This window comes from Hoplias malabaricus, chromosome Y (assembly GCF_029633855.1).
Source record: "Hoplias malabaricus isolate fHopMal1 chromosome Y, fHopMal1.hap1, whole genome shotgun sequence".
NCBI classification, from domain to species: Eukaryota; Metazoa; Chordata; class Actinopteri; order Characiformes; family Erythrinidae; genus Hoplias; species Hoplias malabaricus.
The window spans coordinates 61500546-61568045 of NC_089820.1; the positions used below are offsets into that span (position 1 = coordinate 61500546).

Below are 67500 nucleotides of genomic sequence, written 5' to 3' on the forward strand. Positions count from 1 at the left end.
TCACGCAGACACAGGGAGAACACACCACACTCCTCACAGACAGTCACCCGGAGGAAACCCACGCAGACACAGGGAAGGAACGAAACCACCACACTCCTCACAGACAGTCACCCGGAGGAAACCCACGCAGACACAGAGAGAACACACCACACTCCTCACAGACAGTCACCAAAGGCAGGGCTTGAACCCACAACTTCCAGCGCCCTGGTGGTGTGTGAGCTGTTGGACCCCCATGCCGCCCCTATAATAAATTGATATAAATTAAAATAGACAATTACATTTGTATTTATTTAATTGCCAGTCCATCTCAGCCCATCACACACTCACACCTGTGGACAATGTGTTTATGTTCTCAAATTTATGATGTTTATGACTGTCTACTTCACTACCCTTCCCACAAATCACTGCAAAGACTCAAATCACACACTCTGACCCTCGCTTTCAAACTACATTCACTTTCTCCAGTGGCGTGTTTTTACGACTTTGCTAAGAGCACTATAAGAAGCAGGAAAGGGCTTTAAACCTGACTTTAAGCCTGATGTTTCCCATAAATCTTGGCATAGAAGACTGGGGCTCTCAGTGGTTAGCCGCTGGTGTGGCCACTGTAACTCACTCTCAGCCAAGAATGTAGCTCAGAGACCAGCAAAAATCTCAAACAGCGAGCTAGCTGACAGAGTGCTGGACAAACTGCACCACAACCACACGGTCTTACCACAACAGCTCAAGAGCTACAGATCGGCAGATGATAACACTTGCTCTGCTTATGTTCATTCTTCTACAGTTCTACCTGGTGGGATTTACACGTTAATAAATAAAAGAGAGAAGCATCACTTTCAAACTGAATTAAAAGGTGAGCTTAGGACACGTCTAATGAGGACGCATGGTGTTGACGATGCAAAGCACTGATGTGAGGGTCAAAGCTATTGTTTTATGTTGTGGATGGCGCCCACTTGTGGTGAATTTCCAACCTTGCTGTAAAACTTCAGAGCATACTGTTCAAGGGCTCCACAGCAATATACTGGGGAATTAATACCCAATAATTACCAATAACAACATCTTTTATTTTACCCAGTTATCAAATGAAATCTTGTGAAAACACATATTCACCTCTATTTGGAGAAAAAATAGTAATGTACCTTTAGTGACCGATAATATACCTCTACCTTACCTTTTTTTTGGAGAGTGCACAGGTAGATATTAACCTCACACTCCCACAACACACTCCCTCCATTCCTCTTCATCTCCCTCTCTCTTCAGTTCTAATGTAATATCTCAGTGTTTATTGAGAGCAGATAAGAAAGCTGTCTCTGTGTCTGCCCCAGTGATTAGATCACCACATCTCCTCTGCTTAAAGTGCATTTATTAAACAATTCTGAGGAGTACGCACTGTCCTGGGGTGGCTTTATCGTTCAGATATTTCTTCACATGTCACCGACTAACAAACCAAACAATGTGTGGGATGAACCTTGCTTAAGACGATGCATGTTTCAAAGGTTCATTCTGAAGAATCATTTCTATCCCTAAAAATGTTCTAGATTTCAGCTTTGCATCTGTGAATCACAGTGCTTCTCTGTACAATACCTGCCACTATAATACCCAGAATGCACAGTGTAAATATGTCATTCAATCAAGGGCAGAGTAATGAACTTAGACACATGGAAGAGGAAACCCACGCAGACACAGGGAGAACACACCACACTCCTCACAGACAGTCACCCGGAGGAAACCCACGCAGACACAGGGAGAACACACCACACTCCTCACAGACAATCACCCGGAGGAAACCCACGCAGACACAGAGAGAACACACCACACTCCTCACAGACAGTCACCCGGAGGAAACCCACGCAGACACAGAGAGAACACACCACACTCCTCACAGACAATCACCCGGAGGAAACCCACGCAGACACAGAGAACACACCACACTCCTCACAGACAATCACCCGGAGGAAACCCACGCAGACACAGGGAGAACACACCACACTCCTCACAGACAGTCACCCGGAGGAAACCCACGCAGACACAGGGAGAACACACCACACTCCTCACAGACAGTCACCCGGAGGAAACCCACGCAGACACAGAGAGAACACACCACACTCCTCACAGACAGTCACCCAGAGGAAACCCACGCAGACACAGGGAGAACACACCACACTCCTCACAGAAAGTCACCCGGAGGAAACCCACGCAGACACAGGGAGAACACACCACACTCCTCACAGACAGTCACTCAGAGGAAACCCACTCAGACACAGGGAGAACACACCACACTCCTCACAGACAGTCACCCAGAGGAAACCCACACAGACACAGAGAGAACACACCACAATCCTCACAGACAGTCACCCGGAGGAAACCCACGCAGACACAGGGAGAACACACCACACTCCTCACAGACAGTCACCCGGAGGAAACCCACGCAGACACAGGGAGAACACACCACACTCCTCACAGACAGTCACCCGGAGGAAACCCACGCAGACACAGAGAGAACACACCACACTCCTCACAGACAGTCACCCGGAGGAAACCCACGCAGACACAGAGAGAACACACCACACTCCTCACAGACAGTCACCCGGAGGAAACCCACGCAGACACAGAGAGAACACACCACACTCCTCACAGACAGTCACCCGGAGGAAACCCACGCAGACACAGAGAGAACACACCACACTCCTCACAGACAGTCACCCGGAGGAAACCCACGCAGACACAGAGAGAACACACCACACTCCTCACAGACAGTCACCCGGAGAGAGAATCGAGCCCTGGAGCTGTGTGACTGTGACACCTACCTGCTGCGTCACCGTGCCGCCAGTGGGCAACAGTTGCCATAAAATGACAAGAGCAGGAGAATGATTAATTTTTGAATTACAATAATGTATTACACAGAAAGCTTTAAATATTAATGAATGAATAAAAACATGGAAGTATTTACAGATATGAGCATGTCTGATCAAGGTGTTCTTTGTTTCTCTGGCAACAGCAGCAGCCTAACAGAGGTAACCCTCGAAGACAATGAGAGCATGCTGGGATCTGCTGTCCTTCCAGGTTTGTTCTGATCACAGCCGAACTCGGGCTGAACTCCCGACTACAGTTCACGGCTGTGTGTGTGTGTGTGTGTGTGTGTGTGTCAAGACCGCTCATGGCAAAGTCGGCTAAGAGCCAGCAGCTAAGAGCCCCCCCACCACACACACACACACAGAAAGAGGAGGCCACTTTAAACTGGAATTGATCAGACAGCTGCGATGAGGGAAGCGTGTGGTATATTTGCTGCTGTTGCTTCTAAAAAATAAATAAATACACGTAAATGCCCCGGAGCTTAGCTGGAAGAGGAGATGAGGAGAGGGAGAGTAAGAAAAAGGGATATGAACACACTTTCCACATGAAAACAAACAGCTGACTGACTAAATTACTGCCTGTGGATTAGGCCCAGATAGAGACACATGGAAGTCAGTGTAATTAACACAGTGTAACTAACGTTGGCAGAAAGGAGAAAGAGAACTTACACAACTTTGAAGAAAATGGGAGCAAACCCTGTTCCTTCATAGTTAAGGATTTAAAGGGACACTAGGTAAAATAAGAGTTGCAGAGTGTAATTCACTTTTAGAGCACTGTCCTGAAACCAAGGGGTGGTCTCCTACACTCAACAAAAGTAACACAGTGCTGTTTCTGCAGTGCTGAGCCTGGAACAACAACAACAGAGGCTTTATTCTCCATTTACAGGTCAGTGAAGCATCACAATGAGTTTGAAGCTGTAATTTTACAGTACCTAGTGTTGCTTTAATGGCCAGCCATTTGAACATTAACCCTGTTCCCGCTGGTTTGTCTCTCGTAGTCCAGTGTTTTGAAGAAATACTTATGGATATAGTTCCACTGACCATACAGGAGCACTCTGTAGTTCTACAATTACAGACTGTAATCCACTTGTTTCTCTGCGTACTTTCGTATCCCCCTTTCTTCAAATGGTCAAGAACCCCACTGAGCAAATATGATGTGGGTGGTGGATTATTCTCAGTGCTTCAGTGACACTAACGTAGTGGTGGTGTGTTAGTGTGTATTGTGCTGGTGTGAGTGGATCAGACACAGCAGCGCTGCTGGAGTTTAAAGCCCTCAGCGTCTGGACTGAGAACATCCAGCCGACAGCGTCACTGATGAAGGACTAGAGGACGACCGACACACACTGTGCAGCGACAGATGAGCTACTGTCTCTGACTCTACATCTACAAGGTGGACCAATAAGGTATGAGGTGCAAGGAAAACTCCAGCAGCACTGCTGTGTCTGATCCAGTTGTCAGTGCTAAGAATGATCAGCCACGTTCTACCAGCTGTGATGCAGACCTATGGGGTCTTAACTATTGACAAATAAAAGTGGGCTAACAGTGTATGCAAAGCAACTGATGGACTTCAGTGTCTAATTGTAGAACTACAAAGAGCCTAATATGGACAATGAGTATCAAAACATGGAATTTGTAATTAAATTCTGCTGAAAAAAGTGGCCAAATGTATATTATTTTGCTGAAACATGTCTCTGGGTGTGTTCTCTCTGTGTCTGCGTGGGTTTCCTCTGGGTGACTGTCTGTGAGGAGTGTGGTGTGTTCTCCCTGTGTCTGCGTGGGTTTCCTCCGGGTGACTGTCTGTGAGGAGTGTGGTGTGTTCTCCCTGTGTCTGCGTGGGTTTCCTCCGGGTGACTGTCTGTGAGGAGTGTGGTGTGTTCTCCCTGTGTCTGTGTGGGTTTCCTCCGGGTGACTGTCTGTGAGGATTGTGGTGTGTTCTCCCTGTGTCTGTGTGGGTTTCCTCCGGTTGACTGTCTGTGAGGAGTGTGGTGTGTTCTCTCTGTGTCTGCGTGGGTTTCCTCCGGGTGACTGTCTGTGAGGAGTGTGGTGTGTTCTCCCTTTGTCTGCGTGGGTTTCCTCCGGGTGACTGTCTGTGAGGAGTGTGGTGTGTTCTCCCTGTGTCTGCGTGGGTTTCTTCCGGGTGACTGTCTGTGAGGAGTGTGGTGTGTTCTCCCTGTGTCTGCGTGGGTTTCCTCCGGGTGACTGTCTGTGAGGAGTGTGGTGTGTTCTCCCTGTGTCTGCGTGGGTTTCTTCCGGGTGACTGTCTGTGAGGAGTGTGGTGTGTTCTCCCTGTGTCTGCGTGGGTTTCCTCCGGGTGACTGTCTGTGAGGAGTGTGGTGTGTTCTCTCTGTGTCTGCGTGGGTTTCCTCCGGGTGACTGTCTGTGAGGAGTGTGGTGTGTTCTCTCTGTGTCTGCGTGGGTTTCCTCCGGGTGACTGTCTGTGAGGAGTGTGGTGTGTTCTCTCTGTGTCTGCGTGGGTTTCCTCCGGGTGCTCCGGTTTCCTCCCACAGTCCAAAAACACACGTTGGTAGGTGGATTGGCGACTCAAAAGTGTACGTAGGTGTGAGTGTGTGAGTGAATGTGCAAGTGTTGCCCTGTGAAGGACTGGCGCCCCCTCCAGGGTGTATTCCTGCCTTGCGCCCAATGATTCCAGGTAGGCTCTGGACCCACCGCGACCATGAACTGGATAATGGTTACAGATAATGAATGAATGAATGAATGTCTGTGGCTACATCTCCATCAGTTCACTGTTATTTTATAGTCTCTTAAACTAAACATCCTCAAACCTATTTTCTCCTGAGACTGAAATAATGGGGTGACAAGTCCAAATAGAAACAACAAAGCGAGCCAATGCTGTGTTTTAGGAGATTTTTTTTTTTTTTTGCAGAGGGCTTAGCTGAGGTTTTTAACAGAGAGAAAAATTCACACCAGGCACTGGATAAAGAGGTAAATTATCTCCAGCCTAGCAGACCATTTCCCCAGCCGCTGCCTCATTACGATTAACATCACCTGCTCCTGAATCACGCTTCTCATTCCTCGCCCTAAAATAGAGACCAGTCAGAATTTGACAGATGATTAATTTGATTGTATCAGTGCTGGAACGCACAGTGCCATGAGACTTGGATGCAGCTTTTCCACGAGAAAGTTAACCATTACACCATCCTTGACTGCGCAGCGGCCTTGCTTTGTCATGCAAAAGCATGCAGGACAGCTAAGGACAGGGGCAATGAGACTCAGAAGCAGAAAGGGCAATGAGTGAGTGGGAGGTGCAATAGAAACAGAAAAAAAAACCCAAAAAATGGTTTTCTATCCTCCACCCAAAGTTCCATTCTGCTGTGTTGAGCCCAGAGTAGAGGCTCTGTTCTATTACAGTTCAGTGAAGCATCACAATGATTTTGAAGCTGTAATATTAAGGGAAAAATACTACCTAGAGTTCCTTTAAGCTAAAGAAGTATTTCTCCAGCTCAGTCAGCTACTTTGCACTCCATTTCAAAAATAATGTGCCGTTCATAGAAGCAGCTGAAGCCTGGAGCAGTCAGCACAGGTTTTTTGGAGAAATCTCGGAGGCTGTGGATAACTGTAGGAGGGTGGTGGATTTTCTGCTGAAGGAGATGTCACTTATCAGCTCTAGCGTGGCAGGATTGGAAAGGTGTCTGGGTAAAGCTTTTTTTCAGAAGTTAAAAGAGTCTGAGAGGTAGCCGCAGGACTGTCCATTTAAATCTGAGCCTCAGGTCCAGTTCTCTGCTGCCCAGTGAAGAGTGTGAACTCACAGAGGGCTAATAATAAAAGACACTCCTTAGACACAAAGTCAGGGATCCAGTATTGGACCAGCAACACTTGGGCTGTATAATTTATTATGATTTTTAATATTAATAACTGGCAGCACACATTTAATGGTATTTATTGTGTTTATTAGGCTCAGAAGGTGGTTTGTATAGTAGAGTTTTGAGCAGTGCTCACACTTAAGACACGCACTTTAACCAAAGCACTAAAATATATTTTATAAAGTATATAAATCAAAATATTTAATATCAGGAATCAAGGTTTTATTTCAGTATCAGGAGAGAAAAAAAGTGCTACATAATCCCTCAACTCTCACCCATAACTACATTAATTACACATTAGTTATATAGTAACTGTTCAATAATAAACCTTAAGTTTAACAGCTGACTTAAACATAAACCCTTTCTGCCACAACACATTAGTTATAAAGTAATTACACATTAGTTATAAAGTAACTGCTCAGTAATAAGCCTACAACATTTTTTTAAAGTCCAGTAGCTTATTGCGCTTTTCCACTGGTGCCTACTCCACTTGGTTCTACTCACTTTCTGGTCCCTGGTCCATGGTTGGTGTTCCATTACAATGCCAGCTCTCCCTTAACTACATTAATTACACATTAGTTATAAAGTAATTGCTCAGTAATAAACCTTAAGTTTAACAGCTGACTAATAAACCCTTTCTGCCATAACACATTAGTTATAAAGTAATTAATCATTAGTTATAAAGTAACTGCTCAGTAATAAACCTACGTCACAACACTGTCCAGTAGCTTATTGCACTTTTCCACTGGTACCTACTCCGCTTGGTTCTACTCACTTTCTGGTCACTGGTTGGTGTTCCATTACAATGCCAGCTCTCCCACAACTACATTAATTACACATTAGTTATAAAGTAATTACACATTGGTTATAAAGTAATTACACATTGGTTATAAAGCAATTGCTCCACAATAAACCTACATCACAACACTGTTTTAAAGTCCAGTAGCTTATTGCACTTTTCCACTGGTGCCTACTCCACTTGGTTCTACTCACTTTCTGGTCCCTGGTTGGTGTTCCATTACAATGCCAGCTCTCCCATGACTACATTAATTACACATTAGTTATAAAGTAATTGCTCAGTAATAAACCTTAAGTTTAACAGCTGACTAATAAACCCTTTCTGCCATAACACATTAGTTATAAAGTAATTACACTTTAGTTATAAAGTAATTAATCATTAGTTATAAAGTAACTGCTCAGTAATAAACCTACATCACAACACTGTTTTAAAGTCCAGTAGCTTATTGCACTTTTCCACTGGTGCCTACTCCACTTGGCTCTATTCACTTTCTGGTCCCTGCTTGATTTTTCATTACAATGCCAGCTCTCCCATAACTACATTAATTACACATTAGTTATATAGTCATCGCTCAGTAATAAACCTTAAGTTTAACAGCTGACTAATAAACCCTTTCTGCCATAACGCCCAGCTAAAACACTGCGATATCCAGCAGTACTCACCTCCTGGGAGCCGCGGGGAAGGGGTCAGTAATAAGCAGCTCCCTGCTCTGAGAGTTTATCCGGCGATTCGAGCGGTTTGATCGGTTCTGATGAGATCAGGAGATGAATGGAATGTGACGACGAAGTGGAGAATGTATCTGATCAGCAAAGACACAGACGGCCGTGGTAATCCCCTCCATACATGCGGGGCATCAGCGGGACAATACAGCCACACGCCCATGTGCTGCCGTCAGGGATGCAGAACAATACCCGGTTCACTCTCCACACGCACGGTCGAATCAACCTGATCTACTGCTGTGGGTCTGAGTGAAATCATTTTTAAACCTGATTCAAACTGCTTTGTCGTGCCTAAATGTAACAGGTTCATAGACCGGGTGGTCAACATAGGGGCAGCCATGTTTAGAACAGAAGTTCTGATATAATCAGACTATTAGGGGTCAGTATAATGGTAAACAAAGACTAAAACAGGAAGCAGAATAGATACCAAAAATATTTTACTGAAAAAGGAAAAAAAATCCCATGTGGAATGTTTGAAAGACCTTTGCAACTTTTTGGTGACAACACACCAATCATTCATCATAGGTACAGCTTCTGGACACGTACCTGCACTGGTCAACATCTTCATGGCCTTGTCCTGGCTGTGGTCAGGCTGCTGCTGGTCCTGCTGTTGCGATAATCTTGGTCTGACCAGGTTTCCTTCACTCCCAGCTCTCATGAGCCTCTCCCCGACGATCAGCATCCGCGAGCGATTGCCAGGTGGCTCCTTCCGTGACTGCTTGGAGGGTTTGACCAGCCGAGAAGGCTTGGACATCTTCAGGCTGCCGTGGAATGCGCTGGACGGAGGGATCCACTCTCTTCGTTAACACGCAGCTGCTCTCAAAAAGCCAGTTCTTTTTGCAGGACACAGTTCATCGTGCTCACTGAGAAGTTTGCAGTAGTTTGCTAATGTAAGTATAACACCGCAACATACTGGTGCGAGCCAGTGCAGGACGATTTGACAGGGCACAGGTGTCCGGGCTCAGAATGCACAAGTTTGTGATGCCCCCAGCTGGATGAATTGACCAATAAAGTGGTGTGCAGCTTCAGAATCAAGACCCAGTTTAAGACCCAGAACACAGAGGTTCTAAATGCCAACAGCTTCTCACAATGAAACGCTAAAGCGCTGTCCAGTGCTGCGGTCACCAAGTCACTGCCGTTCCGTCCCTCACTAATCACCTCCCGAAGCAATCCCTCTAATGGTCCAGAAGCAGAGCCCTAATCTACTCGCCTTCACAGCTAAAACATGGCACGATTAAAACAGACTTAAGCAGGAAAGACAGCCGAGGTGATTACAGTTTGACAGTTGCTTCTACTCTGCTGCGAATGGTCCCTGGAGCTGAGGCTAAAGCTTCGTGCATTGGGGGGGTGGAGGGAGAGAGAGAGAGAGAGAGAGAGAGAGAGAGAGAGAGAGAGAGAGAGAGAGAGAGAGAGAGAGAGAGAGAGAGAGAGATTTACTCCCATGTGCCTAACTGTGATAGGCTGCCTGCAGTGCTTGGACCCTATCCTCCTTAAACACACAGCTGCATCACACAGAGGAGAGTACCATGCTTTAGAATAAAACAGTGGGATGATGAATGCTTGTAAAGTGCAGTGTCTACAGTGTCTGACTAAATTATTATACCATTATTGTTCAGTAAAAAGGTACAAACAGTGTAATTTACACAACAGTCCAGTTTTGTGCTCTAAAAGGCAGCATATGGTGCTTTTCCACTGGTACCTACTCCACGTGGCTCTACTCACTTTCTGGTCACTGGTCCCTGGTTGGTTGTCCATTACAATGCCAGCTTTGGGAACCACAACAACAGCGGTGCTATTTGTGTTGTAGTTGTTCAGGACTGAATGCAGCTCTGTACGTCAGTTGTTGCACCATCAAGCTCTCGCCAGAATTTTTTATTGGCCACAAATCCAAGAAGCGTTTGAACCACTTCTAAAGACCTTGGCGTAATTTCACAAGCTGCCATCGTGAGTCTGATAAGAACATATGAGATCTCTGTTTTGGAGACTACACAGAAGCTTAATTTGTGTGGTGCCTGCATTGCACTGTGACTGCATTGGTGACACCACAAATGAACAGGTACTAAAAAAAGTAAAGTATCACACTGTGGAAAAGCATCTTTACATTCTCTTCTCCAGAAGTAAATCATTCATTCACTCATTCATTCATTATCTGTAACCCTTATCCAGTTCAGGGTCGCGGTGGGTCCAGAGCCTACCTGGAATCATTGGGTGCAAGGCGGGAATACACCCTGGAGGGGGAGCCAGTCTTTCACAGGGCAACACACTCACACACACATTCACTCACACACTCACACCTACAGACACTTTTGAGTCGCCAATCCACCTACCAACGTGTGTTTTTGGACTGTGGGAGGAAACAGGAACACCCGGAGGAAACCCACGCAGACACAGAGAGAACACACCACACTCCTCACAGACAGTCACCTGGAGGAAACCCACACAGACACAGGGAGAACACACCACACTCCTCACAGACAGTCACCCGGAGGAAACCCACGCAGACACAGGGAGAACACACCACACTCCTCACAGACAGTCACCCGGAGGAAACCCGCGCAGACACAGGGAGAACACACCACACTCCTCACAGACAGTCACCTGGAGCGGGAATCGAACCCACAACCTCCAGGTCCCTGGAGCTGTGTGACTGCGACACCTACCTGCTGCATCACCGTGCCGCCCTAGATATAAACAAGTTAATTTAATCTTTCATTATATAATTCCAGAATACGAAGTGGGCGTATAAAAGTCAACTTAACGACCTATAATTAATTCCGAAAACGGTACAATTATGATTCTAATTAAAAGTACTGAATATGGTACTTTTGGAAGAAAATAATACACCAATTCAAACATAAGGATTGTTGATTTCTATTTTTAGAAGTAATAAACGATGCCCCACTCCACTTTATCATCGGTTACGTCTTGTGTAAGTTAAAGCCCTGGCTGGAAACACACAAACTCACAATGACACGACGAGGTCAGGGCGATGACAGAATGTGTCAGATTTCCACAAATCAAAACTGACAGAGTGGACATGCTTTTTGTACCCAAGGAGAGAAGAAGAAAGAACGAGAGCAGACAGCAAAAACAGCAATGATTTTACATAAGGACAACCTGGGAGATAATTCATTAATAAGGGTTTTTTTGTGCATCATTAAAAAGCTATTTTAGCACCCTGGTAGGAGGACCCTGAGGGCGGGACCATGCTTTATGTGTTCCTCTTCTCTGGGGGAATCTTAAGTATGAAAATAAATTCCCTCTGTCAGTGCACATAGGTGACAAACACACTAAAAATAGTTACCAGCCACAGCCGTAGAACTGCTTATTTAATGTGCAGTATGTGCACAGCATATAACCATATACCCTTTAATCCTTTATTAAGACGTCATAACATTTCTGCTTTACCTGAAAAAGGAATAACACTGGGAGAATATATTTAGCTAAAATCCATATTTGATATTACATCAACAGCTGAGGTGTCCACTATCTGAGTATCTTCAAAGCAGGCAGTTTCAGCACTCTGTTACTTACTCACTCATTGCTCACTAACAGCTCAACACAGTCACAACATTTTACTCACAGATCTAACATGTCGTTTCTGTAACCACTTCATTGTTTTTCTTTGGGTTCTCAGTCCAGCAGTGACACTGAGGAGTTTAAAAACTCCAGTAGCACTGCTGTGTCTGATCCATTTATAGTAGAGTAACCCACATAAACACACCACCACGTCAGTGTCACTGCAGCGCTGAAAAAAGATTCACCGCCCAAATCAAGCCCACTCTGTGTCAGTTCTAACCACTGAATAACAGAGTGAAAGAGGGCTAACAAAACATGGTGGAGTGGCGAAGAGGAGTGTAACTGACTTGGTTGATCAGAATATACAAAAATACCACTACTAACTCTACATTTTCAATACATTATTTTAATATTAACTTATAGTATCCTTCCCACATGTGCAATAATGGGATGAAATATTAACTGTGGCTCCATTTGTGTATGTGATCAAACTCATTCATTAGCTATGGAGTGTTTCTGTGACTGAGGTTTAGCTTTGTCGCCAAGGGAGCCCCTCTGAGTGACTCTGTGCTATTCAGTAATGACCGCCTTCAACTTTAATGTCTCTAAATATCCCTATAAGGACCTTCAGTCTTCCCCTTTACTGCTACAGCTATAACTGTCCAACACAAAATCTATCACAACCCAAAAATAAATAAATAAATAAATAAATAATTGCACAATGGGCCGCCTTAAGCACTGTTTTAGTCATTAATCTCCCTCCAGCCGTCCACAATGGCTCCAAACCTGACCACAACAGTGGACTGAACAGATTGATGGGGCCAGTGCTCGTAACAAGATTCCTGGGAGAAAAGAGCTCACACTGTAACAAGTCACGTCTGCTCTGTTTTAATGGATTATTGTAATAACGCCACACATGATCTTTCTATTCAGCAGCTATAGATTTCAGCTCTGACAATTCAGAATGGGAAGGCTTTCCTAAAGATGGCTGTAATGCAATGCTATGTCACACGAAATGTTGACCTTACAGTATTCATAAGTCATTTTCTCCTCGTATAATAGTGGTCTGGATGTATCAGAGACTCCACACCAATTGTAAAATGGCCATCCCGCTGCAGCAGACGTGCTCTATGGGTGATAAACTATTTTATTCAGGGACTACAACGCAGTTTAATCCCCCCTCCATAATAACCACTTGTAAAAATATGGTTTGCTGGAGGTAATATAACTTACCGCTCCTTTAGGAGGAAACATTTATGGAAATATTTGCACGTACATTTTAATTGGACTGGGAGCAGGTCTTATGTCTGGTCATATCACAGTGTTTACTTTTCAGGGGGAGGAATGTGCACACTCATTAGCTCATTAGCTTTATGTGCTGTTGACCTCGGCTCTGTGCACAATAAACATGTCATGCTATCATTTGAGGAAAGTATTCTTCTTATAAGCACACAAATTCATTACATAACTGGTTTAGGAAAGCTATAAAAATGTTGTGACACATTCAGTAGCCAGCTTTAAATTATGCCCTCACTGACCACAGCTAGCTTCTGTGAGCTAGCTATTTAGACAGACTTTGCAGTGCATTTTGTGGGCGTCGGAGAATGTTGTGAAACATTGCTTTGCGTGCCTTGAGTTTTAGATTAAGAACAATTGTGTACTCACCTACACTTTAGCTGCGGCTAGATGCTGGTAACCAACAAGTTTGCGGAGTAATAAATCTAGTAAATGTCTTGACTTATTTCTTAAAAATGAAGCAGGCAGTGATTTACAAAGTAAATATCGACACCCAAGTTCTCCAAAGGTCTGTACATATGACCAAAGGCTACAACCCATTTCTTCAATTTCTATTTTCACTAAGTTCATAGTAACTTGCTATGCAGCCTAAGAAGAATTACAGAAATAAAGAACAAACACCAAACACCAGAGAGCACTCCCAAGTGAGTCCTCAGTGAATAGAGCTAAATGGCTAAAGCTAAGAACACCTCTGTATTTTTCTACAGTAAAGGAGTCTTGTGCAATAGATGCACTAGCATTACTGCTACTAGCTGCTGATTGGCTGGCAAGCTGTTTCACTAACAGTTTCATATTGACTAAGAGTCATTGAATAACTGAAATAGTTCCTTATAGGGACTATGTTGGTTCTTCCTTATCCATGAAATCTATCTTCATACTGTTGTCACAATGCACAAATAACAGGGAGGCTGGAATAAGTGCAGAGGTGTCCATTTTAATCAGCAATACTCACAACAGAGAGCAGAGAAGATTATAGAAGACAAGAAAAAAAGACTCACTATACTGAGGCCCACTAAAATTAAACAGGGACTAATTGCAGAGAAAGAGTACAGAAAAACAGAAAACTAAGTACATCTAAATGCACCAAAATATTAAACTAGATAACAATAGACACAGGCTGGAGAAGACTAGAAATAGACAAGACTAGAAACGACCAAAACAAAAAACAAACAGAGACAGAACCACAGCAATCATAAGGACACCACTAAAGCTAGAAGTACTACATAAAATACTCACCAACAGAGAGTCTAGACACAGAGTTCTTAAAGACAGGACAAATGGAAACAGCTGGGAGTGAGTAACAAGTCAAGGGGCGTGGCTATAGCAACACAAGGACAAGACAGCACATGGGGGAAAGAAACAGGAAATGGGACCAGAGACAAACTAAGATACAGGGAGAGATGGGCTCTCCTAATAACTATACTGAATTGTATGTGTATGAATGAAACACAGTAGCAGAACATATTTACCATGAGGCAGAAGCACATTTTCTTCACACCGAATACCGTTCAGGAATCTTGATGTAGAAAGAAGAAACAGAACAAAAATGGTTTAATCATTAGTTCACAGGGTTGAGGAATGAAAGTCTGTGAATGTAAAGGGATCTACTAGACCTGGCTAACCCTGACCAGCTGATGATGCATGGGGATGTCTCATCGTCACAACAATTAGGTGATGACCATCTTGTTGTGCCTTGGGGCATGTTACTTGATCAGTCATGAAGGGCCAAAAATATCCCGCTGACACATGGTGCGGGCAGTTTCTGCTGTCATGGTTCTCTGAAGAATGTGGATAAAATGGCTTTAATGGCCTCTCTTATTTCAGCCATCCTTTGGCCTGGGCTGTGAGTAGGCCTCTGCGTAAGTGAATGGAAACAGGCACACACACACACACACACACACACATTAACACAGAGAGCAAGAGAGAGATCCACATTCCATTGCATCTTACTCTAGACACAAAGGGCTATTGGTGATCAAGCAGGTCCTATGCATTTTCAGATGTTAGTGGTATACTTACATACACCACATTGTTTGTCAATATTGTTCATCATTAGCACCATTTTTTTGGAGACCCACTCTCCCTTGCCACTAACAAGTCCAACAGAATAGCCCACTGTTTCATTAACAGCGGTCCTGTGATCACAAACTGACTAATGATTAATGGGTTAGAGGGTGACTGCTAAGCTCATAAAGTGGTAAACTTGGGTCACGTGTAGGAGCAGTGTCTCTGTTATAGCCACGGAGATACTGTTAAATTCCCTAGGCCTTGACATATAAAGGTAAATGACAGTCTTCAGGAAATATCTTCTAAGGTTAGTATGATAAAGCCTGAGATATTTGCACCTCAGGCTTATTCAATGCGGGAATTTGACTTTGTCAGGGCTGTACCTTATCTCCACTTCTGTTCCTAATAGTCATGGATGGATACGGCGGCACGGCATAGTCTGGGAAAAGAAAGCTACAGCTTAATTCAGGGGGCTTGGTAGGTGTCTGCTATTTGCAGACAATGCTGTCCTTTTGGCTGCCTCACAGGCCCAGGACCTGCTGGAGGGACTGTATCTCCCAGGTGGCATGGGAAGTACTAGTGATACCCCAGGAGGAGCTGGTGGAAGTTGCAAGGGGAAAAGATGCCTGGGGTTCTTTGCTTGCACTGTTGCCAACACGACCCAGCCAAGGATTGAAAGAATGGAAATGTGAAAGATGAGAGGAGATGAGATTGAGTATGTGTGCATGGCACGGTGGCGCAGCAGGGATCTGGATGTTTTGGGTTCGAGTCCTGCTCCGGGTGACTGTCTGTGAGAAGTGTGGTGTGTTCTCCCTGTTTCTGTGTGGGTTTCCTCAGGGTGACTGTCTGTGAGGAGTGTGGTGTGTTCTCCCTGTGTCTGCGTGGGTTTCCTCCGGGTGACTGTCTGTGAGGAGTGTGGTGTGTTCTCCCTGTGTCTGCGTGGGTTTCCTCCGGGTGCTCCAGTTTCCTCCCACAGTCCAAAAAACACACGTTGGTAGGTGGATTGGTGTGAGTACCTGTGAGTGTGTGTTGCCCTGTGAAGGACTGGCGCCCCCTCCAGGGTGTATTCCCGGCTTGCGCCCAATGATTCCAGGTAGGCTCTGGACCCACCGTGACCCTGAACTGGATAAGGGTTACAGATAATGAATGAATGAATTTAAATAATGTGATATTTGAGGGTCAAAAATGGTTAAAAGTTTCGAGTAAACTACATAATAATTTCACAGAGAGAGGCACTGCACTGCAGTCATTTCCAAATTTCCTACAGCACAATTTTGTCTTACACTTTGTTTGACTAGGGCTGTGCTTGTTTGAGTCAAGTCAATTCAACAATCACTTTTTTTCTCAGGGTATATCCGGAACTGCAGTAGGTCGTTATTTCTTGTCTCTGAAAATGTGGAGGTCAGCTATGTCCACTCTGAGTCTGCTTTTGTTTTTCTTTCTTTAAAGGTGAACAGACAAGAGTCTACTGCTGCTTGTCTAAGCTGAGTATCAGGAAACGAGATTTTCTCTGTTAATTTAGTTTGCCATCGCTGGGAGCTGAAGGACACACTCTTTGACTCTGAGTGTGTGTGTGTGTGTGTGCTTGAGAGGAGGAGATGAGCAAGTATAGGCTTCAGGGCTGCTTATGGCGTATTGATTTTATCCCTCACTTGGCCACATGGGTGAGCTTCATCCAGCCGGACTCTCTCCTGTCTCCATATGATAACTGGACACACAGTGGAGAGGACACAGAAGAGGAAGAAGCATTAAGTGTCCGCATAGCCCTCCTAATGTTTTTTCTCCATTAGCCACAGTAATAAAACTGTCACCTACTTACCTACGGAGCCGATAAAATACAGCCTTCATTATATCCGCTGAGGCTGAAAGGCAGTGGTCATATGTCATGGTCAGGAATAGGCCGCTGTGACTCTGCAACTGAGGTGTAGGCTCGTCTAGACTCCGGCTGAAAAACTGCCCAATGAAGAAATACAAGGCTAGGACATGGAGATCAAAAACAGACCCCGACAAAATGTTAAGAGAATTGAACGGCATTTAGCCGCATACTGTTAGTGAAATCAGTACTGGGATTACCAACTGTCCCAATGGTTTTGTATGGTGTGCCATCTTTCCAGAGAGTGTAGTTTGTGTGGCTGTATACCCTTCTAGCAAATCCTTAGCACTGAGCACCGTGACCCTCATACACACCACTCTCTAAAACCTGATTTCATCAGCGTTAACCTGATCTTAGCCGGCTGACAATTGACCGCTTTAAAGTTAAATAAACTCTCATCAGGCCTCTAATACATCCTCCCTCCCCCTCCCCAGGCTGCTCTCATTTCCTTCTATGATATCCACTCATTCTTGTCCTTCATTAAGGGCCACATTTCCAACACCATGCGTCATTTAATATCAGGGTAAATACATTTCAAAAAATGACTGCGCAATCACTAGTCGCCTTCATGTAATTACTTTCCTAGTGGATCATTTATTGCTCAAAATTAGCTAACTGATGTCTCAGGAGAAATAGTATCAGACAGAAAGGAGACACAAGACACTTGAGACCGGCTAAAAATAATAAAGTTGTTTAAAGCATTAAAAACGAGAAGGTTCTTGGTGCTGATAAGAAAAAGTTATTTATTTTTCTTTTGTTTAGCAGCAGATAAACGGGAGTATTATCGTCTCAGCAAATCTGAGCCCAGTGTGAGATTTTACTGAGATCAACACTTAATCTCAAGAACACCATCTCTTCATCTGACCTTAGTGTTGGAGAAACTACAGAGATATGGAGGAGAAACTACACTGCCACTGATGAGAAAATACAGAGATAATAAAGGGATAATGAGGAGAAACTATAGAAATAATGAAAAAACTACTGAGTACTGAGATATTAGGTAGATACGACTGAGATATTCAAGACACAGAGATATTTACGAGACATTATTGACATATTTAGGGAAAACTAGTAGGAAGAAACAGAGATATCAAAGAGAAAGTAAAGATATTAAGAAGAAAGCTAAAAAAGATATTATGCGGAACTACTGAGACACTGGGGAGAAACTAATGAGATATTATGGAGAAACTACTGAGATAAGATATATTGTTATTTCTTCATGTGCTGCTACTGGACGTTATTGTGCCATCATGATTCCAACTGATGTAGGCTACATACTGTTCGCGGACATTTGTAAAGACCCAGAAAAACTCACATTAGAAATCTTCCAAGACTGGGATGTTAAGACTGGGATGCTTCTCTGCATGTCAGTAGTCCTTGTTTACGTCAGGCAAAGCTCATGTACCTACCCTCATCTCGAGCAGCTGTGCCGAAACGGAAATGTAAGTTCTCGGTTGAATTAAAAAAGAAATTCCCATGTTTTCCCACGTGTAGCAAATAAAGGTGTAAAGAACCTAAAAGCACACATAGGTTCAGCTAAGAATACAACTAAACATACCCACCCCCACATTCTGTGTGTCAGAATGACCAAACTATTCTGGCCCACTAGACACAGTGACTCTGACGGTTCTGATGCAGCCTCCAGACCAGTGAATGCTTGGTTTGCAGCTCACCTCAAACCCCTTAACCTGTTAGCAAGAGCTGAGGACATACATGCAGGTAAAGAGTAAAGAAATATAAGGTTTTCATCAAGTTTAGACACTGTGTGATCTACATGTTTTAACTCACTCCAAAGCTGACAATGTTAGTTTCTGTTTTTAAGCCATTATAGTGAAAGCAGTGTGGTCTAGTCTATGACTGAGTGTTAGCGACACTAGCCTAGCTAGAACTTAGCATTGTAATAAGATGAGTAAATTTGGCCCATAAATATTATATTTCCATGGGTTTGCTGTTTGTTTAGTTAAACATTCGGATTATTTTTTTAAAGTAAGGGCCTTACCTGTTTAAAAAAAGTAATATGAACATAAGTTTACTTCAGCAAATCCTCATGAGTCACTAATATTAGCCATTTAGCTACTATTTTACTAGCATTAATGTTGAAGCCTATGTTCTAAACCTAACATTTTAAGATTTTTATTGTCCTTACGGTCATGAAAATCATTCATTCATTGTTTGTAATTATTTATTGAGTTGAGGGTCGTGGCGGGGCTGTCCTTCATAGGGGCAGTTAACAAATGCTTCTTTTACATTTTTAAGATGTCATAGAGTTCATCCAAATGGAACGTAATGCATTAGCGCCCTCTTGTGGACATTTTAAAGTAATTTAAAAAAACAATGAGCAAAAGCAGTGAGTCTTTCCTTTCGTTCTTTCTTTTTTTTTAACAACATTTTCAAATATGTCCACTGCCGTGTTTCACCACCACTGACGTGTGAGTGTGCACTCATTTAATCATAGTCTCATCCAATCTCTTTGCTTCTCACTTTCTCCACAAAAAAATAATTAGTGTTACCCAATCAAACGCCATATGCCACATCTGACATCACTGTGCCAGGCTGCCAACTCTGACTAATTAATTCCTCAGTTTTATTTGCAGGGTGTAATCCGTGGTGTCTCTGATGCAAGGCCATTTGGCTGGAACTCTCCGCCCCTCCTGTCCACTCTCATGCAGGGGGCTGGCATCTGAGACTTGTTTAGATTTTTTTTCCTCTGCAATCTGGCCCCTGGGATTCACAGGGTTAATTTAAGGGTGATTTGCTGCTTCCCCTGATGTCTGATGTGTGTTTATGGTTGATAGAGGGTTTTATTTTTTTATTGGGCCAGTGCTGAGCCAACAGCAGGGTATGAATATGGTCTTTAAACATTAACAAACAGAACAGGTCATTTTCCACATATAACAATAATAATAATAATAATAATCATAATTACTTTTGGAGTTTTACTATTTGTTCTTTGTTGTCACTATGTTCACTTAAATTAGCTGTTTTAGTTTACTGTTAGTGTGTTAGTCAGTCAAGGAAAACATATATATATATAACATTTCATACTTTTATTTCATAAAGTGTGTGTCACAAATACATCAAAATACACACAACGCCTTACATTAAATATTTAAGTGATTTTTTGAACATTTTAGTTTTTGTTCTGATGGTGACCAAATAAAAGACTAATAATAATAATAATAATAATAATAATAATAATAATAATAATAATAAAGACATGAACAGAAAAAATGTGTAGTTTGGCAGTTTGCCAACGTCTGCTTTAAAAACCCCTCAGTGTGCCAGCTTGCTGACCTAATTTCCACAGTTTACGAAATGCAGGGGATTACTCTGATTGCTGCTGAGACTACACTCTGATAACAAATTAATTAACAAATATGTAAATACATACGTCATTGCTCTGTGTTCCTGAAGGAAAAAAATGAATTATTAGATCTAAAAAACAGGACATTTACATCTTGAATTTAAATCAGTGCTAAATGAATAAAACCAGTTTAGAAAGTTCTTTTTATGAACAAGATTAGGACCTTATCTGTGAGGAGTGTGATGTGTTCTCCCTGTGTCTGCGTGGGTTTCCTCCGGGTGACTGTCTGTGAGGAGTGTGGTGTGTTCTCCCTGTGTCTGCATGGGTTTCCTCCGGGTGACTGTCTGTGAGGAGTGTGGTGTGTTCTCCCTGTGTCTGCGTGGGTTTCCTCCGGGTGACTGTCTGTGAGGAGTGTGGTGTGTTCTCCCTGTGTCTGCGTGGGTTTCCTCCGGGTGACTGTCTGTGAGGAGTGTGGTGTGTTCTCCCTGTGTCTGCGTGGGTTTCCTCCGGGTGACTGTCTGTGAGGAGTGTGGTGTGTTCTCCCTGTGTCTGCGTGGGTTTCCTCCGGGTGACTGTCTGTGAGGAGTGTGGTGTGTTCTCCCTGTGTCTGCGTGGGTTTCCTCCGGGTGACTGTCTGTGAGGAGTGTGGTGTGTTCTCCCTGTGTCTGCGTGGGTTTCCTCCGGGTGACTGTCTGTGAGGAGTGTGGTGTGTTCTCCCTGTGTCTTCGTGGGTTTCCTCCGGGTGACTGTCTGTGAGGAGTGTGGTGTGTTCTCTCTGTGTCTGCGTGGGTTTCCTCCGGGTGACTGTCTGTGAGGAGTTTGGTGTGTTCTCCCTGTGTCTGCGTGGGTTTCCTCCGGGTGACTGTCTGTGAGGAGTGTGGTGTGTTCTCTCTGTGTCTGTGTGGGTTTCCTCCGGGTGACTGTCTGTGAGGAGTGTGGTGTGTTCTCCCTGTGTCTGCGTGGGTTTCCTCCGGGTGACTGTCTGTGAGGAGTGTGGTGTGTTCTCCCTGTGTCTGCGTGGGTTTCCTCCGGGTGACTGTCTGTGAGGAGTGTGGTGTGTTCTCTCTGTGTCTGCATGGGTTTCCTCCAGGTGACTGTCTGTGAGGAGTGTGGTGTGTTCTCTCTGTGTCTGCGTGGGTTTCCTCCAGGTGACTGTCTGTGAGGAGTGTGGTGTGTTCTCCCTGTGTCTGCGTGGGTTTCCTCCGGGTGCTCTGGTTTCCTCCCACAGTCCAAAAACACACGTTGGTAGGTGGATTGGTGACTCAAAAGTGTCTGTAGGTGTGAGTGTGTGAGTGAATGTGTTTGTGTGTGTGTGTGTATGTGTGTGTTGCCCTGTGAAGGACTGGCGCCCCCTCCAGGGTGTATTCCCACCTTGCGCCCAATGATTCCAGGTAGGCTCTGGACCCACCGCGACCCTGAAATGGATAAGGGTTACAGATAATGAATGAATGGATGAATGAATGAAGATTAGGACCTACATAACTTAGTGATGTACAACATAATGCACAGAGTATCCGTCGTGTTTCTCAGCCTTGGTGTTGAAGCCTTAGCTGCTTTACATAATCTTCACCACAAGAGGGCAGCAGTTAGTCAAGACATGGTGCTCCAGTCAAGACATGAATTATGCAACAGAGGCTGGACACAGAGAAAGTAATAATCTGATGCTGTTTGTTATAATCCAGTGTCATCATTTATACACTTACCAATTAAAATGATATAATTTCTAGTTTATATATCTGCACTATACCTAATATTAGAAGATTGATTTTACTATTTCATTCCGCATTGAATCTATGTGCTGGAATATTACAGCATGTAAATAGTAATATTATTAATATGACAATATCATGATGAGAAATATACAACTTTTTATTTATTTATTTATTTTTAGATATAAATATAATGAACACGTATTCTGTTTTTCTCTATTCCACTAAATGAATGGAGGTTTCCAGTGTCTGTGAGTGTTCGCCACTGTGATCCTCTCTCTCTGTGTGTGATGTGGTTGTTGGTGAGGCCCCAAGGCCTTGGACACATTCCGCTGTGGATGACACAAATCAAGGCTCTTTTCCCTCATCGGCTGGTGGCCTGCGTCTTGGGGAATTTGTTGCTTGACTTGCGCTGTACAAAGATATGAGCGGCTAATAAGTGTCACGAAGAACAATAAAGTTCACTCTGAACTTTGTCTGCTGTGGAATGCTCAAACGTCAAAAACGTCAGTTTTCTTCAGCAGTTTCCCTTAAATAAAATATTAATTACTCATTTTAATGAATAGCTACATGTTTATGTTAAATTACATGAAAAAAATATTGTGAAATAAATTGACAAAGCACATTAATAAAACATAAAACGTTATTTGTGATTTGTTGGAATAAACTCAGTTACCCACGGTGTATAATGCATACGTACTGACGGTCTCCTTCCTCGGGAAGTGTGATATTGTCCTTGGCTCTGCAGATGGCCCATTGTTTTCCATGGCAGTGGCACACTGTGAAAGCAGGGAAATAATGAGTCTTTTTAAAATTATAAGGGCTTTCTTTATCACAAAATGTGCCTTAAATACAAGAACATTGCAGTAAATGTCCGGCCTAAACGAGATAAGTAAATAAACCGATACAAGCCCCCGGCCTTGGTTTTCCCAAAGGGGTCGTTCCAAGAGAGCGCTGGAGACGGTTGGTTTAACGCCTCATTGCTGCTTGTTGATGCATGCATTATTGATCTTGAGAGCACTGTTTCAAAACTTCACGGAGAAAACTGTGTTTAACCGCAGCTCAGAGACTAAAGCTGGCAGGAACAAAAATAATCACCATGAAAAACCCCATGTGTCGTAAACAGAGTCCTAAATAATGCTCTCAGCTCTCACTCTGCTTGGATGTGATTTGATGAATTAAATGGCCATATTGGCCTGCCCCCAGGGCAGACTCAAACAGTAGAAGCTACGCTGTCTACCATGGGGAGGGGACACAGGCCTAAATCAGAGTCTGCTGTTGTGGCTGACCCGGCTATCGGGGAGTATATTTCAGATTTAGGGATTATGTTGTTTGAGCAGACTCAGCAGAGATTACGCTATATTAGACAGACTACTTTAGACTAATCTATTTTAATGGACTTTTCCTCAGTCTGAAAAAAAAGGGAAAAAGAGACAGCTTTGTGATCAGCGGCATCAAAGTGCACAATGGATCTGAATGACAGTGCTGAGATTAATCAGTCAACATAACAACATTTGGTCATTTGTCATCCTTGTCTTTTTTTCATTAGATTAGCTGAGGCTAGACAGAAAAAAGCTGCAATCATATGCTTTTTGATGAGATAGTGTTAGGTGAATAAAAGCCAGATTAGGGCCGTGAACTAGCTCAATATGGTACTTTTTGTACATAAGCTTTATTATCTGGCATCCGCAGCAATGTGATTTTTATAGGGAATATATATAAATAAGTTCTGTCTTTGTACAGACTGCCTGGACACCCAGGCCCCTAGGTGTCAGTACTTGGCTGCTCTAAAACGTGAAGGGCAGTAATTGGAGCAAATAACTGATTTCGCCTTTCTAAAACGATCAAGGTAAGGTGTGTTTTTCCTTCCAACTTTATGGTGACCAGACATTCTCTTTTCACCGAACACGTCCTCTTTTCGGGACCTAAAAAATGCGTCCGGCCGGGATTCCAAAACTGTACGGGATTTTGCCGTCCACCGTCTTTCCCCGTCCCAATGATTACAAAACAGCCCTAATTTCTTTCTTGAAGTGTGCACGTTGATGACGTATGATGACGTTGTTTTATGTGATAAAAAAAGGGGCGCGCAGGGATCAAGTGTTCAAGGGGTTGGAGCTCAGAGCAGAAATGGGACACACTTCGTCGCGCGCACCTTCTTGTGTTTTTGTGTTTACGTCAATTTCAGCCGAGTTTCACATCACAAGTGTTTTACTGGAGCCTCGAACAGAAATGTGCTAAAGTTGTTAAAGTAATTTATCATTTTGTCTTCTTTGTATTTGGAAGCGTTTCTGTGTCACACGAGCCTTTCACTTTCTGCTCTATGTTTTAAAAAACTGAAAGGCGTCACTTCCGTCCCTATAACGACACAAATACACGGACACACCTGACCGTTACTGACTTTCTGACGAGTTAATCCAGTTACATCTGCGCGGTTTTTCTGTCTAACATTAACTTCAGAAGAAAACAGGCCAAATCTCAGTATCATTAAAGCCATAACAGGGGAGAGACTGAATTATAGCTCTCACATACAGCACGTTTTATCAGTCAGAGCTTATAAAATATGAAATATACGTATTTTTGCATAAATGTCTGGATCCCAGTGATGCTCTGATCCTTTATCACGTCTGCATTACTCTTAGTTGATAAAATGTGGTACTTGGTTTTAGTAACGTTTAAAAAGACAGTTAAAATGTAAACTCCTTAGTTTCTGTCATGATCATGAGTTTTCTGGTGTAAACAATTCGCTTTAATACAGGGCTTCAGTTTTGAATTTGACGACTACTGACGTGCAGACTGACCAATGAAATGTTTACAGAGAAGGTTATCGACCAATAACGGTAGCTCTACAGTCAGACCGTCCAATCAGAAGATTTTAGGCTACTTCACCACGCCCCCTTCTCACTCAAGCGAACCAATCGGAGTAGGGGAGGGCGGGACTAGTTTGTGAACGAAACTTCTCGAAGTTCTATGTAAGCTCTAGAAAAACAAAATGCCGGACGTTTGTGAAATTCCGCCCGGACATTTTTTTAAGTCTAAAAAAGAGGACATGTCCGGGTAAAAGAGGACGCCTGGTCACTCTAAATAAACTGTCAATACATAGCAAAAAGATTATTTTATTATTTTTGTTTGGGGGCAAATGTTGAATGGAAAGGAATCTGTCGAAAAAGGCATTTTTTATCTGGTTGACAAGTATCTGTTTATGTATTGAATTTCGGCAGCATAGTTACATGGTTATGGAAGCATTTGTGCTGCCAACCGTGTCCTTTTTTTTGAAAACTCAAACATAGTCACCCTATCCAACTTTAACATTTGAACTGAGTCAGAAACACAAGCCTCAGCTTTCCACGGCCAAGTAAAAGACGTGAAAAGTGTAGGACATTTTCTTTCCTTTATTCCATTTCTGGGCAGTCTTCTAATAGGTTTAATGTGTCTTTGGTTTGTGGCTAGCAGTCGCGTATCGTGTTGTTGCGCAGTTGTGAAACATTAAGTGGTCACAGAAAGCGTTCATGAGCGCAAATGTCGTTACAAGAACCATTTGATTAAAACCCTGGGGGGCGTAGAGTGCCTTGAAGGAACTAACCTTTATAGCTAGTGCACTACTTAGGGAGTAGGGAGCGATTTGGGGCGCAGCCCGTGTTTAAATTCTCTTGCTGTTTAGCCGGTGTGTAGTTGCTATAGAAACCTAATGTGGACAGTAACAGTTATGGAGCTTGTACATACGTTAATAGATGAAGAGGATTTTTCTCAAGAAATTGAGGAAATTAGAAGGTATGTCACATTTTAAGTTACGAAAGAGAAGACATTTAAATACAAATAAAAAAAGCATAACATTTGGTCCAGTTTTTTTATTAGGGTTTAAACGGTTAAAACGGTTGTGACGTAAACGCATTTCCATTGGTTCTTAACCACTGGCTAAAACACTTCAGCTACAATAATTTAAAGTGTAATATAAGTGTATCTACAAATATACATTAAGCTGTTTGTCTAATGTTACCTTTTGTGTTTTAATCTGATAGAAACCTTGAATAAAAGAATAAAAATCTCTTTTGGGTCTCATTTGTATCCTCTGTTACCTTTAGCTTATGGACAGCACAACACACACATGATAAATAGACAAATATTTTTTTGTTGGAAGCCTTTTAACACATTGTTAGGCCCTTTTAAGATAATTATGATATTTGAGGGATTTTCTGTGGTATTCTTGGACCCCCTCAGCTATTAATCTCCTGTTTTCTGGGGACGTTCTTCGTGTCTCTTGAGAGAAGAATTTTAAGAAAGATGTTTTCCCAGAGCTTGTAATGTGACTGCAGTTATACATCAACAGAATTCTCCCCTGCATCTCTTCTCTGTGTTATGTTGATGTCCCTTGGCCTTCATGACCTTCTTATTGTGTGTAGTTAGTGGGGACAATCTGTTCTGTAGCCTTCTCTGTGTCTCGCCCCTCCTTTTGCTCTTTAGGTATTCAGTGGGGAATCAGCTGAGGGCAGGATTCTTTGGTCAAGAAGCCTGTGTCCAGACGGATGTGTCCGAACTACCATTGGTCAAACGTCTCTCAGATGAAACTGCAGAGCTCGTGGAGGTAGACAATGAGGTTGACCTTAAGGTTCAATCCTCTACATCATCTTCTCTTTTTTTGTTTCTGGAGGGGAATTTATTGAGGATTTAAATTATAAACAGAACAGTTGAAGTTAGTTTAGGAAATATTATGTCCATAGCCCCAGGACAAAGTTGCTTATGATAAACTGCTTCCAGAGCCTACCTGGAATCATTGGGCGCAAGGCGGGAATAAACCCTGGAGGGGGCGCCAGTCCTTCACAGGGCAACACACACACTCACACATTCACTCACACCTACTGACACTTTTGAGTCTCCGATCCACCTACCAACGTGTGTTTTTGGACTGTGGGAGGATATCGGAGCACCCGGAGGAAACCCACGCAGACACAGGGAGAACACACTAACTCCTGCTACTTAAAATGACAGGATTATATTTGCACAATGCATAAATATACCATAAATCAAGGCCACTACTAAGCATGGCTCTGTCTGAATGAATGTGTGCTATCCTCCGTATTTAGTTGAGGCCACTGAGTGCTGACACTGAGTGTCATTGCATTCCGTTGGATTTGCTCCGCAAGTTCATTCATGCTGCCGGCCTTTCATCCAGTTAGCCGGAGGATTCCTGTGTCTGTGGTGGTGAGTGGCTGGTCTGGGGCTGCCCCGGGACGCCTGCTGAGAGGGCATATGGTGGCTTTGTGCCCTAGAAGAGCGCCTGAAGCAGCCGCGTTCATCACTGCTCCTGCCTGCAGAGTTAAACAAATTGATTGGCAGCCTCGCAGCTGAATGAGGGCCTTCTTCCACGCATAAAGCCTCATGCTTACGCTCTCATTTCTGCTTTAGGCAGCCCTGAGCTTGCAGGGTGATGATTTAGCTTTCCTCATTGTTTCAAATGGGGTTGCATGATACAGTGTTTACATTCAGAGGAAAGCATTAAAGGCAGCGTCTGCGATTCTAGGGATTTGTACTCTCTGGTTTGTTTACGTTCTTAAGCTCAGCCTCTTTTAAGGTGGAACGGTAGAAAAACTTGTGAAGGTTGTTCATACGTGGGTAAAATTCAACTGACTTACCACAGAAACACATTGGTAACTTGAGTTGTTTACTTTTGTAGGGCTTTGTCTGGGTTTACTTTCATGCTGTTAGCTGTCTCCCAAATTTAGAGTCAGTTTCACCATTAGTAAAATGTAACAGCAAAAATAATTCAGTGTGACCCACATATGAAGCCGGAACAGAGCACTGTGCCCCTAGTGCCCGATGCAGTTCTCCAGGTGGATGGTCATTCCTGGTTGAGAGCAGGCTGTGCACATTTGGCTGCTGTTTCTCACCAGTGTGTGCTTGGATTGAATGTTAAATGGAATGGTGTTCTGTGCTTTGTTGATTTTAAAGTGTCCTTGGGTGTCTAGAAAGGTCCTATATAAGAGTAACTTTCACCTCCAGATGCCGTTTCTCTACCATGAGCAGAGAGAAAGCCTAGCATATTGGGCCGAGACACTTTGTTTTTGTATTTTACTCATTTACTGACACTAGGGGTTCATACACACATTAGACCAATGCACAAACAGACTGGAGAGCAGCAAACATTTATGTTTTTTTCTTTATTGTGAGCATCACATTTAATGACTCAGCAGACGTCATGGTGGTTGTCCTAAAGTTTCTCTGGAATTTGAGACGTGAGACACTACTGTTTACAGCAAATCTGAGCCTAGTGTGAGATTTTACTCAGCTCTCCACTGAAACTCAAAAAAGGAGGCAGGTGTGAGATTGCTGGGCTCTTACTGACATGCTCATAAATCTATCTTCATGTCATTATTTCTCCTGTTAGGAGATGGAGACCCTGAAAAAGGACGTGGACACGAAAGTGCGATTAATGGAGGCCCAGTATGAGACCAGACTCCAGAACGAAGCAGAGGCTTTCTACACTAGAATTAATAACAAAGTCAAAGCTTTGGAGAACTACTACAAAGAGGTTTGTGGTCTGAAGTCATGAAGTGGTTGTAAAGAAATTATAAAGGTGTCCACCTGGTTTCGTTGTTGATTTGTTTGTCCATTTGTTTAGAAAATTACAGTTCTCCGGAACAGCTATCAACAGCAGTTTGCTGATGCAGTACAAGTAATCAGAGCCAGCTACAAGGTATAATACTGACTCGTTAAGGGGCCTGTATCTTAGACAGTCATTTTTTTAAATAGAAAACAGCTTAGTAAACATAGACGATCCCTAACCCAGAAGAATGTGATGTGATGTCCCAAAATACACTGCATAACCATCGTGTTTATTTACCCTATTATTACCCTACCAATAGGAACCAATGTATATGTGTCTGTAATTAACTGTAGGCGCACTACATGAAAGAAGGTGGTGAGGTGTTGGAGGTCGTGCCCAGGGACACAGAACGGGTGCAGGGTCTTGTAAACGAGCTCGAGGAGAAGAAATTTCAAATCGAGTTTCTGACTGAGCAGCTGAGGGAGTACGAGGAGCGAGCTCTGTTGGAGGTACACACACACACACACACACACACACCAAACATTTGGTGCTTGAAGTCAGTAATGACTTCCTGACCACTCCGCATCCTTTCAGATGTCACATTGTCCTCCTCCCAGTGGACACAAGCATCTAAGGGTTATTTCAGATCTGAAGCAAGACTGGGGCTTGAGTTACTTTTCTCTCTCAGGGTTGAAAGCTCTTATGTGCTGTTTATTTGGACAGTTTTGGCTTTTGTTTGTATTGATTTATGCTTTTTTTTATCGTTATATTTAAGCCTTTCCACAGGGTGACTTTTCTGCCAGTGGATCTCTGCATGAATACCTTCAGTACGAACATCATCTCCTTCCTTTAAATATAGCCTGGCTTGTGTTACTATCGAGCAGGGGGCTGTTAATTATAATGTAATGGCCGACGTTTCCCTGGCTGAAAGGCCACTCAGGACGATAGGCTAATAATCAGGTTGTAGTGTCGCGGAGAAATCAATTTCTCATCCGTATGCTTTTGTGAATGGGGTTACAAAACAACATGAATGAGTTATAAGGTGTCAAAGCAGACCCTCTCACACGGTCTATGTGACCTCTCTCTCTCTCTCTCCCTCAGTGTGAGAACAGGAGAGAGAGAGAGAGAGAGAGAGAGAGAGAGAGAGAGAGAGAGAGAGAGACTGCTGGCGTAAGCAGATGGCAGGTTAGAGCGGCCATAGAAAAGTCGCAGCCACTCAGTGAGTAAGAGCTAAGTGCAGCTCAGCGGAGGGCGAGCTTTGTTCTCTGTGCTAATGAGTGCTCTCACTCCCACGGCTAAGACGCATGGCTGATCACCTGTAGTTCTGTTCACAGCAGAGGGTGGAGCCAGAGGTGAGGGATGGAGTGATAAGGCACAGGTTCAGTATAATTGATCGCTTATTTGGGCTTTATTGAAAGGTCTAGTATTTCAGCTGGGCTCCACCCAATGACCTCTAATCCCAAATATTAGTGATTAGTATTAATAATAAGGCCGTACGTTTTTGAAACGTTGTTGATAGAGCCTCTTACACTGACAAGGCCTTCAGGAGCCGGGCTGAAGGCCTATCATGTCAGATTAAGCACTGATATAATCAGTAGATATTAAAAGGTTGAAGCACATTTATTAGAGAGAAACCGTCACTTTAGGTCTGTGGTGAATACAAATGGTGCAGAACTGACTGCGAGTTTTGAATATTGTGTAGTTTTAATTTAAAAGAATAACTTACATTAGAACTACAGCTTTAAAACCATTGCAATTCTTCGCTGACCTGTTAAAGGGAGAATGTAGCATCTGTTGCTGCTACTTCAGGCTCAGCACGGCAGAAACTGCACTATGTAACTTTTGGAGGTGGGTAGGGAACCACTCAACCCCTCTACACTCTCCCCCTCCCCCTTGATTTTCGGAAAGTGCTGTAGGAATGAATCAAATACATGAACAAAACTTCCAGATCCTTTTAACACCCAAACATTTGAGAGAGGTTAGCGTTAGTGAAAGAGAGGGAGTCACAGGAAGAGAAAGATTAGGACAGAAGTGGGTAATGATTCAGATGGACAGACTCTGGGACTGACCATCCGAGACCTGGAGTCATCTGCTGCTGCTGTAGTCCACAGCCACGCTACAGGCTCCACTGCCCACATTTACTGAGTAGTTCAGCCCCATCATCCGTGACCTGTACGTCATCAGCGCTAAAAGAGTCATGGCTTAAGCTTATAACACTTGACTCTGCAGTGAGGGACTAATCTGGGATAAACAACTGCTGGAGCAGGGGTCTTGGGACCTGTCATTCTGTAGAATTGAGTTCTGACCCTGTTTTAGTCCCAAACCTGGAACCTGAGTGTGTGCACATTTCTCTCAGATCTACACCTTGTGCATGTTACTTTCATATTAGTGCTCTTCCAACAAAATATTATTAGAGAATGAATGAAATTGTTGAGAAGGTCTTTTGATATAGTCACTGGTTTATAGATTAACCATTTAATGGAAAACAAAATGGTTGTCAGTGTTATTCTGTAGTTGGGATGATGCTTGGGTTACAGCATCACTAGAAGGCATCTTCTTGAGCGCAGTATACAGCCTACTGTCTGCTTTCCTTATGAATGAAGTTGAGAGAGAGAGAGAGAGAGAGAGAGAAACAAAACGAGAGGGGAAAGCAAAAAAAAAATCTCTTGAAGCTTTGAAAGCCTTTGAACGGCTGTACGGTCCTAAGTGTGACAGGCATGCAAAAGGCGCGTTAATGCGCGGCTCTGAATAGCGGCGATGGTGGAGGGCCCACTGTGTGGACATCACAGCGACCTGATGGACTCCATGCGGCTCTCAGTCTGCGGACCAAGCGAGCCGACGTGTGATGTGATCCCGGTGACACTGGCAGCTCCATGGCCAAGGAGGAGGCACAAAGACAACAAGCCCCCCCACCCATGGAAACGGTGCTCGTAGCGGACCCCCTGGGGCTCCCCCCCGAAAAACACCCACCCCTTTGCCCCAGCCCGAAGAACTACGGGAAGCACTCGTTAAGGCCGCAAGAGAAAAGAGTAATGACTTGGGTTGACTTCATTCAAATGAATAAAATATTTTTGCTGCCTTTTTTTTAAAATAAAAGATGAACACTTTACTGTTGGTCTTCATTTATATGATCACTGACATAAACGTACATAAATAGCTATAAAGGCTAATACAAAATAATGCTGCCAATTGATATCGGAATTATATCAATTTTGGCTGATAACTGCTTTTTTAAAGGCTATTGGGATAGGGCGATTTTGTTTTATTATTATTATTATTTCCCAATGTGTTGTTACACTGCTAAAAGTCCACTGGCCTTTCTTAGTGTTGAACCCTTTTCTTTTAAAAAAACACTTTTTAGTATTTTTATCTTAAAATTCCAGCTTCAGAATCAGGTCAGTGACTCATCACAATGGCCCCAGCATCTGTGTTTGCTACTCTGGGCTCTGCACCTCAGAAACTGCACTATGTATCTTTTGATGGAGGGTAGGAAACCACCCCCTCCTTCCTCCTTAATTCCCCCTCCCCCACCCCTTTGATTTCAGGACAGTGCTATTAAAGTGAATTAAACTTTATAGCTGTAGGGGGAGCCCAGGAGGATAAATACCAAATCTTACCTAGTGTTTCTTTAAGTAGATCTACTATTCTTAGTACTTCCTACTATTCTTAGTAGATCTATTATTTTATTTAGCTTTCAATGGAGTTTAAAACTGTGACTAGTCTGTGTAAAGACCAGTAAGTAACTGAATGAAATTTTACTGCTTGAATGCTAATTGGTTTAAAGCTAAAATATTATGCAAATTAATGGTACATTCGTCTATATCATTAACTCATGGTTTCTTATTTTTCCGTACGTTATAAATGTGTGGTTCGGGATCAGTATCGGGAGATATTTACTGGTTTAACATCGGACGTTGACGTCAGCCCAGAATTCCGATGTCTGTTAATCACAGGTCAATACTTTAACCTCACTGTGTTGTGTTTACATTCGCAGTATAAATGCAACATAATGGTACTCCGTCCACATCGTAGCTCTAGCACAAGACCCAGGCCACTTCCCAGAAAATGACTTCAGCTGCACGTTCAGTATAAACTGGCCTGAATGACAGGGGCACCGAACAGTATGATCTGCATTATTCAATATGTCAATAAAAAAGAAAATGTCCCCATGAATTACAGTCTTTGTATAAAATGTTACTGCCCTCTTTTTTCCAGCAACAGAAGGGGGAAAAAGAGAGAATAAAAATGCCCTCCTCCTGCCCTGTATTCTTTTTTTTTGTGTGTCTCTCCTTTTTGTTATTCAGGGGGGAAATGGTAGGAGGCAAAAAGTTGTCCGATGGCTTTGTCTACGAGGAGTGCTCATATTTGCCACGCAGCTTGAGCGGCGTGTCTTTTGTTCAGCACAGTGAAATGAAAAAAGGCCTTGTGTCATTTTTTTGTTTTGTTTCAGAGCGGCTCGGAGCCTGCAGATGATCCAGAGAAAGGCTGGCTGCGGAAAGAGAACGACAGACTCAAAGATGACGTCAGTGCCTTGCTTGAAAAAACGGAACACATACGGCAAGCTCTGGAGGCCAAAGCTCAGAGTCTGAAAGATATGGGTGAGGTTGAATGCCACCTGTACCATTTCGCACGTTACAGTTGCCAGGTTGTCGTTAAAGGGCCCCTGTAACAGGAGACGGAATTGTAGCCAATGAGTTATTTCCGAACTTCTGGTTTCACCTGGAAAACGTCCAGTCTTTTTTGCTCAAAAATGGTCATTCAACCTTATGTTGGATTTTTTTAACCTAAGCCAGGGTTGTTGTCTGAAATTGTTTCATTTTCAATAACTATAACTATTTTAAAGGACAGATGCTCTACAAAACAACTGGAGAAGTATTAAGCACAAATTCATCTCCCCGGGGCTGAGAGGCTGTCTGTGATCAGAATGTAATGTTTGAAGACACTTTAGAAATATCATGGCAATGATCCTACAGTGTACGGTGCCTGTGAGAAGCAGGTAAACACAAGACAGGTGTATTTTCAAGGTTCAGCACTTTATCTCCATCAATGTTTGACAATGTTTCACTCTCTGCTAATGTAACTTAGGTAACCATCTGAATATTTTCCCCAGGGCAAAATTACAACCGTCCCACTGTTTTAACCCCCCCTCTGTAGAGGAACGATAACTGATTACGATCAGATCCTTTGATGCACTCCTATTGAAAAAGCCAAGAAGCCTCCTGTTAAAAGCTTTTGCATTGCCTGTGACTAACCTGGAGCATCATCCATGTTAAATGTGTGTAAATGGAAAGAGAAAGACACAAACAGACATAGAGCAAACACACACTTGGCCCTTGAACCCAGTGGTCAGTGGTCAGCACACGCAAGTGGACGTGTCAAGACCGACGCCTCGGGTCAGCAGCCTGTCAGTTCTCTTGGACAAGCTGAGCCATTCAGACCTGGAGTGTCCACTGACCTGAAACAGAACAAAGAGGCTGGAGCCATGGGTCCAGTCACAGTTCAATGCAGTATAACTCATTTAAGCTGTGAGATAATCCACTTGTACATGGCAGAAGGGGTTTAAAAAGTAAATAAAGTCCTGTTCTGTGTCTTTTGTACTAGCTTTGTACACATCGCAGCTGAAGGTACAGTCAGATGATGACAGACAAGCCCTGCAGAAGGTACTTCATTTTACATTTTTAGCAAACTGTGATTGGCTGAAAGGTTTGCCAGTATTTAAATGATCTAAAAACTTTGGGATGTTGTGCACATGTAAACAAATGTAAACAAATACACAGAACGATTGTGTGCAAGTAATTAAAACTATACGTAACTGAAATATTACAAAGACTCCATTCAAATTTTGAAATTGTAATTTTATACTGTTTTTCCCTTTTTTAAATTTGATACCAGCAGCACGTTAAAAATAAATAAATTATTGGGAGAGAGACAACAGCACGTTAATTTAATATATTTGTAGATCACTGCATTCTGTATTTATTTACATTTGGTGCAGTTTGGAAAAAGGATTCTATGTGAACGAGATTTTTAAAAAACGTAACATATTCTAATTGTAATATCATTTGATCACCTGTCATTTATGTTGGATTTTTTCCAGCTGGCCAGTGAAAATGAGCATTTAAAGGTGCAGCTGAACCAAGAGAAAGAAAGTAGAGGAAAGCAGGTAGGAAGATAAGACAAATGTAGTCGATCACGTATTTCCTTTTTGTTTAGGCACCACAGCAGGTTACCATCTAACAGCCCTCAAACACCTCCATAATCTCCTATTACCCCCAGGACGCCCCCCCTTCCTTTACCAGAAATGTTTGCTGTGTGTTCACTTGGACAAATATGGCAGCATATGTCAGGTTAAGGTGAGGCCAATGTCCCCCCCCCCCAAGATTGCCTCGCTGTTGTGTGTGCTAGTGCAGGGGGGCATGCCAATAGAGCATGAAACCAAACCTCTGCAACTGGTGGGTGAGAGAGACTGGGCTGTGTCTTTTTATTGCTGTGTATCTTATCGTGGTGGCGTATCCCAATTGGTAAAGCCCTGGCAAAATAACACTTGGATGTGCTATTTACAGCTCTTTATCTTTTACTGCTGCTGTAAAGATTGCGAGTGCGTATGATCACAGCTCTGTGTGGTGTTAAGAATGGCTTCATGCCAGCAGTTAGATTACTCTATGATTTTGCATGATGCTCAATTAAACTACATCCATCTACTGAACTGGCTTTGGGTCGCCTGACTCCGTCTAATGAACCAGACCAGAGCAAATGGTGGCCTTTTATTATGTTTTGTTATTGTTATTGTAATACGCTTCCTGATGTCTGGGGGATTTCTCTATGATTATAATTTGGAGATGATATTCTGGAGTTTTATTTGGCATACATTTGGGTTTTTAAGTTTCTAAACAATGTACCAATAGAAATGCTCCAAATTACTTGGAATAAAATCTTTTTTACATTGGCTTCCTTTGAAAAATAAGAAGGTTTTTCCCTCCTTCTGTAAAAGCCACTGTTTTGGAGATAGATGTTTTTTCTTTGGACACTGTCAATATTATAAGACACTTATCATACTAACTATCTTATATTGTCATGTTGCCCACCCTCTAATACAGCCCCTTGCGGTTATAAGCCTTAAATCCTTTTGTAATTGCATTAAAGCTGACACTAAATAAATCTTTGCTAACTTAATGAAGAAATGGTATTAGTTCAAAATGAACTTAAGCCCTAGTTACAGAGCAGAATAATGTGTGGAAAAGATGGGTGATTGCCAGGCATTAAGTGAATTTTCTCGCCTCACAAAGAGCAGAATTAAAATATGAACGCAGAAGGCAGAGTGAAAGAGCGTGCTGTTCTCTATGGAGCTTTTGAAATTTTTTGACCACACAGAAGCCAGGGGGTTAAAAGTCTCCCCCTGACCCGGCAGGGGTTGCTGGGAGACAAGCAACCAGGGCCCTCTCCAAGCTGGCACAGTTTACCCAGCAATCAAACGCTCATATTAAACACGGCTCAGAGTCAAGAGCCATACTCCACACTAAAGATATCATCCATTCATAAGTACATAATCCCCGTATGAGCTGTTTTATGTGTGTTTGTTCAAGTACTTTGCTAAATATGGATTTTTTTTTCTGCTTTGTGTGCGGGGTTATACTGTGTAAATGATACGCTACTTAAAGGGAATTCTACCGATTTCCTGCAGGTCGTTTGTTTTACCTCAGATCTCATATCTATTGGGGGAAAATGTTAATAACCATTCTGTGTAGTTGATTCCAGTGTTTAGAGCTACTGTACTCTTGGGATATGTGAATGCTATTACCACCACTGGGTTAGGGTTAGGATTATTACTTTTTTCCCTAGAATCTCTCTGAATGAACAAAATATAGAAAATTGTATAGAAAACAAACAAATCTAAATATGCACTCTTTCCTGAGGGTGTTAAATTACGTACACACTTCAGTGGTCAGTTCTGTTTTACTTTACAGCAACCCCATGTTGACTGATTGTTATCCTAATAAACAGACATCTGGCGTTTTAGACCTCTTTGGAAAAGTGCAAGAACTGAAATTCCTCACTCTAAGAACTGAATTGCTTTGATTTATATTTTTAAAGTGGACGTTCGGTGAATTGCTTGTTTGCTTTTAGTGATTATCATCTTAAAGATGACTCCTCAGTTTAATAATCCTACGTGTATTTCTCTATGAAAGCTGCATCAGATGGAAGCTCAGTAATGTTCTTTTTTTTTCTGGTCCACATCCCAGAAAGATGAGAACAGAGGTTAATGATGGGGAGCAGGTGGTATCCCCCCACCCCACCCCAAAATCCTCTGTGCACAATCCTTGGATATAAAAAACACTAATAAAGACATCCTTAATGTCATTTCAATCAGCAGTGAAAGGGATTATCCATATTTAGTGTAGAAGTTCAGAGCGCCACCCATTCAGTCTGACCCACCTTTTGTTGAATGGTCCTTTTGTGCCAGGCTTGACAAACCCAATGTGAAGGTCTACTGCTGAGGTTATGCATAAAAATGTAAAAGGAAGGGGAAAATGAAGTGTGTTTTTTTTTCACTCCACATTATTTTTGGTGACTTTGATCAATGGAGCAGTAAATGTGTTGCAGTGGCCAAAGAGCCGGGTGGGGTTGTGTGTGTGTGTGTGGTGGTGGTGGTGGGGGGGGGGGGGTTCTCTGGGACTACTGAGGCTCAGCTGGGTGTTCACTTGGCCTCTGAAAAAGCCTCAGAACGCTCTGGCCATCCACTGATCTAAAGCACCACCAGCTGACCACTCAAAAGCTCCACTACTGTAGACAAATGCGTGTGTGCACTTGTATTTGTTTTCCTACGTTTTCAGGACGTAAACACGGGCATGACTTGTTGGGCTTTCGTAATTCTGCAAAAGTGAAACTATTTCTGATGTGTTAACGAGGTGGAAGACAGGATTAGATTTAGGGTTCGACCACCAATATCAGGGTTAATCAGGGTGCTTGTTCTAGACCATAAATATTCACCGAGTCAAACACAGTTTTACAGGCAGTATCATTAGTGTCCCATCTGAAAAGAACCAGTGTGGGGGCAGGCATTTGTTCCAGGAAAGCAGGAGCACACCTGACCAATTATTTGAAGACTGAGACCAATTGATTTAACAAGTGAAATCATCTGTGGAGCTGCCTGTTTGGAACAGAAACCCGCAGGCACACTGGCCCCTTATGATTAAGAATGGACACCCCTGGATTACTGTCACAGGCGCCAATAAGGGCTAACACCCACTCTGTCTATACACACATACTCTCACACTCACACACACATCACTCTGTCCACCCACAGCAGCCCTGGGGTCCTACAGTTCCACTGTCCATCATTCACATACACACATATCAGAGTGCCCACATTGTTATTGTTTACTGCAAAACCCCAAACACCTGGATAAACCTCCATACTGTATTCCAAACGGACTTTCTTTAAAATATAACAACATCAAACTTGGTTTCAAAAGCTTAATTAATGTTTTCCCCTCTCCTTTGCAGATAGCGAAGCTTAAACAAGAAATGGAAAAAGAGATTGAATCCATTGAAAACATTCGCCAGAATGATGTGAGTACAACGGTAGGTGAAATATGTTACTTCAGAGATTCAAATTGATTGACAAGAAATGACACACTAAGTTATTTGTAAGGTTAAAAAATGTATACTCTTTTTGAGAACTCTTTGGACCAAATGTACACTATATTGACAAATGTATTGGGAAACCTACATATTACACCTGCAGGAACTTTTATCCACAGGTATTAATATGGCGCTGGATCACACTTCACAGCTCTAACAGCAAGTTTGGCACTCAGTTATAGACTCAGCAGGGCTTTGGCGACTTTTAAACACTGTGCGCCTCAGCACTCTGCGACCCTCTCTGTACCTTCAGATGGTTTGCCACTTTGTGGCCGAGTTGCTGTGGTTCCTAAAAGCTACTACTTTTCAACAATATCACTCACAGCTGGTCGTGGAATGTCATTTCACAAAATGACTTGTTGCAAGGGTGGAATCCTACTACAGTACGACACTCAAAATCTTTGAGGTCTTTGGAATGACCCATATGATCCATTTCTTCAAAAATATTGATTAAGCCAGACTCTTTCATTAGGTGCTTGATTTTAAACACCAGTGTCAATGGGGTTGAACGAAACACCTAAATCCTCTGATTATGTGATCTGTCCCAATACTTTTTGTCAATGAAGTGTATTTCATTTTGGCATGGTCCTGAGCTGCCCATCTCAGGGTGTTTTGCAGGTCCTGACCTCTTAGGCGAAGGACAGACCAGAAATCAGCACAGACATCTCAGTTTTAAGTAAAGAGAGAGGATAAGATCCAAATGCCACGTCTCGGCCTTATTGATCCGAGCATGAGCCTTGAGTTAAAATACAACTCCTGTTCACACGAGCACACATCCATCAACATTAGCACTGGCCCTTTCTTTTCCTTCCCTTTAATAGCATCTGAAGCACTACTGCATCTGAAACCAAACACAAAGTGTGTAAACCTGTATTTTTAGGTTTAGGTTATATTTGTTCGGTCAGCAGTGTTAGTGGTGATTTGATAATGTATAAATAGTGCTTTCTTGGACTCCTGGGTGCAGGTGAATGTGGCATTGCTGGAGATGAACCTTATTTTTAATGTTTTTACAAGCAAACATTAGCATTGCGCTGATTTTTGGTGACATGCCCCTAAACCGAGACGTTTTCCTCTAAATTTCCAATCCAGAAAGTTTATAAACCAGTTTGTCTCATTGTATAATGAGATCTATCTATCTATCTATCTATCTATCTATCTATCTATCTATCTATCTATCTATCTATCTATCTATCTGTCTATCTGTCTGTCTGTCTGTGTCTGTCTGATTTTATATAAGGTACTCTGTTTACAGATACTGACAGGTCATTAATTTGCTAACTGTTGTATATAATTTCTTATTTGAGATTGAAAAATGTAAGTAAGGGCCCACATAATTTACTAATTAATTAATTATTTCGGCCATTAATTCCCTATTATTGTCATACATACGGAGCACTACCATTCCATTTCCTTTCCTTATCAAACAAGGGCCCTGATAAAATATAGCGTTATCTGTAAGGTTTGTTTAGCATACGCTATCAGAGAACATTAAGGCCAGACATTAAGCCTTTGTAGCCTCCCCCTTCCCTCCATCTCTCTCTCTCTCTCTCTCTCTCTCTCTCTCTCTCTCTCTCTCTCTCTCTCTCTCTCTCCCCCCCCCCCCCCCTCCTTGTACGCGCAGTAAAAGGACAGCTCTTTTATGGGGGGAAGTATTGGGTATTAATAGGATGTCTCAAAGTTTACAGTGACCACACATTGATGCCGTTAGCGAGCGGCTCTCTCTCCGTGGCACTGGGTGCGGAAGGAATGTGGCAGACAGCTGACCCAACACACGCTGACACACTGGAGTGGGTGAGGGGCTCAGCTGAAAAGGGACCGGACAATAGGCCCCGTTTAAAGTCCACTTCATAAAGGAGCCTCTGCACTGTAGTGGCCAGCCATTATGGAAACGTGTGCAAATCTCTTATCTGCTTTTTTTCTGTCTTTCTCTCTTTGCCTTACCTTGAACCGCTCAGACCGGGTCTTTAACTGACGTGTGATCGGCCTGGAGTGCAGCATGCACATGGTTTATTAATGCTTATTACCATATTGGCCTTTGCAGTGCTAGGGTGATTATGCAAATACTGCTGGAATTCATATATACAACAAATGAAACAGAACACGGACCGCATCACATTAAAGGTGGGAAACACTGATCTGTCTTTAACCTGTTTTACATGTAAGTTAAAATTCCCAAAGGGTGTCTCTTTTCCTCTTTCCTCTCACTTACTCAGTTTGATTTCTCTATACTTGTGATTAAGCCATCAAACAGCCAGCTGCTGACCATTCAGCACGAAGAGTGTGTCCACTCATGCATTGATCAGATTGAGATTAAAGGGGCTGAAGGTTTCGCATCTTCATTAGTGTCTGTCTTCAATGCCCTATCTATCGGTCCATCTTACCCTGTCCGCTGTTTTATTACCGCAAACAAACATCAACGCCTACTCCCTTCATCGCACAATGGACCTTTAAACACTCTTCCTTTCACTCTACTACTTCCTTGATTTAGCAAGAAACAAAAAGCCCCCAAAAGAAGCCCAGTCTGACACCCTTTCTGTGTTGACTTAGGCTAACAACACATTCAGCGCCCACTCATGCTCTGAGATGTCCTGAAGGCCCCTCTGGCCTTTTGGGGCAGTGTGATGTCCGAGCTGACCCGAGGTGACCCGACCTTCACACCCATCTGAGCATATGCACTCAATCAGGCAACATGACATGGCTCAGAGCTTCGGCAGGCCTCGATTGGACATGCCACGCAAAGTGGACATCCGACTTTAGAACTGCCCTTTGTTGCTGGCCAATGATTTAATGATGCAGAGAATATGGCCCTTCATTGAAACCATGTTTGGAAACAGATCAAAGATCTGATCTACTTCATTTAGATACTTGGTGCTAGTTGGGGCCGAAGTCTCCTGCTTTACACGTGACAAGCCTGAAAACGCACTAAAAAAAGAGTGACGCAAAAACTCTTATGGGACTGTATGAAGTTTCTTTTAGGGCTCATGTAGTCCTATTAACCCCTCGAGGTTACTGTAGCTAATATACAAATAAAAGGCACCATTTATTTTGTCCTTTTTCATAGACCATAGCTTAAAATTTAAAAATAATTTTTTTAAATATATGGGCATTAGCTGATGGTATATTTTTTTTACAAAATTGTTAGTTATATTGTAGCCTCAGTATTAAATGTATAGTAAAGTACATGACTTGCCTCATTGGCTACATTTGAGATTCTGTAAATCTAATGAGCAAAAACAAGACCAATTGCAGGTTTGGCGATTATAAAATTCCTCAGTTAATCAAATAGTTTTCTGGTGCATAGATTTAAAGGAACACTACGTAATATTTTTACCTTTAATTTACAGTAAGTCATTGCGATTCTTCACTGACCAGTAATAGAGAGTATAGGGTTTTTGCTACTCTAGGCTCAGCACCTCCTTTGGAGGAGTGCTGTAAACAAACACTTCTCCATTGACTTTATAACAGTGAGATAAAAATTATTTACAGTAGGGGGAGCCCCAGGAGCCAAAAATCCAAATCTTACATAGCGTTCCTTTAAAGAAAAGATTAATCTTTGATGACTACATTTTGAGAGTGCAAGTTTTTGGATTTTTTTATTGAGAAATGCACCTAAAGTAGATTTTTCAGATGTGTTTCTGGTGTAATTCAGAGACTAGCTGCCGAGAGGAGGCGTGAGGAAGAGAGGCAGAGAGAGAGAGAGCTGCTTGCTATATTAAAAAATATATTAAAGCTGCAGTGGAGGTATATATGCTTCAGGGGACACTTAATTATAAAATGCTGATTAACAATGTTCTGATGAGGCCATGCTACCATCTTTATTAGGATTTATTATTAGCTTTAGGCCCCATTCACAATGATCCATTTATTTTTAAAAACAGGGATTTTCCTCACTCCGTTTTTGAAAATATCCCCATCCAGACGAATATGAAAACAGCTGCATTATTATGCCAGTCAAGTAGGGGGCCATAGTACCTCTCTAAGAGAGACATCAAAACATCATGAAGCGTGAGAGAAACAGAACTTTCTATGTAGTGTAATACACAAGTCATGAAATTACATTTCAGTGACCTAAAACATCGTTTTTGGTGTGGACGGGAGGACAAAATGCAGACGTTTTTAAAAATAAACGTATCCCTGTGTTGTCAGGGCCTTAGTTGATGACATGGTTCTAAACAAAGCATATGGTCAAGGCAGTGTGATGAATCAGACAAGACCCTGATATTAAATACAGGGGGTCCTCGACTTACGACGTTGATCCGTTCCGACGTCACGTCATAAACAGATTTTCGGTGTAAGTCGGAACATACGTAAATACTGTACGTAAATAACATACTGTAAGCACTTATCGTATCCTAACACCTATCCTCCTCGGTCCCGAGCCGCGTAACCGCGTATTCTTCCGCCGCGCACACCACACACAAAGTTCACGTTACGACGTTTACGACACAAAACCACTTAAGTCGAAACAAGGCTTTATACAGTAAATGAGAGATGTGTCGTAACCACGGAACATCGTAACTCGGGACTGACGTAACCCGAGGACCTCCTGTAAACTCATAAACGAATGACTTTGATTAGATTGTTTGTTCCCTTCTTCTTTAAGCCAGTTGTAAAAGACAAGGGGTTGAACTTGAATAACAATGGGCTTGCAGAAGAGCTGGAGAAACTGAGGAAAGCAGAGAGATCACACAAGGAGCAAATTGACAGGTGAACACCGTTGGGTTTAATGACTCTTTTTTGCAAAGAACAAGATTCATACAGTTGATTTGTTGCACACTGCTGAATTTTGTGGATGTATTTGGATGTGTTTATTCCAGGTTACAAGAGCAAGTAGAAATGACAAATCGAGTATGGGAAAAGAAGTTTGAAATTCTCAGAAAGAAGTATAAACAGTTTTTAGCATTCATTCTGGTACATGATTTACACCAACTGTAAATGTTTATCAGCTGTGTCTAAGTGTTCTGTTTTGGTATTCCAAACTACATTAACTTTATAGCTTCCATGCCATCAAGGATGAAATGTTCCTGCGACAGAGCCTCCAGCGTCAGGCAGCTGTACTTCACCAAGCTCCAGTCAGCTACACTGTGAGTTTCTTCTTCTGCTGTGCACCTTCCTTTCTTCCTTTTCCTCTGAAATAAAGCTGAAGGCTTTTTTCTTGTGCATATTATTAGATGTCACTTTAGTTGCAATATGTTTTGTCCAAGTACAGTTCTTTTGTTTCAACCTCTAACTGAGAAATTGCATTCCAACTTCAACTTAAATGCTTTCTCATTACAGACAACTGATTTAACACCTTGCCAAGAGGCCAGGGGCACTGTCATTACAAATGGAAACTGCACCTGTAGCTTGTTACATACAAAAACACACATCAGAAGTTAACCCAGATCAGACTTTAACAGGTGCATGGCTATTAGGCCTCTCGACTGGGGGCCTCAATTGCTGATGGCTGATGAATATGCATAGGTTTGTGCTTGGGGCTTATTTATGTGGCGGCCTGTACTCCACACGGCATTGTGCTGTGGAAGGGAATACATCCTTCATCACCTTCTGGCTTCAGAGCAGAAGTACAACTCCATGTCCCCACTTAAACAAATATAAACTCACAAACGAGCCAACGTATGTCAAGGGATTCAACTGGGTCTGGAAGTTTTGACCCAGCCCTGAATGTAGCACAAGAATATTTATTCTGCATGACATTGTCCCAACCCATGTTAAAAACTAACTGGATTGAAAATCGCAGTCAGATTGTTTTTGTCTGTAGCATGTGGAAATTCTAGCCAATGCCAAATAGATGCCTGAATTCCTGTCTGAATTAGACCTTATCCATAAAATACTGTCCTGATCTTGATGGTATTTCACCATAATCTTTTCAACTCAGTTTCAGCGTGACATGAAAGTTTAACCAGACTTCAGCCTAAAAACATAGTTAAATGATGCCCAAACTTGATATCACCAAATATTTCAAAAGCTTATGTATAAACCTCAGAGTCATCTCTGATTTTTCTTGGATGTGTAGATGGATGCACCTCTTTCACACCATTGGCGGAGTCCAGAAGAATCTAGCTTACAGAAGACCAGTTTCTCCACTAAGACTCCTCTGGTGAGAGCCTGCTCAAATATCAATTATTCAGCTCAGTGAGCACAGCTAGGCCTAGGGTCTAATCCCATTTCTTATTTTTACACTTACCCCTTGTTTTCGAGTGTGACCTTACCCCCTCTGAGTTACATGACGTAGTGGTTAAACTTTTCCCCTACGAAATGTCACAACTCTTCAAGAGCCTGATAACATTATCAGAACCCAAATAAAAATGGCTAGGCTAGGCTCCTAGCAGTGCTCTAGAGGCAGCTCTGCCAGTCTGCAGTGATATCAGAGGATCACTGCTGGGCTTTAGTTAAGTTTAGGGCATCATTCCTAGATTCCATAGAAGCATGCTACCATCATATATTATCCCCAATCCTAACTCTTCTGTGATATTTAGCTGAATTTAGTTTGTTATTTGGCAGCTTTGTGTTCGAAACTTCCAGTTCCACCTTAAATTTTGCAGTAGTCTCAGGCTTTATATTGTAATTGCTTCAACATTTAAGGTGGATCTAGAAATGTAATAGCTATCTACAGAGACATCAGCGTACTTCTAGCAAAGTTTTATGCTTGTTATGAAGTTATTATTATTAAAGGTCATATATTTTGAAAGACAAAACAATTGTTATTACAGTTTTTAAAGATACAATATTTACATTTGTAGTCACTTGCACGGCCATCTTGCCAGTGATTCTCAAGGCATTCAGTATGCCTCTTTCTATCACCCCAGGGCTAAGGCTAAGTGGTAGGGGCAAAGGTTGAAATGATGTTCGGTGTAAGTGAGTGTAATTATCTTGCTGTAGCCTTCTATAGGTCCAAGAGAAACGCAGACAGTTAGGCTGAAGAGAGTGGACATCCACCTGCCAGACACTTTCTCCACAGCAGGTTAGTGTCAGTGCCACCAGTCATATCTCTACCAGATTAACCTTATTTAAACCAAGTATTTTTGCTAAGAAACAATTTCACTTACATTTTTTCCTAATTAAAGAATGCTGAAGAAAATCCCATACATCCTAAAACCTGGCCCACACTACAGGATAATTGAGCCGATTTAAAGCTTGTTTAAAATGCTGCCTGTTTTTGCTCCATAGTTGTAATTATTGTGAGAAATAGTAATTAGTTGCTCCATAGTTGTAATTAGTGTGAGAAACTCCCACCGGCTCTCGGGATGTAGCATTTCGGGAGAAATGCCTACGAGGTTTTGAGGAGCGGAGTTGTGTGTGTGTGTCTGTGTGTGTGTCTGTGTGTGTGAAGATTCATTCAGGGTTGACTGTGCAGTGTGGGGACTTTGAGGACCAACAATGATTAAGCACTGACAAATCTGTGAAAATTGACAGGTCTCTTTGGCCAATCCGTGTTCTGCAAGGTTCACACATCACATTTATTACCCACTCAGCTCACTTGGAACCACAAGCGAGCAGGGACTAAAAGCTTACCCATTTCCACATTCATAGATACCAGATTTGCTGAATGGATTAACAAAATAGCCAAGTAGAGTAGGGAACATCCAGTGGAAAAGCACCATTTGTTTCCCTTTTACAGAGCAAGGGCTGCATACAAACACCGGACCTTTTTCCATTGCACATACAGACCACAGAGCTAGTAAACTAAGGAAAACTCCCCTGTATTTTATGAAATTGTGTTTTATTAAAATTGTTAACATCACCTTTAACAGCCGTATCTGTACTTAACCTCACTGACACTGTGGCACCTTTCTCCATATCAGTTTGCTTAAGAAGCTCCCTTATGAGGCTTAGGATTTAAGCCACGGATATTAGCTCCCTCTCTATTAGCTACTGAATATTTGGGGTCAAGAATTGGCCTGCTTTAGCTCCCGTTAAGCTCTCTTTTGCCTGTTATTGACTTTCTGATAATTGGGATTTGGGCTAATGAGCTTAGCAGTCAGGACTGGGTGAGATAACTTGACAACTTAATTCCATCTGTCAATACAGAAGCTCTCAGGCGGGAAGAACTGATGCACAGAAGCTAACAAATTAATCTGCTAGATGACACCGCTGTCCTGTCTACAGATTTGAGCTGACTAATAATCAAAGACAATAGACAAGAGTCCTTCCTGTCTGTGCACTTGACTCCATCAGCTATTGATAATGGTTGCTCTCGAAGGTAAGGGGGGGATTTGTTGACAACAGTTACCAGCAGTTTATAAAGACATAAAAAAAATCATACTCACCCAGAAGAAAACTCAAATCACATTTCTTTATTGGAAACATACATGTTATTTCATTAAACTAAACGAAATGAACATGCACTCTCTTGTTTTTAATAAGGAAAAAAATAATGGTAGGCATTTATCTGCATAGAAAATGTGAAGTCTTCATATGTTTTATAGTGTAAACATGCTGTGGAGAAGATTTAGCATGATTAGCATGTCATGAACAACTTTATGAAGGCTGCTAATGTTCCATATCAGTGAGATTATTCTTTTCCAGATTTCTTCAGTTATTTTGGTACAAATATCTCTAGCATGCCTGTAGCAGACTTTATTTTTTAAGCATGTTTACTGTTTAGTGATATCTTTTTAGTGTTTAGATATGTGCCCCTGTGAGGTGGGCCTCTAATGTGAATCACAGGAGTGGATCAGAGCGGCTGACAGGCAGCATGCCGGAGGACAAGGGTGAAAGTGTGTGATGTGGGGGTGAATAGCCACTGGTCAGCAGCTGAGGGAGCTGGGCCAGTGACCCTTTACACCACTTTGCAAAGCCCTTGACTGAGCCATGGGAACGCAGCCCATACATCATCGCTGACACCTCGTAATTGAGGAGCTGGAGATAAGACAGAAGCTTAAGGCCTGACGTTCGGACAGAGTGGACAAACGCCAGTGTCACACAGTGGATTATGTTTAATCAGCCGGTCACTCTAACCTGAAGTGACCTGAATGATTGTGTCTTTGTGGCGCTCGCCCACCCTCTCTTAGATTACTCAATGATGGAGGAGCGTTTAAAGAAATAGCTCGACCCAACACACACTAACACTACTTACAACAAATGGAAGGTAGTTAGCGTGAGGCCATTTTCTCAGTGCTAACATGTGGCTAGTTCATTCATTCATTGTTTGCAGTTTAGAAACTGAGCAAATCCTTTGAGGTTATAAGGTTGGTTAAAAGAGCTGTTCGTTTAAGGCTTTAAAACAGACTAACTGAGCTGTTCCTCTGAGGTTATAGTGCTGGTTAATTTAGCTGTTCCTCTGTGGTTATAATGCTGGGTAATTTAGCTGTTCCTCTGGGGTTTAATTTAGCTGTTCCTCTGGGGTTATAATGCTGATTAATTTAGCTGTTCCTCTGGGGTTATAATGCTGGGTAATTTAGCTGTTCCTCTGGCGTTATAATGCTGGTTAATTTAGCTGTTCCTCTAGGGTTATAATGCTGATTAATTTAGCTGTTCCTCTGGGGTTATATTGCTGGGTAATTTAGCTGTTCCTCTGGCGTTATAATGCTGGTTAATTTAGCTGTTCCTCTAGGGTTATAGTGCTGATTAATTTAGCTGTTCCTCTGGGGTTATAATGCTGGGTAATTTAGCTGTTCCTCTGGCATTATAATGCTGGTTAATTTAGCTGTTCCTCTGGGGTTATAATGCTGATTAATTTAGCTGTTCCTCTGGGGTTATAATGCTGGTTAATTTAGCTGTTCCTCTGGAGTTATAATGCTGGTTAATTTGGCTGTTCCTCTGTGGTTATAATGCTGTTTAATTTAGCTGTTCCTCTGGGGTTATAATGCTGGTTAATTTAGCTGTTCCTCTGGGGTTATAATGCTGGTTAATTTAGCTGTTCCTCTGTGGTTATAATGCTGTTTAATTTAGCTGTTCCTCTGGGGTTATAATGCTGGTTAATTGAGCTGTTCCTCTGGGGTTATAATGCTGGTTAATTTGGCTGTTCCTCTGGGGTTATAATGCTGTTTAATTTAGCTGTTCCTCTGGGGTTATAATGCTGGTTAATTGAGCTGTTCCTCTGGGGTTATAATGCTGGTTAATTTAGCTGTTCCTCTGGGGTTATAATGCTGGTTAATTGAGCTGTTCCTCTGGGGTTATAATGCTGGTTAATTGAGCTGTTCCTCTGGGGTTATAATGCTGGTTAATTTAGCTGTTCCTCTGGGGTTATAATGCTGGTTAATTTTGCTGTTCCTCTGTGGTTATAAAGCTGGTTAATTGAGCTGTTCCTCTGTGGTTATAAAGCTGGTTAATTGAGCTGTTCCTCTGTGGTTATAAAGCTGGTTAATTTAGCTGTTCCTCTGGGGTTATAATGCTGGTTAATTTAGCTGTTCCTCTGGTGTTATAATGCTGGTTAATTTAGCTGTTCCTCTGTGGTTATAATGCTGGTTAATTTGGCTGTTCCTCTGGGGTTATAATGCTGGTTAATTTTGCTGTTCCTCTGGGGTTATAATGCTGGTTAATTTTGCTGTTCCTCTGTGGTTATAAAGCTGGTTAATTGAGCTGTTCCTCTGTGGTTATAAAGCTGGTTAATTGAGCTGTTCCTCTGGGGTTATAAAGCTGGTTAATTTAGCTGTTCCTCTGGGGTTATAATGCTGGTTAATTTAGCTGTTCCTCTGTGGTTATAATGCTGGTTAATTTAGCTGTTCCTCTGGCTATAAAGCTGGTTAATTCAGCTGTTCCTCTGTGGTTATAATGCTGGTAACTTTAGCTGTTCCTCTGAAGTTATAAAGCTTAACAAGTTTAAAATGGTTGTTCCTTTGAGAATATTAAGCTGATTTACTTGTGATGGTACAACTGCATATACTTAAATCACTTTTTGGTACTTGGAACCTGATTTGTTTTCTAATACACAGTAATGGCAGGGGTAAGGTTAAGCATTGTTTTTTCATCGTGTATTCGCTCCTTGTTTTTGTTTTTTAGCTAAATGCAGCTTAGCTAAGAATCTGTTCAGACTGGTCAATGCCATTTTTAATCATTCCCTTTCGCACCGTCCATCTTTCTGGATTCTTTCATCGGCCACCAATCCGAGGATCATTTGTATCTCTTCAAAAGACCACATTGTAATTTTACGAACTGCAGTCATGAGTGGATGAAAACAATGTGATCTCTGCTGTAACTTGGAGATTTCACAAAAGGCAAGTTTGTGCTGGATGTCTGCGTTCGGTAGAATGACTCTGCCCAATCACTGCTTTGCGTTGTTTACACATCATGGTTTAGTCCCTACTCGAATCGCTTGGAACCACGAGGGAACAGGTACTGAAAGATTACCCAGTTCAAAGTACCAGGTACAAGATTTGCATGATGTAAAAGTGAAAAAGCCAAGCTGAGTGGAGTAGAGTAGTACAATGCAGTGGAAAAGAGCCATTAGCTGTTCACTTGAGGTTGTATATGTGCAGTGTGAAGGAATTTAGCAGCAAATTTGTATTTTTTAACTGAACATACAAAAGATATCTGACAAACGCAATGAATGGAAATCTATAGCCTGATGATGTATTGAGCAATAAATGCATTACTTACAAAATCGTTTCTTAGTTTACACAGCATTAAAACATTTAAACCACATCGCGAAAACATACCAAAGCCAGTAAAATGTTTGAAGCAGACCGTGCTCCTGTTATTTAACTGACACTTTAACCAGCGTGTTCGCCTTCATTGCACCAGTGCTAAAAGCTACAAAAGTCACTGCGCAAATGATCAAAAGAAGAGGGGAAAAAGTGCTTGGACACACAACCATAAATTTTGTTCTTTTTTTTTTTTTCCTCCATGAATACGTCTGGCCCATATGCTTGGCCACAGAGCGACGTGAAAGGGGCATTTACAAACCCAGGCCCACCACATTAAACTCTATAACAATCTTCATTCATGGTAACTTATCAGACTCAATTAATCAATCTCAACAATGGCAATTCTGATGTGTTCAAGCACCCTGAAAGGCCTAGGTCAGCACCGGGGCAGTGCCGGCCCTAGCGAACCCCTCTGCTCTCAAAACTTGTCCTTTTCGGCACCCCCCCCCCCACTTCGTCCCAGACCGAGACTCTATCTGTTAACTCCAGTCTTCAAGGCCACAGCTAAAAAGTAGGGATAGTGTGAAAGAGCAGAGAAAACAAACAAGGTTTTCGGATCATAAAGACTTTTTTTTTTTTTACATCCCTCAAAGGCTACAAAGCTGTTGCAGTGGATGAAAGCCATTCTCTCAGTCAGTCTGAATGGAGCATGTCTTAGCTGCTGTGTTGTGAATGGTATTGTTATGGCTATTCCACCGGCCTGAAAAGGGGCAACCACTGGTTTGATTCGGTTACACGGTGGGCTTAGCTTCTCCCTCCCACCGCCTTGGTGTGTATGGAGGGTCCGTGACCTGTTTACTCTCCGCCGGGAAAAATGTCATGTCGCCCCTCCCATGGGCAGTGCTCACATTCATTTGATTGGTACAAAAAAATGACTTGGGATGGTTAAAAACACACTCGTCCTGCATCATAATTTATAGGTCCTATCTTTCATACGTTTACAATGACACTCTTTCCAACTTTATGTGGGTTTACAGGCTTTATTTTTATTTACTGGTGTGCTCCAAGGGTTTTGTGTGTTACATTTTACATGTTCCAACTTGTAACTATATTGTGGACTTTGTTTGTATACCTGCAGAAGGCCAGTTAGTGTGTGAAGAGGACAGTGATGAAGAATCCACCGAGATGTTGCCACACCCTCCACCTCCAAACAGGCCGTCTCCATCATATACAACACTTCAAGTATAAAGCATATCATTTTCTCCAACAATCTGCACAAAAAATTGAATTATCATTGTACGGACATTGGGCAATCGTTGAATATGCTAAAGATAAATAATTTCTACGTGATTAAAATGAAATAAATAGTTTAGAATTTTTATAATTAAATTGTATTATTTATGTAAAAAAAGGTTTGAATCACGCAAATTCAATGCATCACATATTGCTTGGGTTTATTATTATTTTTCATGTCTATTTTTAATTTCCCGCTCCTTACAAATGACTGTTTTTCCAAAATGAAAATTAATTCAATAATTTTATTCACAATTCCAAGTATTTTATTTTTAAAAACAAGCTCAATTATGCCACATTTTCTACATAAATCTCCACAGCAGGCTTTTTAAACCTGCTCAGACACACGTCTTAAATAATCCTTCGAATGGTATTCATTAGATTTTTTTTTTTCCCCTCCCTCTTCACAGAGCTCCCATAATGTGTAAACAAAGCCTGTGGTGACTTTAACTGGCTTTAATTGACTCTGGCTGAATGGCTGTAATCCACACGAGGAACTGGATGCGTTCTGTGGCCAACGCACCGAGCCGTCCAAGAATGTCCTTCAGCTTTCCACATGCTTTGTGCCGCACAAAACCCGGCGGAATGCGAGGCTTTGGACGGGAGGTGAATGGCAGAGAAGCAGAACAATACACGCTGATCCGTTCGAGCTTCTGTATGCTTCACAGCAGTGAGGGGGATAATCCTCTTTAAATGTGTAAGATACGTTTGTCGAAGAGTCATCACACGAGTTATTAACATCATCACAGGCAGCATTCAGGTATTAGCAATGGAGGTTTGGAGATTTAGTTACATTTCAAAACGATTAAATATAGGGAAAATTAACGTTAAATACAGGAAAACATAGTTATCAGAACAATCTGCCATTTTTCTTTTATTTTTTCATCATCTACAAATGCCATCTTGCTTTTACACTGTGTGAAAATGAATATCTCACGATGAACAGACCAGTAGAAATGATCCAAAATAGCTTGGAATGAAGTTTAATAACAATAATTTAATTAACTAGTCAGCATTAACACATTTGTATGAATGATGGTGATGTTGATATATGTGTGTGTGTCTGTGTGTGTGTGTGTGTGAGTTGTCCCTCAGTTGCAAACCCCTGTGGTGCTGTACTCTAAACTCTAAATGCCGCTTCCATCAGAGACAAGCCTAGAATCAATTATCAATTCCTCCTTTTAAGCCAGTGTCATTTCAGATGGATGTTTATTGGGTTATGGCAAGCTCCGATCACTAAGCCATGGCCCTTTCTCTCTGGGATTATGTGATTAGGCTGTTTTTTTGTGATTAATTCCTTGTAATCTCCTACTAACTGGCTTCAAAGTCAACACATCGCTCTTCACTGCTTTTACTGAGTCGACTACTATGAGTTTACACCTTTAATTACGCTGTCACTCATAATTTGACAAAGAAATAACATCCAGGCTATACTCCACACGCTCTGCCGTCAAAAAAAACTAAAAAATAAAAATGGACTTTGAATTGTCTTATTTGAAAAGTAACAACAGAAATCAGGTCACGAGAAGCAGAAAATGCAAACAAATTCTAAGACTGAACTTTTCAGGTTTGGAAAAACATAACTGCAGCTTTCCAACTATTTTTTTGAAAAACGGGAAGCATTTCTCCCAATAAATGTAGAAGCTGTAATAAAAGCAAAAAAATGGACGACTTAAATTCTAAACGTTTTAAACACCTAGCTATTGAGAGGAAAATGTCTAAAATGTAGGACCTTTATAAATGATTCTAAATGTAAAAGCAAAGACAGAGAGAGTTGACCAAGAATGTGCACTTTGATGATTTTTTAATCGAGGAATAGCGACGCCTTAGATTCTTTTTCACTGCCCCCCCCCCCTACACACACACACACACACAAGTCAGGTCTGATTTATTTAGTCAAACCTTAAACGCTCACAGAAGGGGGTAAGTCTACTAAACACACACGTTCCCTCTTTCAGGAGGGCTCACGCTCCAGCCTCACTGTTGTAAAACAACGCGAGAAAACAAGAATTTTCTTGTAGGACTCCAGAAATTAATTAGTTTCATTAGTCTGGGGATAAATGGCGATGGCTGGTGTGCTGGATTCCAGCAGAGTTTCACCATAGAGGGTTAATGGGAGTCAAGGCTGGAAGCGTTCCCGGCGCTGGCCCAAGGCCATTTCAGCCAATCACAGCAAACTTATGGTCAGCTCGCGCTGAGCCGCTCTTTTAGCAGCCTTCAGTCTTCAGTGCTGCCTTTTTCGTTGTAGACATTACATTCAAAGCTGTGGGGACAATGAGGACCGATTCTTGAGAGGTTACACAATGCCTGGGTTTCCAGGGCAAAAAAATAGGACTACTGTAATAAATACTTTAGGAAGCTGGAGTAGTGCTTGTGCTGTTGCAGTCTAGAAAAGGGCACATGATGATGGCGTAATTGTAGTAGGCTGCTATGGGTGTAGAAAAATTCTGGTCCTATTACAGCTGTTTCAACAGTCTTACATTAGCGAGACATTAGCGAGAAATGCTGGTTAAAGTTGTATGCAAACGTTTGTTTAGTTTTGTTTGTGTATATTTCCTTAATTTGTTACGTTTTTAAATTAAAGTGTTGCAGTGAATTAAATCTATATCCAGATATAAAATTTGAGAATGAATACATGTTACTCAGATTATGTCACTGGAAATATGCAAATTAAGCAAATTCAAAGTGTTTTTTTTTCCAATGTGGTCGTATCCTTAAAGGCACATTTTTACCATACTGTAGTTTTATGGGAAATGCAGAGTGGCATGGTTCTGGGGTCCCATTGGCCTCAGGTATCTGTCTGGGTGGAGTTGATGTGTTGATGTGTTCTCTCCATGCCTGCAGGGGTTTCCTCCGGTGACGGGACTGTCAGGATAAACAAAAAAAACTGTACATATTTATTATTGTTCACTAAATGTACAAACAGTGTAAATGTCCCTTTAAAGGTGCAGCAGTGGTTTTATGAAATCTATTAAAATCTACAGAGATCTAAAGAGTGAATTGCATCAAATTGATGTAAAATCAGTCTCTAAAAATGTTCATATTTGCTGCTTTTAATGTTAAAAGAAAGCTGGGCGCCTCAGACTTATTTTATTAATGATGTAAAAACTTTAAATGAAACAGAAACCTGGTCTCTCCCTCTCCCTCTCTCTCTTTCTTTTTTTCCGCCCTCCCTCCCTCGCGCGCGCTCTGTGTGGCTGGATGTACAGCTGCATTTGTGTTGCAAATCTCCGTCCCACGCTGGGAAACGCTTGAGAGAGGAAAAGGAGCAGTGGGGCAGCAGTGAAGTTCATGTCAATGAACAAGTGAACGGCCTGTTTCATACACTCGCGCTCTCTTTGTGAATATGAAAACGAGCCTCGGTGAAAAATGACGCATGCTTTGGAAAACTGTAGAGCCCTAGCAACGAGAGAGAGAGAGAGAGAGACAAAGTGAGAGAGAGAGACACCGAGACTCTTCTCAAAGTCCATTCTGCAGAACAAAAGCGCGCAGAGACGTCGCGTCCGAGAGAAACACACGAGAGCCATCGCGAGAACATATTGTATCGAAATGGTTTTGCATTGCAGCACAGGAGGGGTGCGAGCAGGGCCTCATTCACCACACACACACACACACACACACACACACGCACATTAGCATACTTCTAATTTATCACATTTCTTTTGGCTTTATTTTTTCGAGGTAAATGAAGTGATCAATCTGCGCAGAAAAAAATTATCTGGAGTGACGCACATGGACTTTTCTAATAAGTGACGTATAATTGTAAAGAATTTAGAAAATGTAATGACAAAAATAATTTCTGATAATAGCAAAGGGCATCACACACAGTCAATCACTTATGGACACTGTTGCATGGCCAATCCACCTATAAATGTGTTTTTGTATTGTGAGAAGAAACCGAAGCACTCGGGGGGACAACAACACACACACTGGGAGAACACATCACACTCCTCACAAACAGTTCTCAATGTTTGAGAACATATAATGTAATATCATTGGTTAATAGTAGATTTCTTTGTATGTCATCACACATCAGAAGATTAAAAGATTAGGAAGAAGCCAAAGTGTTATATTTTTTAATGATATGCCACAATGAAATCTACTTAATCTGAATTAACACGATAAAGTCCAGTTTCCATTTCAGTTTAACTTTAAGACAGCAGAAAAACCCAGTTAAATGGACTTTAAACTCAGAAAAACTCAGTTAAATGGACTTTAAACTCAGAAAAACCCAGTTAAATGGACATTAAACTCAGAAAAGCCCAGTTAAATTAACTTTAAACTTAGAAAAACCCAGTTAAATGGATTTTAAACTCAGAAAAACCCAGTTAAATGGGCTTTAAACTCAGAAAAGCCCAGTTAAATGGGCTTTAAACTCAGAAAATCCCAGTTAAATGGACTTTAAACTCAGAAAAACTCAGTTAAATGGACTTTAAACTCAGAAAAACCCAGTTAAATGGACATTAAACTCAGAAAAGCCCAGTTAAATTAACTTTAAACTTAGAAAAACCCAGTTAAATGGATTTTAAACTCAGAAAAACCCAGTTAAATGGGCTTTAAACTCAGAAAAGCCCAGTTAAATGGGCTTTAAACTCAGAAAATCCCAGTTAAATGGACTTTAAACTCAGAAAAACCCAGTCAAATGGGCTTTAAACTCAGAAAAGCCCAGTTAAATGGATTTTAAACTCAGAAAATCCCCAGAAAATCCCAGTTAAATGGTCTTTAAACTCAGAAAAAAACAGTTAAATGGGCTTTAAACTCAGAAAAGCCCAGTTAAATGGGCTTTAAACTTAGAAAAACCCAGTTAAATGGACTTTAAACTCAGAAAAGCCCAGTTAAATGGGCTTTAAACTCAGAAAATCCCAGTTAAATTAACTTTAAACTTAGAAAAACCCAGTTAAATGGATTTTAAACTCAGAAAATCCCCAGAAAATCCCAGTTAAATGGACTTTAAACTCAGAAAAAAACAGTTAAATGGGCTTTAAACTCAGAAAAACCCAGTTAAATGGACTTTAAACTCAGAAAAACCCAGTTAAATGGACTTTAAACTCAGAAAAAAACAGTTAAATGGGCTTTAAACTCAGAAAAGCCCAGTTAAATGGGCTTTAAACTTAGAAAAAAACAGTTAAATGGGCTTTAAACTCAGAAAAGCCCAGTTAAATGGGCTTTAAACTTAGAAAAAAACAGTTAAATGGGCTTTAAACTCAGAAAAGCCCAGTTAAATGGGCTTTAAACTCAGAAAATCCCAGTTAAATTAACTTTAAACTTAGAAAAACCCAGTTAAATGGATTTTAAACTCAGAAAATCCCCAGAAAATCCCAGTTAAATGGACTTTAAACTCAGAAAAAAACAGTTAAATGGGCTTTAAACTCAGAAAAACCCAGTTAAATGGACTTTAAACTCAGAAAAACCCAGTTAAATGGACTTTAAACTCAGAAAATCCCAGTTAAATGGACTTTAAACTCAGAAAAAAACAGTTAAATGGGCTTTAAACTTAGAAAAACCCAGTTAAATGGACTTTAAACTCAGGTGAGAAACCCAATCACTGCAAGACTAAAAATAAATACTTAACCACCCACACAGATTGATCCAAACCACACAAACAGACTGTTCTCAAATACTACAGCACATTTTCATATGACACGCGATGAGTACTCATCCCAAATGTAGCCACAAGAGCCCACATAACCACAACCTGAGCATATGTGCAGTCCAACTACCACAAAGATGTGTATTTTGGCACCAACTAATAACCTGGAGGCAGTTAATAAAAAGCTTAAAAAATAAGGCATTAATAGGAGATGTGTTATCCACAACACTCAAAAACACACCCAATAGCAGATGGTAATAGTAGCTTTCCCCCCCCGTTTTGTGAATCTTAAATGTAGCTTAAATGATGGAAACTAAAAGCTGGAGGTGAATATATATCTTGTTCCAACTGTCAACTTTAATGAATGATCATTGTGCTGTATGTAGAATGTAAGATATTCCGTGTTAAATTGGAGTAGCACAAATGTTGGATATGGGCCCAGTCTGAACACACAGTTAACCCCCAGTGTTTAATTAATCAGTTCATTAACTCTTTGAATGAATCGTGCAAATTAATTAATCATGCATAAGTGAATTTAAATTAACTCTTCTAATAACCCACAAGCCACTATATTTCCTTGTTTTGTTGTTTGTGATTCAGTTTGAACAGGCTTCATTTTCCCTATATGTCTACAACTCAATACAGTTGTGTCTTAATTAACGGGATAGATTTATTAAAAAATATAAAAATACATTAATTAAATAAATAAATATACATTTTTTTTATTAGCTCGGATTCAGTGAGTCAGTCAAGCCATGTTTGGAGTCATCTATTTTGCTTTATTTATTTTTGAACCAAAGCTAATGCTAATTAGCTAAGCTAATGTTGCTAACAAACACTGGGAATCAGTAGTCACCCAAATAGCCTTCTCTTAATCCTCCAGGTTTTAATAAAGCACTCACGGACTAGTGGATGTGTTACAGGATGCAGTATGACTCACTGTGGGCTGTTAATGTGAACTGCAGTTTCAGACACCAGCTCAGCTGATCCCAGGTCAGATTCCTCCCGGTTTATGATGATCACAGTCTCAAACTGATTTTAGATCAGAACTCCGACTCCAGGAGTATGTTGTGTGAGAGGTTGCCCGCAGCATTGAGGCCCCAAGGTGGTTTGTTACAGCAGCACCGTGTCTACTGAGAACTTTATTAAACCTCGGATGTAGTTTGAGAGAGATTTGACTGTTTGACTGCATCGGGGATAAGTGCAGAGCTTTTATTTAATGAATGTAATGTTTTACCAGATGCAGTGTTTATAAAGGAGAATGCCAGCTCTTTTCCAGAATTTATTTGCCGAGGTGTGGACGTCATTTCGAGTGTTTTCATGTGGAACAGAGCCATGCACGTCTTCACTGTGTTTGTGATCGTAATGGGAATTACAATTATTAATATATACATTCCCCAATATTGCTCTTAAACCTTTAACGACATTGCATTCAGACGTCGGGTTCCCATCAGTGGTCCGTGAACAGTTCTGAAAACACTTCCCATCAAACCTCCCTGAAGGACTGTTTACATCTTAACCACTTCCTTATGCAGAAATATTGAACAATTAGTGGCACAGCCATTTTAACGCAGATATGACAGTGATGTGTATATTTTGCTGCCAGTGGAAACGCATTAATAAAAGCTGTGTGCACAGGCTTTAGTGTGAGGTGGCAGTTGGGGTCTTAAAGCCCCCCACGCGGACCCTCAGAAAGCAGCAGTAACTCATAGCAGGCGTGCAAAAGCTGCCCCCAATGCCTCTCATATTAAACCCAGTGTTCGGGCCTTTTCAGTGGCCAACAAAGATCATAGCAAGACGTCTTTGAGTGAAAGCCTCCTTTGGATAAGGTCAGTGTCAGTGTTTTAGGAGAAGTGTCCATGGCCAGGCAAGGCCAGCTGCCTCCCTCCTTCTGTTATTACTACACACAATGGACCCCCTTTAAAGCATGTTTTCTTAGCACTTTATAGCCATATTATGCACCAATGCTGGACTGCACGAGCTGTTAATAGAATGGGATTGGCTTACTTATTAATCAGTAGGGAGGAGTGTCAGAAATAAGCAGTGGAGTGGTACTTCCCAGATCTATCAGCATAGGAAACAGCCCTTCTGTTTTTGAGCCTTAAAGTAACACCGAGTAGTGTTTTTACCTCAAAATTACAGCTTCAAAATCATTGTGATGCTCCACTGATATGCAGTAGGGGGAATAGAAACTCTGTCATTGCAATTCTGAGCTCAGCACTGCAGCAACCGCACTATGTAACTTTTGGAGGAGGGTAGTAAACCGCCCCTCCCCCCCAAATAAAATCTTACCTAATGTTGCTTTAAATAAATGGCAAAGCTCTGAAAGCGGCCAGCTGTGGAATCCACAGAATGAAATAGAAATTCCCATTTGATTAAGAATGTGAAACTAATTGTGGTAAGTTGTACAGTCCAATGCTTTCCTCAAACACAAACTATGAAAACTGCATGTGATTAAAGCAGTGATTCCAAGACGTCCAACTCTCCCCATCAGAAAAACAGCACTTACAGTACAAGCGAAGGCAAATCAGGACTCCTAGCAACCACGCAAGACCTGCCGTCTCACCGAAAACTGTCCTAATCAGATAAATAATACTCTCGCAGTGAATTAGAATTAGAATCACTTCGTTGGCCACAGTGCTGCACACAGAGGAATTTGTTCTCAGTATTTAACCCAATCCGTGCAGAGAAACACACATTTACACACACACTAGTGAACACTAGGGGGCAGTGAGCACACATGCCCTGAGCGGTGTACAGCCCTAGCCACGGCACCTGGGGAGCAGTTGGGGCTTAGGAGCCTTCCTCAAGGGCACTTCAGTCATGACCTGCAGCCTCTGGGGAACGAAGCTCCCTATCCCTAACCACCAGGTCACGGCTGTCCCCAGTGTCCAGTATTGCCCCAGAGCTGGTATTTTTTAACCTCTCAGTGTCAATGCTGAACTGGCGATAGTCCACCAACCAAACAATTCCAGGCGACAGCATCCTGTGTCCAGCGTCCTGTATCCTGTCCCCTGATGAAGGACTAGAGGAGCTACTGTCTCTGACTTTACATCTACAAGGAGAACCAGTCTCATTGGTGAGTGGACACAATTTTTAAAAACTCGAGTAGTACTGCTGTGTCTGATCCACTCACACAAGCGCAACACACACTAACAGTGTCACTGCAGTGCTGGGAAATGACACCAAATTACACCACCCCTGTGGTGGTCTGACCCTTGAAGAGCAGGGTGAAAGGGGGCTAAAACAGTATGCAGAACAACAGAGGGACAACACCTTTACAGTGTAAAACTACAAAAAGCTCCTTTTACTGTCAGAGCTGAGAGAATGGACAGTGATTGGTGTGTATGACTGCACCAGTGTTATATTGTGTATAGTCCACTTGCCCACCAGTGTGAACACCACAGCTCACTGTTTTAATGAGTGATTTAAGCCACAGCTCAGTGCTGGAGGGTCTTCATTCCCTCAGTAAGCGCGTGAACTCCGGGCCTCACCAACACTTTGTGCCAAGGAGCCCCGCAGCGCAGCGCTGTAGGCGTAAATGGCCGCCTTTTAAAGCACGCATCAGCCGAAACACGAGGGGAAACACAAGCTTAAGCGCAAGAGTGAATGAAGTAGGACTTTAATGCTGCTTCCCAGGGCTTATGGGTTCAAGTGGGGCGCGCGCAAAGCTCCCTAAGCCCCTGGTTCCCCGGCCAGCCTCGTGCGTAAAAGTCTCGGTCATAACTCTCTCGCCACATTGCACCAAGTGCTTTATTGGACGTAAATGAATCACTTGGAGTAAAATAGCGCTGTCCAAACATAGTCTGGGGTCTCCCCTCTGCATTTGTTCCCCCCATTTTTGTTTGAAACATTGTAGATCGGCGCGCCTTTGTGCGCTCCCGTGCCATTGGGGCTGAGGAGCTGCGCCACCGGTCGCTCCCAGGAGGGCTTTTTGCCGCGCGCACAAAAGCTGGTGCCCTCGCCCCCATATGCTTAATGGGAAAAGCCCTTGGAAAAGATAAAGGGGAGAGAGACAGAGACAGTGTGTGTGTCTGAGAGAGAGAAAAAGCGAGGTCTTTTAAAAGTTGGAAAGGTGCCCTTTATTTACTGAGCTCGTTGCGCACGGAGCCCTCTTTGCGCCCCCAGCTCGTTTGCGCGCTCCCGGCTCCTTTCACGCGAGCCCCTCCCCTTTCTCCACTCGTCTTGCTTTGCCACCACGACGCACGGCGCGCGCTTTTCATCCCCCCGCGAGCCTTTTGTCTCGGCCTTGAACGGTGATGCTGCGAGGGGTTTTTTTTGGCCACGTTTTTTTGTACCCTTTTGCGCGAGAAGGGCCCTCGAGCTTGGCAAAAATCAGGCCCCATCATTCAGCGCCGTCACCCCGCACCTGTGCTCCGTGGCATTCAGCGCGCACCGACCTATTCTTTATTAACCTTAATTATTCAAGCAAAAGCCCCCCGCACAAAGGCTGAAATGGAGCAGGTTGAAGTCTGTTTATTGCTGGGAAATGTGGAGGTCCCTTTTTTTCTCCCCCACCCTCTCTCTCTCTCTCTGTCCTCTCCTCCTTCTCTCTCCTCGTTCTCGTGAGTGTCCTTTCAGACTGGAGAGGACATGCCTCCGACTTTGGGCATGCGTTTTATTGTCACGTTTTCAATCGTAGCATCTGCTTGATCAAAATATGGACGCGGCAAACATATGCGCGCGCTTTACGCCGCGTAATGATTTCTTAAGGGTCTCCTCGGGGGACAATGGAAGGAAGGACGGTGCAGAAGTAGCAGCAGCACTTTTGCACAGCTTCCGTCTGTTTTCCGTCTCTCGAAGTGAAGGACCCACAGAAGGAAGAAAGCAGGGTGGGCATCCTCTGCACGGGGCCCTGAGCTGAGACGTGGCCGCGCGTTTGGAGGCGTTAAAGCCCCCCGCTCACGCTGCTGCACTCTCAGCCACTGTTAGTCCCAGTTGGCTACTGTTTGATAGGTTTTTTTTTTTCCTGCTCTTTCTGCTCCGTGCTCTTCATCATGGCATCACGTGCACACGTCGTGCTTTACGGTTTCCCCATATTGTGCGCGGACAAAGCTTGGGGTGGTGCATTAGGGGGGCAAACGGTGCCAACACGTCTTGGAGACGTTGTAAGGGCCTCTTTCTCTCTTTTGCTTTTGCTTGTTTTTAAGCAGCTGCTGGCCAGACCCTGGACACACACACACACACACACACACACAGAAGAAAGAAAGAAAAAAAAAGAAAGAGAAAGGGAAAAAAAGAAGTTTCAACTACCAGGTGCATCTCAGGCCGGACGAGGATGGATATGTTACCCCCGAGGACACCGGCTATAAAGATATCACTGTAATTGTTAGAGGCTTCATGGAGGAAAAATAAGGCAAATTTGCCAATGATGGGACCCTCCTGGACACCCCCCACCCCCCACCCCCTCGCCTTTTTTTATTACCCCTATATGGACCAAATTCAAACACCTGTTGCTCCACTGCTATCCAAGCCCCTTGTGTTAATAATTCCCGCCTTATAATTACGATGATGTTATCATTACGGGGATCAGAGGGCATTAATCCCCTCTCGCTGGAGAGGGGGCTAAAGAGGGGGATTTGGGGGGCAGCTGGTGGCGCCTTCCTCGCGCAGGGACGCGGCGCTCTGAGGGTTTTGAACGCAACAGGTTTGAAGCTGCTGAGAATGACACTAGGCGCAGTTCACAGTAAACACTCGGTACTCAGGGCTGAGAGTCTGGAGAGGGGCGGGGAGGATGAGGAGGAGGATGAGGAAGGACCTGATGATTGTTGCTAAGTAACAGCTCGTGTTGGAGAAGGGTGAGGTGGTGGTGATGATGAAGGTGAGGATGATGAAAGACAAAAAGTAGATGGTGGATTTTAATAAGCAGCTCCTTATTGAGGAGGGTGAGGATGATGATGATGATGATGAAGGAAGAAAATCTGACGAGTTGTTAACTCCTTGTGGAGAAGTAAACGTGACTTTTATGCACGTTGTTAAACCTGTGTATGTTTGGTCTCTGCTGCTGCTGCTGTTCTTTAAGCAGATGTTACACACCTGCACAGTTCAGATGATGGAGAAAAGAAGGATGAATGAGAAGCAGGAGATGATGATGATGATGATAATGATGATGATGATGATGGGGCGGGTAGAGTTCTGATTAGTCAGATAATTAATAATTAATGCCCAAAGTAAGGCCTGTCCAATAGGAAAAGAGATGAGGGACATTCCTGTTGCACAGTCCGCAACTTTGGGCTTAAGTTATCAGGCTAAACTTTAAAGCCCTGCTTGTTGAATATCCCCCACATGGGCAAGAGATGACTAATAAAAAAATAAAACGATGAAGATGATGTTTATAAATAATAACAACAACAATAACAACAGCAATAATAATAATAATAATAATAAAATAATAATAATAATAATAATAATAGTGTATTTTTCAATGCTATTATATTAGGTGATTTATCTATTCATTTTTAAACTAAATTATTGTATTATTTAATATTTTTTCGTATTTTAATATTTAACAATATTTTGGGAAATTTTTGAAGCGACCCCAAGAAACAAACGTATAAACTCTAAAAAACGTATAAACTTACTCTTTAATCCCTCAGAAACGCTTTGTCTAATCTTAGTCTCTCTCTCTCTCTCAGTTCAGTTCTGTTTGACTTTCTAATGAGTTTAATGAGATTACACGGCTTTAACTAATGAGGCGCTAATGCGGATAAAGTCTGGATCAGTGCGATCACCTTAAACTTCCACTTCAACTAAACCCTGTTTCAGCTAAATACCATACGAACAAAAGTCCATTTCAACTGAACCCCATTTAAAACAACCCCCATTCCAACTAAACCCCATGGAAACTAAATCGTATTTCTACTCAGTCCCATTCCAAACTAAACCCAACTAAAACCCATTTCAAATGAACCCAATTCCTGTTAAATCCAACACCAACTACACCCCATTCCAAACTAATCCCTTTAACAGTAACCCACACACTTCAGGAGCTGGGAGCTGGTTTTGAATAAACATTCTATTGATGAATATTGAGAAAAGGCAAAATTATGTAACAGAGCAACTTAGATCAATAAAGAATATATAAATATTATTTTATGGGCATCCTAATTATATGGTCATAATTAGACAGCATAAACAACGTTAATGATAATAATAATAATAACACTGATATTATTATTATTATTATTATTATAAAGGTAGAGAGTCATTGTGCCTATGGTATTATTATAAAATGTAAAGGCTGTGTTAGACACTGTGAGGTTTATATATCAGCATTAAACGGATATTTTTGTCTAAAGTAATTAAAGACGATATAAAGTAAATACCGTGTCAGTGGCCGGTTCCTCGCCTGGTTCCTCGCAGTGTTCCAGTCCCCGCGCCTCCTGTGTCCGACCCTTAATACCCCACGTGCTGACGTAACAGCTAGCGGCAGGAAAGGGTAACACGGGAAAAATCTGCCCCAGAGCACCTGCACCCTCGCGCCCATGCAGCCCCCGGGGGCTAGAGCCCCCCATTTACCCCCGTTTACACCGTCCGAGCATCCGGGTGAGGACTGAAGAACACACAGCTCCGCACCATTTCTCCACGTTACACCAGCAGGAGCTCGCGCATCACAAACTCGTGACAGGTTTCAGCTGTTGCATTGCTAATGAGCGCGTGGGTCCGATCCAAACGTCCAGCGCAATATGCATCATCACGTCTGCGGCTGTGCAGCCGGCAACAACTGCTTTGATGCGGGGAAGTTTAGTCGCGTGCATGTGGTGAAATTCAGAGTGTTCCCGTCTTATTTTTGACTGCAGTTATAACAGTGTTATAGCACAGCGAAGGTGCGCGTGGAATTGAAGGGACGAGCAAAAACAAAAAATGAATGAAATATTACATTATTACTATCAACGTATAATTCATAACGGAATTTGGGCACGAGCAGTTAGGCCATAATATTATTGTATTGATGCGCGTGTGTACGGATATTCAAAACAGTTATAACAACGTTACAACACATTATTATTATTATTATTATTATTATTATTATTATTATTATTATTATTTAATACTGCTCGTTAAGATTGCAGTTAAAAAATTCTTCACGTCGTCATTAGACCAGTGAACTGTTTCCGTTTACAGCGATGATGGCGTATATTTACACGGTACTCATTCTTTTTGACTTTATCGTACGTGAAAAACTTAATGATGCTTAATTGCAGTCTGATCACGTGCTCCTTCCAGATTCCACTCAGCTCCTAAACTTCTTTTAGTACCAGCAGAATCTTAATGTATCACACTTAAAAATGACGGTTCTTTGAGGGTTATTTAGTAAAGAAAATGGTTCTAAATAGAACCCTGAACATCGAAACTAAATAAAACCAATCTGAGGAACCCCCCCCCCCCCCCCCTTCATGAGCCACAGAGCCATTTGATCGTGAAAAAAAGTTCTTCATGTGTCCAGGGTTTTATATAGAACTATATTTTTACTGAAGAACCCTCGAAGAACCATTTATTTTATGAGCGGTCTGTTACAGTACGCTTTAGTTTTTATTTTTAGCACGTGATAAACCACGGTTTAATGGTGAAACACACACACACACACACACACACACACACACCAAGGCTGCACTTATGAATCAATACGAAAATTTATTGATCATCATCCGTTATAAATATACACCATTTGATGCACGGTACATTTTCATTTTTATAAAAAATAGGGTTCCGTTTCGCTCTGTCGCTCAAATCAACGTTAAATTAGAAAAATATATTATCACCTCATTCAAAAACACAATTAAATACTACAGCTGATTGCCAGAGGCTCTATTAAGCTCGTTCCGGACTGGAACGGAAACAACAGTAATAAATATTTACAACAATATTTACATCATTACAGGAGTTAGAGCGCGTGGAGGTTTCCACGCAGCGGTAGAACACAGTTTGTTTGTCTCTGAAGAGAAGCGCAGAGACCGAGTGCTTGTGTAAATGTGTGCGTGGATAGAGAAGTGGGAGGGGGGCGTTGTTTATGAAACGAAGCTGAAGGGGGGCTCAATGTTCTCGATGTTGTTGATGGAGGATTTATGGTGCAGTCTGCGAGGGTCTTCAGGGGTCCACACCTTCGCTGTGCGGATGATGTTCTGCTCTTTTAGCTGCTTCTCGTCGGTCCAGGAGAGAGAGTGACCCGCCAGAGGGGGCAGGCCATAGTCCGGGTCATTAGGAGACGGAGGTCCTGTAAAACAGCAGTCAGCGGTTAATAACAGTGTAAACAACAACAACAACAACAACAACAAAGACGATTGTATGTGACAATTTGAAAGTGTTTGGTCATTTGCTATTAATTATATTATCATCGTAATAACAGGGTAACAACATTCATATTTCTATTATTTATTTATGTTAATTATTTTGATTATTGTTGTTATTATTTGACGTATATAATGACGTGGACTCACTGGTGACTCGGTGGCAGATGATGATCTTTTTGGGTGGGCTGAGCGCGTCGCTGCTCGCGCTGCGGATGGGCGCGTCCGAGTGCACGAGCTCCGAGAGGAAGTTGATGTAGCCGATGGCGAGGCGCAGCGTGTCCGCTTTGGAGAGCCGCTTCTCGTAGGGCAGCGTTGGGATGTGCGCGCGCAGACCCGCGAAAGCGGCGTTGATGCACTGCATGCGCCGCCGCTCGCGCACGTTCGCCGCCTGCCGCAGCTGCTGCGCCTCCATCTCGGAGCGCGCACGCCTCCTGCGCTTCACGCACGAGGAGGACGAGGACGACGAGGACGACGACGACGAAGAGGAGAAGGAGAAGGCCGCGCCGTCGCAGCAGTCCTGCAGCTGAGCGGCGAAGAAGTCTACGTCATCGTCCAGGAAGTCGTCCGCGCCGCTTCTGCACGCGAACAGGTCCTCGTCGTCCTCGTCGAAATAAGGGGAGGAGAAGGAGTCCAGGCACGAGAAGGAGTCCAGCACCGTGTCCATCGCTTCCAACAATAAATAAACAATCGGACAAACGGATACAACGAGAAAAAACAGGAGCGCGCACACGCACAAATTCCAGCTCTTTAATTCTGCGCGCGCACCCCACTTTCCAAGTTCTTCTCACACACATTCAACACACTCTCACACACACACAGACACACACACGACTCTTATACACGCGCAGACACGAGGGCGCGTGCCACTAGGAGCTGGGACACAACGTAGACCAATCAGAACGCAGCAGCGTAGCGCACCTGCAGGAGGGGGCGGGGCCTCACGGCACGCCCACCAGCTCCACAGCGTTACTGAAAAGAGGGTGGGGAGGGGGCTTCAAGAATAATTTATAACTAAATTGGATAGGTGTATATATATATATATATAGTACATGTGTGATTCTACTTGTTCTTCTTTTATTACTACTACTACTATTACTATAAATTATTGATATTATTATTATTATTATTATTATTATTATTGTTATTATTATTATTGAGTATCATTTGGATATAATTTTGCTTTTGTTATTTGTAATCACCTCCACAACAGCAACACACATTATTAGTTTTATTATTGAATAATATATTATAAAAATATTTATCTTATTTTGGGGAACACAATGTAATAAATTAGAATGAGTGTATTATTAGTATTGGATTGTTTTTGTTGTTGTTGTTGTTGCTGCTGTTGTTGCTGTTGTTGTTGTTTTTGTTGTTGTTGCTGTTGTTGTTATTTTTGTTGTTGTTGCTGCTGTTGTTGTTGATGTTGGTTTTATTGTTGCTTTTGTTCTTGTTGTTTTTGTTGTTGCTGTTGTTTTTATTGTTGCTTTTGTTCTTGTTGTTGTTGCTGTTGTTTTTGCTTTTGTTCTTGTTGTTTTTGTTGTTGTTGTTTTTGTGGCTGTTGTTTGTATTGTTGCTGTTGTTATTGCTGTTGTTGGTGGCGGTGGTGTTGGTGCAAATAGTTTTATTATGATTTAAACTTTACATAATTTTCATATCAGATTGTTAAGCTAAAAATGATTCATTCTGTTTTGTTTCACTGAATCAACAGGAGTGAATTAAC

At 42.2% G+C, this 67500-nt stretch overlaps 2 protein-coding genes across 5 annotated transcripts; one reads left to right on the plus strand and one right to left on the minus strand.

Annotated features, from left to right (window-relative positions):
* The first annotated feature begins 25596 nt into the window (after window positions 1–25596).
* LOC136679594 (uncharacterized protein C10orf67, mitochondrial-like) lies at window positions 25597–52370 on the plus strand. Of its 4 annotated transcripts, none has more exons than XM_066658217.1 (16): window positions 25597–25664; window positions 26355–26475; window positions 28276–28419; window positions 28510–28584; window positions 28788–28943; window positions 32885–33032; window positions 34036–34094; window positions 34532–34597; window positions 37939–38016; window positions 42680–42783; window positions 42894–42959; window positions 43073–43160; window positions 44093–44176; window positions 44959–45040; window positions 50743–50846; window positions 51308–52370. In XM_066658217.1, the coding sequence occupies exons 1-16, from the start codon at window positions 25600–25602 to the stop codon at window positions 51323–51325; spliced, it is 1458 nt and encodes a 485-aa protein (XP_066514314.1). In that variant the 5' UTR covers window positions 25597–25599; the 3' UTR covers window positions 51326–52370. The 4 variants fall into 4 exon arrangements, with proteins under 4 accessions (XP_066514314.1, XP_066514316.1, XP_066514315.1 ...); XM_066658219.1 differs by having other exon boundaries at window positions 37939–38004; XM_066658218.1 differs by lacking the exon at window positions 51308–52370 and having other exon boundaries at window positions 50743–50863.
* A 13125-nt stretch (window positions 52371–65495) lies between these two features.
* Window positions 65496–66441, minus strand: LOC136677713 (pancreas transcription factor 1 subunit alpha-like). The gene is made up of 2 exons (XM_066655312.1): window positions 65925–66441; window positions 65496–65701 (listed from the first exon to the last, which is right to left on the minus strand). Exons 1-2 carry the CDS (start codon window positions 66439–66441, stop codon window positions 65496–65498), a joined length of 723 nt encoding a protein of 240 aa, XP_066511409.1.
* Window positions 66442–67500: the final 1059 nt, after the last annotated feature.

What these genes read in the sequence shown, in the direction of transcription:
- LOC136679594 (XM_066658217.1), top strand. Translation starts at nt 25,600, where the DNA reads ATGGAGCTTGTACATACGTTAATAGATGAAGAGGATTTTTCTCAAGAA. An exon ending in AGAATGATGTGAGTACAACG is followed by an intron (nt 38,017 to 42,679) that starts GTAGGTGAAATA and finishes TTCTTCTTTAAG; the next exon opens with CCAGTTGTAAAAGACAAGGG. An exon ending in TCTCCACTAAGACTCCTCTG is followed by an intron (nt 44,177 to 44,958) that starts GTGAGAGCCTGC and finishes ATCTTGCTGTAG; the next exon opens with CCTTCTATAGGTCCAAGAGA.
- LOC136677713 (XM_066655312.1), bottom strand. Translation starts at nt 66,441, where the DNA reads ATGGACACGGTGCTGGACTCCTTCTCGTGCCTGGACTCCTTCTCCTCC. An exon ending in CATCTGCCACCGAGTCACCA is followed by an intron (nt 65,702 to 65,924) that starts GTGAGTCCACGT and finishes GCTGTTTTACAG; the next exon opens with GACCTCCGTCTCCTAATGAC.